Source organism: Ranitomeya variabilis, chromosome 2 (genome assembly GCF_051348905.1).
Source record: "Ranitomeya variabilis isolate aRanVar5 chromosome 2, aRanVar5.hap1, whole genome shotgun sequence".
NCBI lineage: Eukaryota > Metazoa > Chordata > Amphibia > Anura > Dendrobatidae > Ranitomeya > Ranitomeya variabilis.
The window spans coordinates 1,025,506,567-1,025,578,655 of NC_135233.1; the positions used below are offsets into that span (position 1 = coordinate 1,025,506,567).

The 72,089-nt window shown below is 45.5% G+C and overlaps 1 protein-coding gene across 2 annotated transcripts; it reads left to right on the forward strand.

The window, feature by feature from the left end:
* Nucleotides 1-13,614: 13,614 nt before the first annotated feature.
* Nucleotides 13,615-23,871, forward strand: LOC143810149 (microtubule-associated serine/threonine-protein kinase 4-like). Of its 2 annotated transcripts, none has more exons than XM_077293036.1 (16): nt 13,615-13,895; nt 14,927-15,028; nt 17,621-17,714; nt 18,121-18,191; nt 18,567-18,652; nt 18,986-19,194; nt 20,475-20,613; nt 20,711-20,843; nt 20,989-21,154; nt 21,307-21,408; nt 21,628-21,750; nt 21,905-22,014; nt 22,104-22,195; nt 22,501-22,586; nt 23,234-23,323; nt 23,550-23,871. In XM_077293036.1, the coding sequence occupies exons 1-16, from the start codon at nt 13,668-13,670 to the stop codon at nt 23,687-23,689; spliced, it is 1,971 nt and encodes a 656-aa protein (XP_077149151.1). In that variant the 5' UTR covers nt 13,615-13,667; the 3' UTR covers nt 23,690-23,871. The 2 variants fall into 2 exon arrangements, with proteins under 2 accessions (XP_077149151.1, XP_077149152.1); XM_077293037.1 differs by having other exon boundaries at nt 21,631-21,750.
* The last annotated feature ends 48,218 nt before the right edge of the window (nt 23,872-72,089 follow it).

Genomic DNA, 72,089 nt, shown 5'->3' on the forward strand with positions numbered 1-72,089 from the left:
CTGGAGACCGATTTAGGTTTAGGAATTTCAAGAATAATTGTAAATTGTTTCTTTCTCTGAGACCCCGTTCATCTGGAGATTCAGCTCAGCAAGTTAAAATTGTTATTTCTTTTTTACGGGGTGACCCTCAGGATTGGGCTTTCTCGCTAGCGCCAGGAGATCCGGCATTGGCAAATATTGATGCGTTTTTTCTGGCGCTCGGATTGCTTTACGAGGAACCCAATCTTGAAATTCAGGCAGAAAAAGCCTTGCTGGCTATTTCTCAGGGTCAGGATGAAGCTGAAGTGTATTGCCAAAAATTTCGGAAATGGTCCGTGCTTACTCAGTGGAATGAGTGTGCTCTGGCCGCAAATTTCAGAAATGGCCTTTCTGAAGCCATTAAGAATGTGATGGTGGGTTTCCCCATTCCTACAAGTCTGAATGATTCTATGGCGCTGGCTATTCAAATTGACCGGCGTTTGCGGGAGCGCAAAACCGCTAATCCTCTGGTGGTGTTGTCTGAACAAACACCTGATTTAATGCAATGTGATAGAATTCAGACTAGAAATGAGCGGAAAAATCATAGACGTCAGAATGGGTTGTGTTTTTACTGTGGTGATTCTACACATGTTATATCAGCATGCTCTAAACGCCTAACAAGGGTTGTTAGTCCTGTCGCCATTGGTAATTTGCAACCTAAATTTATTTTGTCTGTGACTTTAATTTGCTCTTTGTCTTCTTACCCTGTTATGGCGTTTGTGGATTCAGGTGCTGCCCTGAGTCTTATGGATCTGTCATTTGCCAAGCGCTGTGGTTTTGTTCTTGAACCGTTAGTAAATCCTATTCCTCTTAGAGGTATTGATGCTACGCCATTGGCGGAAAATAAACCGCAGTTTTGGAGGCAGGTGACCATGTGCATGACTCCTGAACATCGGGAGGTGAGTCGTTTTCTTGTTCTGCATAAAATGCATGATTTGGTCGTTTTGGGTCTGCCATGGTTACAGACCCACAATCCAGTCTTGGATTGGAAGGCAATGTCTGTGTCAAGTTGGGGCTGTCAGGGAATTCATGCTGATTCCCGCCGGTGTCTATTGCTTCCTCTACTCCTTCGGAAGTTCCTGAGTATTTGTCTGATTATCAGGATGTTTTCAGCGAGTCCAGGTCCAGTGCTCTTCCTCCTCATAGGGATTGTGACTGCGCTATAGATTTGATTCCAGGTAGTAAATTTCCTAAGGGAAGATTATTTAATCTGTCTGTACCTGAGCATGCCGCAATGCGTTCGTATATCAAGGAGTCTCTGGAGAAGGGGCATATCCGTCCATCCTCTTCCCCTCTTGGTGCAGGATTCTTTTTTGTGGCCAAGAAGGACGGATCTTTGAGACCTTGTATTGACTATCGGCTACTGAATAAAATCACTGTAAAATTTCAGTATCCTTTGCCTCTGTTGTCGGACTTGTTTGCCCGGATTAAAGGTGCCAAGTGGTTCACCAAGATAGATCTTCGTGGTGCGTACAACCTTGTGCGCATTAAGCAAGGAGATGAATGGAAGACTGCATTTAATACGCCCGAAGGTCATTTTGAGTACTTGGTGATGCCTTTTGGGCTCTCTAATGCTCCCTCAGTGTTTCAGTCCTTAATGCATGATATTTTCCGGAAGTATCTGGATAAATTTATGATTGTTTATCTGGATGATATTCTGGTTTTCTCTGAAGATTGGGACTCACATGTGGAGCAGGTCAGGATGGTGTTTCAGGTTTTGCGTGAGAATGCTTTGTTTGTTAAAGGCTCAAAGTGTCTCTTTGGAGTACAGAAGGTTCCCTTTTTGGGGTTTATTTTTTCCCCTTCTGCTGTGGAGATGGACCCAGTCAAGGTCCGAGCTATTCATGAGTGGACTCAACCCACGTCAGTTAAGAGTCTTCAGAAGTTCTTGGGTTTTGCTAACTTCTACCGTCGTTTTATCGCTAATTTTTCTAGCGTTGTTAAACCTTTGACGGATATGACCAAGAAAGGTTCTGATGTTGCTAACTGGGCTCCTGCAGCCGTGGAGGCGTTCCAGGAGTTGAAGCGCCGGTTTACTTCGGCACCTGTTTTGTGCCAGCCTGATGTCTCACTTCCTTTTCAGGTCGAAGTGGATGCTTCTGAGATTGGGGCAGGGGCTGTTTTGTCACAGAGAGGCCCTGGTTGCTCGGTAATGAGACCATGTGCTTTCTTCTCTAGGAAGTTTTCGCCTGCTGAGCGGAATTATGATGTTGGCAATCGGGAGTTACTGGCCATGAAGTGGGCATTTGAGGAGTGGCGTCATTGGCTCGAGGGTGCTAAGCATCGTGTGGTGGTCTTGACTGATCACAAAAATCTAATGTATCTCGAGTCTGCTAAACGCCTTAATCCGAGACAGGCCCGCTGGTCATTGTTTTTCTCCCGCTTTGATTTTGTTGTCTCGTATTTACCAGGTTCAAAGAATGTGAAGGCTGATGCTCTTTCAAGGAGCTTTGTGCCTGACTCTCCTGGAGTCACAGAACCTGTTGGTATTCTTAAAGAGGGAGTTATCTTGTCAGCCATTTCTCCTGATTTGCGACGTGTGTTGAAGAGATTTCAGGCTGGTAGACCTGACTCTTGTCCACCTGACAGACTGTTTGTTCCTGATAAGTGGACCAGCAGAGTCATTTCCGAGGTTCATTCCTCGGTGTTGGCAGGTCATCCGGGAATTTTTGGCACCAGAGATCTGGTGGCTAGGTCCTTTGGGTGGCCTTCCTTGTCACGGGATGTGCGGTCATTTGTGCAGTCCTGTGGGACTTGTGCTCGAGCTAAGCCTTGCTGTTCTCGTGCCAGCGGGTTGCTCTTGCCCTTGCCTGTCCCGAAGAGGCCTTGGACACACATTTCCATGGATTTCATTTCTGATCTCCCGGTGTCTCAGGGTATGTCTGTCATCTGGGTGGTATGTGATCGCTTTTCGAAAATGGTCCATTTGGTGCCTTTGCCTAAGCTGCCTTCCTCTTCCGATCTGGTTCCTGTGTTCCTTCAGAATGTGGTTCGTTTACACGGCATTCCTGAGAATATTGTGTCTGACAGAGGATCCCAGTTTGTTTCCAGGTTCTGGCGATCCTTTTGTGCTAGGATGGGCATTGATTTGTCGTTCTCGTCTGCCTTTCATCCTCAGACTAATAGACAAACTGAGCGAACTAATCAGACTCTGGAGGCTTACTTGAGGTGTTTTGTTTCGGCAGATCAGGATGATTGGGTGACCTTCTTGCCGTTGGCTGAGTTTGCCCTTAATAATCGGGCTAGTTCCGCTACTTTGGTTTCGCCATTTTTCTGCAACTCTGGTTTCCATCCTCGTTTTTCCTCGGGACATGTGGAGCCTTTTGACTGTACTGGGGTGGATTCTGTGGTGGATAGGTTGCAGCAGATCTGGAATCATGTGGTGGACAACTTAAAATTGTCACAGGAGAAGGCTCAGCATTTTGCCAACCGCCGCCGCGGTGTGGGTCCCCGACTTCGTGTTGGGGATTTGGTGTGGCTGTCTTCTCGATTTGTTCCTATGAAGGTCTCCTCTCCTAAATTTAAGCCTCGCTTCATCGGTCCTTACAAGATATTGGAAATCCTTAATCCAGTGTCCTTTCGCTTGGATCTTCCGGTTTCGTTTGCCATTCACAACGTGTTCCATAGGTCTTTGTTGCGACGCTACGTTGTGCCTGTGGTTCCTTCTGCTGAGCCTCCTGCTCCGGTGTTGGTTGAGGGCGAGTTGGAGTACGTGGTTGAGAAGATCTTGGATTCTCGTCTCTCCAGATGGAGGCTTCAGTATTTGGTCAAGTGGAAGGGCTATGGTCAGGAGGATAATTCCTGGGTGGTTGCCTCTGATGTGCATGCGGCCGATTTAGTTTGTGCCTTTCACGCTGCTCATCCTGATCGCCCTGGTGGTCTTGGTGAGGGTTCGGTGACCCCTCCTTAAGGGGGGGGTACTGTTGTGAATTAGACTTTTTGGCTCCCTCTTGTGGTTACTAGTGATATGACTCTGGGATTTTCTTCCCTCAGTTTGCACCCAGCTGGGTCGTTACTTCAGGGGTGTTGCTATATAAACCTCCTGGAACCTTAGTCCAGTGCCTGGCATCTTTGTAATCAGACACATTCTGTTTGCTCCTATCTGCTGGTCCTGGTTCGTGCAAAATTAAGCTAAGTCCTGCTTCTTGGTTTTTTGGGTTATTTGCTTGCTCTCATTTTTGTCCAGCTTGTACTAAATGTGATTCCTGATCTTGCTGGAAGCTCTAGGGGGCTGGTGTTCTCCCCCCGGGCCGTTAGACGGTTCGGGGGTTCTTGAATTTCTAGTGTGGATATTTTTGATAGGGTTTTTGCTGACCATATAAGTTATCTTTCTATATTCTGCTATTAGCTAGTGGGCCTCTCTTTGCTAAATACCTAGCTCATTCTTATGTTTGTCTTTTCCTCTTACCTCACCGTTATTATTTGTTGGGGGCTTGTATCCAACTTTTGGGGTCTATTCTCTGGAGGCAAGAAAGGTCTTTCTTTTCCCTTCTAGGGTTAGCTAGTTCTCCGGCTGGCGCGAGACGTCTAGAACCAACGTAGGAACGTTCCCCGGCTGCTGTTATTTGTGGTGCTAGGATTAGATATATGGTCAGCCCAGTTACCACTGCCCTATGAGCTGTTTTTTTGTGTTTGCAGACTTAGAAATTATTTCTGAGACCCTCTGCCATTGGGGTCATAACATTTATGTGCAGTTTAGACCTTGCACATATTGAACTGTTTCTCAATCTCCGATGACTATAGGGGCAACTGTTTGTATCAGCAGCATCTGATTTTAAGAAAGAAATCACTTAAATAGAACCTGCCTGACAAAGCGAAGTAGACCAAAAGGTCCTCAAAAGCTAGACATTATGCTGCAATCCAAAGAAATTCCTAAACAAATGAGAAACAAAGTAATTGAGATCTGTAAGTCTGGAAAATGTTCTAAAGCCATTTCTAAAGCTTTGGGACTCCAGTGAACCACAGTGAAAGCATTATCCACAAATGGCGAAAACATGGAACAGTGTTGAGCTTTCCAGGAGTGGCCAGCAAACCAAAATTATCCCAAGAGGATAGCGACGTCTCATCCACGAGGTGACAAAAAACTCCACAACAACATCCAAAGAACTGCAGGCCTCAATCACGTCAGTTAAGGTCAGTGTTCATAACTCCCTTATAAGAAAGAGACTGGGCAAAAATGGCCTGCGTGGCAGAGTCCAAAGATTAAAACAATTGCTCAGCAATAATAACATAAAAGTTTGTCTCAGTTTTGCCAGAAAACATCTTCATGATCCCCAAGACTTTTGGGAGAAAACTCTGTGGACTGACAAGACAAAAGTTGAACTTTTTGGAAGGTGTATGACCCATTACATCTGTCATAGAAGTAACACAGCATTTCAGAAATGTGTGATGGTCTGGGGCTGTTTTCCTGCTTAAGGAAGACTTGCTGGGGTAAACTGAATCATGAATTCCTCTGTCTACCAAAAAATCCTGAAGTGCAATGTCCGGCCATCTGTTCGTGACCTCTAGCTGAAGCGCACTTGTGTTATGCAGCAGGACAATGATCCAAAACACAACAGCAATTGCACCTATGAATGGCTTAAGAAAAGCTAAATTAAGACTTTGGAGTGGCCTAGTCAAAGTCTGGACCTCTGGATGAGATGCTGTGGCATGACCTTAAAAGGCGGTTCATGCTTGGAAACCCTCCAATGTGGCTGAATTACAATTCTGCAAAGATGAGAGGACCAACATTCTTCCAGGTCATTGTAAATTACTCAGTTATTGCAAATACTTAATTGTAGTTATTGCTGCTAAGGGTGTCCCAACCAGTTATTAGGTTTAAGGGGCAATCACTTTTTCACACTGGGCCTTGTAGGTTTGGATTTCTTTTTACCTTAATAATAAAGACCTTAATTTAAAAACTGCATTTTGTGTTTACTTGTGTTACCTTTGTCTAATATTTATATTTGTTTGGTGATCTGAAACATTTAAGTTTGACAGACATGCAAAGTTATAGAAAATCAGGAAGGGGGCAAACACTCTTTCACACAATTGTCATTGTTTGCACCTGTCATCATATACGTGTTATTTATCTACAATGTACCTGCAATCCTGTCACTATAATGTATTATATGGCTAATAACCCGCCTACATCATTATAATGATGTATAATTATAATTATCATAAGTACACATATTTGGTTTTATTTTGATTTATACCCAGCGACAATTGGATTTGCCGCATTATTTGCTGCTTGTGCAGTCGGCAGTTTTTAGCAATATTTGTTATTAATCTGGAAAATATAAGAATACAAGGACATGAGATATAGAAGATGATGGATCCTTACCAGACGCTCCGGTGAGTAGGCCGGATACTCCAGTACAAGCAGGACGTTTTGGGCCAGTTGTTTAATAAAGGCCAATTCTCCACTGCGGGATTTTTCTTCAGCCTATAGAGATGAGAATAACAAGAAAGGAAAATTATGAGAGAAAATGCAAAATGGAGGAGGAGGCCATCTATGTCACCATGTTACTCCTGCTATTGGCGCTACAAGTAATACATGACTGCTGATGAGGGAACTGGTCGCCTGTAAACCTTTAAATCTCCACCTCCTCCCTCCGCATGCAGTGTATGGAAAGAACACACTGGCTGATTGTGACCTTTGTAAAATGACCACAGGAGCCATCATTCATTTTACAACTCAAAACATGGGGTGACTGCAACAATGGCGACCCCCGCAGTGATATATAGTATATGTACTGTATATAGTTAATAGGGCTAGACCAGAAGAAAACTAACACCTAATTCAGAGTTAGCCCCTAAATGCACCACATCGGCACAAGGAGTAAGGTATTAATACCCCATAATGATACCCCTATCTTAGCAGGACATAAGTCCACTAGTTACATTGGGATGTACCCATAGTCACTATTGCCCCAGCAGTAACCTCGATCCAAAGGACATAACTTTTAACAACCCAACACCCAGACCCATCCCCCGCCGCTGTGACAATAAAAAGACAATCCTACCTCCCCCAAGGCGCTACTTATCAACTACCATCTTTTACATCCTCCTTCCTTTCCTCCCCATGTCTTCACATAGACAATACATTTAAATTTGTGAGTGTAACATGAAGAAATGTGGAACAGTTCACAGGGTATGAATTCTTTTTCAAGTATTGTGTCACTACTCCTCAAAATTAATACCTTAAGGGGTGTAGTTTTCAATATGGTTTAGCTTTAATGGGACTTATGCTGCTTTGGCATGTTTGGGGCTCTATAAATGTGACATGGCGTCCAATCAATTCAAACCAATATAGCTTTCCAGAATCAAATAGTGCAACTTCCCTTCTGTGCCATGCCATGTGCCCAAATAGTAGTGGTCAACCACATATGGGGTATCAGCATATACTCAGGAGAAACTGACGCACATTTTGTGGGGTCCAGTTTCTCCAGTTACTTTTGTGAAAAGGAAATATTTAAGCTTAAAATAACATTTATGTTGAAACAAAAATGTAAATTTTCATTCTCACATCCTAATGTTGTTATAAAGTTCTCTGAAGTACTTGAGAGTCTAAAAAGGTCACTTCACCCAAAGATGAATTCCCTGAGGATAGGAATGAGTGCACCTTTCAAGGTTCGGTTCGGTCCAATTCACCGAACGTTTAGACGCTCGACAAACATACCCAAACCCCATTAAATTCAATGGGAGGCCAAACCAAACATTTACGGTACATAACACTTTACGAGTGACAAAAAGCTTCCCAAACATCTAAAATTAAGGGTAGACACCAGGAAAAATAATTACCAAATTGCCGAATGGCAAACAGACCCTTACTAAAGATCCTTAGACAATAAAATATAACTTTTAATGATTAATTATAGATGGTCTTACATGAGGGTAGGTATCGTTGAATTCCGGGGGGGCAGCAGGTTTTTTTAGATCAGATAGTCCACACCATTGCAAAACGCCATAGGAGTGGTCATAGGCCACCAAGGCTTAAATGTAATAATAATTTCTGTCCTGAAAGCTAATGATTAGTGATGAGCAAGCATGCTCGGTACTCGCCCGAGCATCACAGTGCTCATCACACTCAGCTCCGGAATCACCAGTGTAGGAAGAGGTGCTGCTGAGCTAGGGACAGAATAGGTGGGATATCAGTTAGTGTGGGTATACCATTGTAGAATCCACAAATCCAGCTAAATCAACAGTCCTTCTAAGGACTAATTATGGGGTATATACTGTAGATATCAGTGATAGGTAGGCAGGGAGTATCTGTGGGTATATACTGTAGATATCAGTGATAAGTAGGCAGGCAGTGTATGTGGCATACTTTATTGCATACAGCAAGAGGGTCTATTCCATTACTGTCTGCTGCTGCTGCCTATTACATATGTTGACCATATATACATAGCTCCAGGTATCAGTGGCCAGAAATATATAATCCTGATTATTTTATGTAAAAGCAATCCAGAGCACACGTTTTTTTTTCTCCATTTGCTTGTTGGCTCTGCAGAATACAGCCAGATCCTTTCAATAGTACAGCGTTAAAATACAGATATTTTAAACAGGGGTTTGGCAATCACTGCGATCACATCTGAGTGCGCATAACATTCTGCCATTTTTGTGGTACTGTAAAAAAAAATTTAGAGTGTCTTATGCAAGTTCTTGACACCAGTGTGCTTAAAAAAATAAATTACCTACTGGGCAGATAGTTTACTACACTGTGCTTTGTCGGCCACAAGGATCGCCAATCATTGTTCTCAAAATTGGGCCATTTCAGGGCTCCATTGCATTTTCTTTTTGTTTTGTTTTTTGTGTTAGTCTAGTTATTGACAACATTTTGCTGCCAAAAAAAAAAACAGGACATATATTGTAAAGTGGGGTATCTGCATCACATGCCTCACCTATCTGTGATCTAATAATTGGGGCAATTTTTGTGCTCCATTGAACTGTTTTTGCAGTGTCTTAGCCTACTTATTGACGCAATTTTGCTGTAAAAAAAGGCCAGATAATTTAAAGTGGGGCATCTCTGTCACACGCCTCACCTATCTGTGGGCTACAAATTGTGGCTTTGAGGCCTCCATTGAACTGTTTCTGCTGTGTCTTACCCTAGTTATTGACACTATTTTGCTGTAAAAAATAAAAATACAGGCCACTTATTTTACAGTGTGGTATCTCCGTCACGCGCCTCATCTATCTGTGGTCTAAAAATTGTGGCATTTGAGGTCTCCATTGATCTGTTTTTGCTGTGTCTTAGTCTAGTTATTGACAACATTTGCAGAAAAAAAAATATTTGTTACCTACAAGCCAGATATTTTAAACTGTGGTTTTCCCGCACATGGATCACATCTAATTTAGCTCCAAATTCAGGCATTTGTAGTGAACGTGGAAAATATTGTAGTACATTTAAAATGGGAAAGGGACGGGGAAGTGGACGTGATGGTGGTGGTGCATTCAGAGAGCGAGGCCGAGGCCGTGGGCAAGCTGAAATTGGGCCACAACAAATACCCACATCGCTTGACATTCCTGTCACAATTACTAGGGGATCGCTGCAGCACACCACTATTGAACCCAGAGCAGTGTCAAAAGGTTGTTGGTTGAATAGCTGGTAATGCTCCCAGTCACTTTGCCACCACCACCACCACCACCACCACCCTGTCTTCCACACAGTCAAGTCTGAGCAGCCATGAGTGTGGACCACATACAGTATTCCTCTTCCTGATCTTCCTCCCTACCACCATGCCGAGTGCCTAAAGACAACTCATCCCACACTTGGACACTCCGAAGAGCTTAAAATGGGGCAAGAGGAGATCGCATGTAGCGATGCCCAAATATTTGAGCAGCCATGGTCACACGAAGGCGACGGTGGGAAGTATCACAAGAGGTGGACGAAGGTGAGACACAATTGCCAGAAAGTCAGGAGGAGGACCAGGGTGCGGAAGTGGAAGACGAGGTGGTGGATGATATAGTAACTGACCCAAACTGGCAGGAGGACATGCAGAGCGAGGACAGCAGCACACTGGGGAGGTAGGCGTAGCACCCCAACAGGCAGGAAGAAGCAGTGTGGTGGACACAGACAGAAGACGGGCAACCATTACCCGTAACACCAATTCGACAGAAGTTGGCAGTACAACTGTTAGGTCTTCCTGAGTCTGGTTGTTTTTTAATGATTCTGCTGAAAACCCCAAACAGGCTATTTGCACCACCTGCCATGCCCACATGAGCAGGGGTAGCAAAACTACCAGCCTGACCACCAACAGCAAAGCACCCGACTTTGTGGACCGAACCCCAGGGTCCATGAACAGTGTCTGCGGGTGACACTACTGCTTCTTCCACTGTTGTGCTTGCAAGCCAATCCCCTGTCCATGGTGCATGTGAAGATGCCTCCTGCCCTGCACCTGTTGTTGTACACATTCAACTAGCACCATCATCAAGCACGTCCACGTCTTTTTCCCAGCGCAGCGTTCAGTTGTCCATACTCCAGTCCTTGGAATGCAAGCGCAAATACGCTGCCAACACCCCACAGGCCACACTACTAAATTCATACATTTCTCGTCTGCTTGCGCTCGAAATGTTGCCTTTTAGGCTCATGGAGACGGAAGCAACCTGATGACGGTTGGCCGTCCCAAGGTACTTGGTCCTCAGCCGCCACTATTTCTAGAATTGGACACATATGTGCCAGAGTATTGAATGTTTATGTGCCGGAGTAGTGGATGTGTGCTTGCCGGAGTGTAGGACCTATACCTGATGGATTATTGGATGTGTACCTTCCAGAATATTGGACGTATACCTAGCGGAGTATTGAATGTAAACCTGCCAGAGCATTGTATGTATACATGTGTATATATTGGATGTATACCTGCTGGAGTATACAATGTGTACCTGCACTCTTGGACATACTCCTGTCAGAGTTTTGGACGTATACTTGCCGGAGTATTGGACATATACCTTCTGGAGCATAGGATGTACACCTGCCGGAGTACTGGATATATACCAGCTGGAGTAATGGATGTATACCTGCAAGAGTATAGGAAGGATACTAGAAGGAGTATAGGACATATACATGCCAGAGTATAGGACGTGTACCTGCAAAGAATAGAACACATACGTCCAGGAATATAGCACCTCCTTCTATGATGCGCCTGCACACACACGTCAGTCAGATCCTTGGACACTCCCACTTTCTTTTTAGTTTCGGCACTTCACACACCCACAGCTGACTAGTGGTGGATGCCGGGTCTCTGGAACACATGCCATCTTCACTGAGAACGTTGGTGGGTTGTCTTCTCCTATACCGCTCTACCACCAATTATTAGTATAATTATACTTTCATATTACAGGCTCTAAGCGTATCTATCGGACACCATTGCAGGACTCACTTGAGCCTCTCTCCACATTTATTGGTAGGCACTATTATACCTATACTATGTCACAATAGTACAGTGGTTCACATATACTATATTTATATTTGCACTCTGTCCACAAAATAAGGGTGATCTACGGGTCACTATATTTTCTTATTTTCCTGCCTCTACTCGGCAGTACGGTACGTCATGAAATTTTACTATTGGCTATATACATGCAAAATCTCCTAATACCATGCTATGTCATTTCCTGGTTGTGCAGTATATTGGTGTGTTCCTTCCTTCATAGTCTTGCATATATTTCTATTTTCTTGACCAAAGCTATTGTTTTGTACATACTTTGTTTTGTTTTGTGGTTGAGTGGTGTATACTTAGTTTAATTTTTGTTATCATTTTGTACATAGTTACTGAAGAAGGCCAACACAGGCCGAAACGTTTACTTACTCTTTTGCTGTAATAAACACAAAGGAGATTCACCTTAAGTTGAGTGCCAGGTTTTATTTACTTTATTGACACACGGTGTGGGAACCTACCTTGGCACCTCCTTCGGTAGTGCATACGTTATCCCATTCTACATAGGGAGTATTGGAAGTATACCTGCCAGAGTATAGGTCACATACATGAGCGAGCATAGGACGTATACGTGCCAGAGTATAGGACGTATATCTGCCAGAGTATTGGTTGTATACCTGCCAGAGTATAGGACGTATATCTGCCAGAGTATTGAAAGTTCCACTGCCAGAGAAATGGATCATATCTGCAGGAGTATTGGACGTTATACCTTCTGGAGTATAGGACGTATACCTACAGGAGTATGGATGTATACCTGCCAAAGTATTGGACATATACAGTACCTGCTAGAGTAATGGATTTACACCTGCCGGGATATTGACCTGCCGTATGTACTGTACTTTCCTGCTGTTTTTATCTTTGTGTAGGAGCACGGCTGTTTTGTGTTCACCAGATATTATTGCGCTAATAAACCTTTTCCTTGTTAAACTAAATGATTGCTGTGTGAACACGGCCTAATGCCGACCTCAAGCACTACCTGAGTGATTCCCTACAATGCCCATATAGATGGTTTAGGAGGGATGATCCTCCTGACAGATTCCCTTTAGAGGAGACCCATAGGGGTAATATTACTGTTATAAGGAGGCCCAATAGGGTTGTATTAATGCTATAAAGAAACCTTAGTGGGAACACTCAAATCTTTGTATTATTGATAGTAATAAATTTTGATTTTCTACAATGGTAGCCAGGGCCATAATTGTAATAGAGACCCTCTCATTTTTGGGAGTGGGTGTGGGAGAGCAGCACGGGTCTGTGTGCTTCATATGCCCGGGCTGGATGATTTCCCAGTCTGACCCTGTTCCCACAGTAAAGATGCTTCTTTTATCACTGGAATCAGAATTTATTATTGACACAAATTGTTATAATTTTTATTCTGTATAACAAATATAAATAATTTCTTACAATATGAAAATTGCCTAACTGTTCAGAAAAGTAAAGCACCCATTGCCCTTTCCTCCATTTCTGCCTCTGGTACTGATGCTGAGCCGATACCGCTGCCTCCTTAAGAGATACTGGCCAAGAATGATGAATGGGATGTATTTTTTCAGACCTGGAACCCTTGGTTGGACCTTAGCTCCGGCGCTCTCCTGGCTCGGGCCCTTTCATTATCTCCATAAATAAATATGTTGTGGGGACGGGAGATTTATCTTGGTCGTTCATGTTGGGAGGTGGGCTTCCGGAGATCTGGAGGCACTCTTCTCTACGCTTGATTCCCGCAGTTCCGGATGTTCTTGTCCGATTGAAACCTGAGTGAGCCTGGACTCTGTTCTATAACGCACTTCTCCTTTCTGTATTGTATTTACAACATTGTTTTCAGTAATGAAGTTCTTGAACCTTATGTTCTTACCCCTTGTATGTTTTGTATTGTACCTATTAAGTCTTTATGTCTGTCTTACCCTATGTTAATTTGACTCCTTCACTTTGCAAAGATTGTATTTTTCAATCACTTGTCTCCCTTCATGCTTGAAGGAGTATATGCATATTGTTATGTTTTATTGAAAATTTCAAATAAACATATTGAAACAAAAAAAAAGAGATACTGGCCAACTTCCTTATAAGGTGAGAGGCGCCTTTAGAATCAGAACACAAGATTCCATTATGACATCACAATTAACCATCACTACTTACACAAGCGTTTACACTCTCACCGTCACTTTGACAACCCGTTGTCATTGCTGTCTGTGATAAGCTCTATAGCTAGTCATATACTGTTTGCGATTGGATTTATTTGAAATGTCTGGAATTTCTTCAGACAAACTTCAGGTGCTAGCACTACTGCAGGGCATTCTGACCACCTATGACCCTGACTTTGTGCTACCACTACCCGATGGCGTCCTCAGCTTCACTTACCGGCTGGTTATGGAGCTTGTGAGAGACTGCCTGACCAAATACCACCAAGGTCGAATAAGCTCAGAATACCTTGAGCATTTACAACAAAACATCTGGATATTGGTACAACAGGTAAGTAGCAGACAATCTGCACAAATCATAGAAATAATAATGGAATACAAGGTTAAGTTTAACCTGAACCAAATACCCACAATAACCGGGGAGATTACATTGGACATTCAGGCTACATTACAAGGGAAAGGGTTAATAGAAGTAGATGTAGGGTGAGAAGGTTGTGGATTGTGGACATGGGGGGAGGAGGAACTGGATGGCTAACATTTTAAGGATCAGGATTTTTTTTATTTTTCTGCTCTAATTTTTTCATAACTTTCTTCCAAGAGCCATAACTTTGTTATTTTGCATTTGACATAGACGTGTAAGGACTTGTATTAAAGTGACGGGGATCTTCAGCAGACCCCCAGCTGTCACAGTAAGTGGTCCCCTGCGTTCACATCATAGAGGGTCGATGAGAGCCAGAAAGTGGTGTGCCCACCATAAATGTGGCTGTCAGACAGAGGGATGTTTTAAAAGATTGTACTTGATCAGTAGGGGTCTTGGGGAGGTAGGATTGTCTTTTTATCGTCACAGCGGTGCAGGATGGGTCTGGGCCTAGGGCAGTTAAATGTGATGTCCTTTGGACAGAGTTTACTGCTGGGGGAATAGTGTCTTCAGGTACATACAGATATAACTAGCGGACTTATGTCCTGGGAAAATAGGGGTATTATTCTGGGATATTAATACCTGACTCCTTGTGCCGGTGCGGTGCATGTAGGGGCTAACTCTGAATTAGGTGTTGGTTTTCTTCTGGTCTAGCCCTATTAGCCATACTGTGTATATATATGTTTGCGGGGTCGCCATTGTTGCAGTCACCACGTGTGTTGAGTTGGAAGCTGCTGTGGCCATTTTCTATGTTTTATTTCCATACACTGCGGGTAGAGGGAGGACGTGGAGATGTAAAGGTTTACAGGCGACAGGTTCCCTCGTCAGCGGTCATGTAGTACTTGTAGTGCCGATAGCAGGAGTAACATGGTGACATAGATGGCCTCCTCCATTCTGCACTTTCTCTCATGAATTTGCTTTTTTGTTTATTCTCATCTCTACAGGCTGAAGAAAAATCCCGCAGTGGAGAATTGGCCTTTATTAAACAACTGGCCCAAAACGTCCTGCTTGTACTGGAGTATCCGGCCTACTCACTGGAGCGTCTGGTAAGGATCCATCATCTCCTATATCTCATGTCCTTGTTGTCTGATCGTCCCCAGATTAATAATAAATGTCCACAATGGCGCTAAAAACTGCCGACTGCACAAGCAGCAAATAATGTGGTAAATCAGAGTAACACCAAAGGTTAGCACTTGTACTAATTGATATAGGCGGGTTATTAGCCATATAACACAGTGTAATGACAGGATTACCGGTGTAATGTAGATAAATGCCGTATATGAGGATAGGAGCAAACAGTTATTTAGATACGATTCCTTATTTCCGGCAGCCATCAGTTCAGCAGGAGGATATTCCTGCGGTTATTGTCACACTCCACATCCTGGATTTATCGCATTATGTGCAGTTTACACATTACCCGACACATATTGGACTGTGGCTCAATCTCCGATGACTATAGGTGGCAACCGTTCCTATCAGCGGCATCTGATTTTCATGTTTATTAATAATTGTTTGCACCTGTCTTCATACGTGGGCACCGGATTTTTGAAAAAGCACATCTTATTATCCGAAAAATATGGTATTTTATCTACATTATACCTGTAATCCTGTCATTATACTGTATTATATGGTTATAACTCGTCTATATCAATCAGCACAAGCACACATTCTTGGTTTTATTTGTCTCCAGATTACCAGTCATATAGCAGAAGGTCAGATGTATGATATCAGACGCCTCCCTGTCCGCTCCAGGCAGACACAGGATATTTTATGGCAGCCTGTCTCTGCGGCTCCATCATCTGTGATGACAGTCTGTACTCAGCAGTGCGGAGTTTGTATTTCCGCCTCTGTTTCACACAATTATCATTATCTTCCTTCTTATAAATACTGCAGTTCTGATAGACGTTATTAGAGAACAGTTGTATATACAACTCCCTCATACAGGTGCATCTCCCAACATTAGAATATCATCAAAAGTTAATTTATTTCAGGTCTTCAATTCAAAACGTGAAACTCATATATTATATACAGTCATTACAAACAGAGTGATCTATTTCAAGTGTTTATTTCTGTTGTATGTTGATGATTATTGCTTAGAACCAATGAAAACCCCAAACTCATTATCTCAATAAATTAGAATACTTTATAACACGAGCTTGAAAAAATGATTTTAAAATTTGAAATGTTGTGCTACTGAAATGTATGTTCACTCAATACTTGCCCGGGGCTCCTTTTGCATCAATTATTGCATCAATGCGCTGTGGCATGGAGGCGATCAGCCTGTGGCACTGCTGAGGTGTTATGGAAGCCCAGGTTGCTTTGATAGCAGCCTTAAGCTCATCTGCATTGTTGGGTCTGGTGTCTCTCATCTTCCTCTTGACAATACTCCATAGATTTTCTATGGGGTTAAGGTCAGACGAGTTTGCTGGCCAATCAAGCACAGTAATACAGTTGTTTTTCAACCAGGTATTGGTACTTTTGGCAGTGTGGACAGGTGCCAAGTCCTGCTGGAGAATTAAATCTCTATCACCAAAAAGCTTGTTGGCCTAGGGAAGTATGAAGTGCTCTAAAATTTCATGGTTGACTTTGATCTTGATAAAACATAGTGGACCTACACCAGCAGATGACATGGCTCTCCAACCCATCACTGATTGTGGATACTACACACTAGAGCTTGGAAATCAAGGTCCCAGAGTCTGGGGGAAGAGTGGAGAGGCCACAATCCAAGCTGCTTGAGGTCTAATGTGAAGTTTCCACAATCAGTGATGGTTTGGGGAGCCATGTCATCTGCTGGTGTAGGTACACTGTGTTTTAGCAAGACCAAAGTCAGTGCAGCCGTCTACCAGGAAATTTGAGAGCACTTCATGCTTCCCTCTGCTGACAAGCTTTTTGAAGATGGAAGTTTCATTCTCCAGCATCACTTGGCACCTGTCCACGCTGCCAAAAGTCCCAATACCTGGTTTACAAACAACAGTATCACTGTGCCTGATTGGCCAGCAAACTCACCTGACCTTAACCCCATAGAGAATCTATGGGGTATTGTCAAGAGGAAGATGAGAGACACCAGACCCAACAATGCAGACGAGCTGAAGGCTGCTATCAAAGCAACCTGGGCTTCCATAACATCTCAGCAGTGCCACAGGCTGATCGCCCCATGCCACGCCGCATTGATGCAGTAATTGATGCAAAAGGAGCCCCGACCAAGTGCATTTACTGAACATACATTTCAGTAGGCCAACATTCTGGATGTTAAAATCATTTTTTCAAGCTGGTGTTATAAAGTATTCTAATTTACTGAGATAGTGACTTTTGGGTTTTCATTTGCTGTAAGCCATAATCATCAACATTAATAGAAACAAACACATGAAATAGATCACTCTGTTTGTAATGATTCTATCTAATATATGAATTTCACTTTTTGTATTGAAGAACTGAAATAAATTAACTTTTTGACAATATTCTAATTTTGTGAGAAGCACCTGTATATTAATGTGGATTTACAGGAGGGAGCGGCCGTGTATAGTCCGTCCTATACTGAAATGATCATGTAAATCCAGTATTACTCCTTCCTGTCTTATATATGCGGTAATTTAGTGTTTGTGAAATGTTATATTAATTCTATATATTATATCCATCAGGAAACATCAGAAGATGACTCCGCAGAGACACAAAACCTCCATATTGCTGACCCTGATACCACTCAGCCGGGGCGAAACCCTGGTCTGATGGAAGGTAAGCCGATCATCTAATATTTTACATTCAATATCGAGCTACAGAGAACGACAGAGAATATGGAGATTTACTCTTCATACTCTCTATGAGGTCGATGACGGCTCATGGACCCCTTATAGACTATAATGGAAGGGGCTCATGTAATTTGGATTCTCCCCTCTGGGCTCTTCTCAGCCCCCAATGATGTCATTGTTGTGACTCGATCAGATCCTGAGCAATCACACATTTATAGTACAGTATATATAGATATGCCATAATTATATACAGTGTGCAGAATATCCATACACCTCGTAGTACTCCATGTCCAGGGGTCTCGTCATTTCCTTCATTACATGGATGTGTTATATAATAAGTGCTGATATAGACTAATACATGACGTCTCTTCATTATTTCATCATTACTTTAGGAATAACTGTGCCGGCAAATACTGTTGGAGGAATATGTGAGACACCAGAGATCATCCAGGCATCTGTCAGTGTAAGTATCAGAGACGTCTGTGTATCATCAGATGACGGGTGTGAATTACACATCCCATATTGTACCCCATATGATAATGGGATATCGCTGTTCTTCATGTAGATCAGACCTGTTGTGTGTGATGATGGCGTTATTATTCTGCCTCCTCTGTGTGATGTCCCCTATCCTCACCTGCAGCACAATGATATCTGAGTATGGGGGATATCCCCCTATAATATAATAGTGACTGTGGAGGGTCCGGCTTGTATCACGTCCTCTACATCTGCCGCAGTGTGATCGGTGGGGACATAATGTAGAAGTGAGACCATCCTGCATCTGGAGCTTATATGTTTCTCCAGCTTCTGTGTCTTATTGTCATTTCTTATTCCTTTTTAGGCCTTGATTGGATCATATAACCCGTGGAGGTTACCTTGTAAGAACGACTATAAGTTGATCAAACAGATCGGCTTAGGAGCCTTTGGGTGAGCTTTATTTTGCTATATTTATTTCCCCGGGTTCCTTATGACGATGCCTATGTCTCTGTGTCCTGCCCCTGCAATGTTCCCATAGACAAATTATGAGTCCACATCACTGTCCATATCTGTTACTCTTCAGGTCAGGTAGGATGTGATGGGGATGAGGACCCTCAAAGGTGATCATTTATGGAGTGGTATTTTATGTAATTCTACACATGGATTTCTAGTGTCGGCCGCACAACTAGTATTAATCATTAGTGCAGGAGATCACTTGATGAGGTCTATAGACACATTGTTAGTAAGAATTCATAATAAATATTGGATTTTCCTCTTCTCCAGGGCCGTCCACCTAGTGCGCCATAAAAACTCAAACCAAGTATGCGCCATGAAGACAATAGACAGAAAGAAACTGAAGAAGCCAAGGAGACTTGAACGAGCCTTTCTGGAGAGGGACATCTCAATCTTTGTTGATTGTCCCTTTGTGGCCTCCATGTTCTGCTCCTTTCCTACTAAACGTCATCTGTGTATGGTCACAGAGTATGTACCAGGTAGGACAAATCTATTGTATCTATATCCATCCTCGCAGGCTTAATCCTAGCACCTTATATATAACCAGAATGTTCCCACATGGTCGGGTACATGTCCACAATGCAATTACTATAACGTATCTGATACCAAGATGTCTAAAAAACCATTGATCTCTGTGAACATTTTCCATGTATGTCCTCACTGAGCATGGCAGCAATTTCCACTATTGATTAAAGAAATATTTGACTTTACTTGAACAATGTTTATAAGTAGGAACTTTCCCAGAGAAATAAATTAGTGAATAGTAGATGAGGCATGGCTATGTCTCTTTGTAGGGTCGCTGAGTAGCATACAGTTGTGGGTTAGTGATAGGAACAGAAAGTTTAGTCTAAGAGTGAACTCAGACAAGGAAAGAATTCAGGACACCCCTCTAGTCAAGGTGATCTTCCCCGGAGTGTATGTGTGTGTAGAAGAGGAAAACAGACAAGCAGACAGACAGAGAAGGAAAATGACTTAAGTAAAAGAGCTAGAGTTGTGACTGTGGAATACTCCTAGTAGGCGAGTTAGCGAAGGGAACTGTGGTTCAGCAACTTGTGAGAGATCCTATGGGACTCCGGGAATGCATAGTGTCAGCCAAGGCTTGAGAGCTGTGGGTCTGAGTTGAGACAAGTCGGCGATGGTGGGGGCACATACAGTAAAGAATTTAGAAACACGCTCTTCTTTTACATGGTTCCTGAAAGTGGACTGAAGCTAGAGAAAGTAGGAAGATGTAGCTTAAGAGGTATAGCTGTCCAAGAAGCTTGAAAGCCCCTAACTCTTATAGTGAAAAGTTTCACCTCTTGTGCCACTGAAAAATGTTTGTTGAAGACATGACACTGTATTGTAACCTAAAGAAGGATGTCTGCATCTCCTGCTGGGCTTTTTGGATCAATGAAATGAACAGTAAAGATAAACTTGTTTTTATACACCGTTGTGGTCTCTCACTTGTGGGGTCACTGGGAACCACAGACACGCTACGTGGACTAGTGAAGCCAAGAAGTGTACAAAGCCACAACAGCAACACACACGGACACTGGAAACAGGCCCCTGTTTTCCGTAATGTGCTGAGATGTCGGACTCATGACACTAGCCTACAGCTACCACCCTGGGCCCCGTTTCACAGTATACACTCTATATTATACAGTATATCTCTGTGTATGAGATCCTGCCCCAATGTTTCCGCCTATTTCTTTTTCACCTTAATCATGTGTAATTTACATTGTAACAAACCCTCACCTGTCATATTTGCTTTCTCTTGTAGGAGGAGACTGTGACAGTCTTTTAAAGGACCGAGGTCCTTTACCTGTCACCCTGGCCCGTATGTACATTGCCGAAACTATTTTTGCTGTGGAATACCTGCATAGCTACGGTGTGGTACACCGAGACCTGAAGCCCGAGAAGTAAGTGACCCTTATGGTAAAATAATGGGGAAGGTTAAAGTTTCTTTTACAGTCTGTGGGTTAATACTTGGGGCTGACACCATCTTTTCTTTCACAGCCTCCTGATAACATCAACAGGGCATATTAAAGTCACTGATTTTGGACTTTCAAAACTCGGCTTCATGAGACCAACATCAGACATCTACAAAACTGCAATTGAGGACATTACCAGCGAGTTCCTTGACGATGAGGTCAGCTTTACTTACAGGACCTTCTACTTCACAAATCTCATCTCTTTCTCCTTCTTTGATAATTTCTCATCTAGAAAATGTTTCCACTGATGTTATTTGTCATATTTTTATTTATTGATCATCTCATTTCTCTGTTGGTTTCCAGACTCCTGGCACCCCTCATTACATGGCTCCAGAAGTCATCTTAAGGAAAGGATATGGGAGGCCTATTGACTGGTGGTCAATAGGGATCATCCTGTATGAATTTCTTTATGGATTTACACCATTTAATGGAGAATCCCAAAGGGAGATTTTACTCAGTGTCGTCAGGGGTAAGTAAAATAATCTGAATGCTGTGTGATGTCACAGTCATTTGGTTTAATTGGTTTTGTGATTTAGTTCCTAGCTTTGTTAAGGAAAATGGTTTGTATGAAAATAAATGAAAAGGTTTTATTTCTTGTAATATTTTCTTTTTGTATAACAGATGACATAACTTGGAGATATAATGAATACATTGCTCCACGTGATGCTCGGGACATGATCACTGGGCTGCTCAGAAAAAATCCAGCAGAGAGACTTGGAACAGGTAATATTATAATAGTATTTTTAATAACTTATTATAACTCTGTGACCAGATAAATGGTTGTGTCTGTGAGGATCAGCACTGAGGTTCTCTTCCTACTTTCAGTACATTTCCTTCATGTTGGCTACATTACATCTTCAGTTTAGATTAATATAAACTATACAGATATGGACCAGTGTCTTTGTCAATGACCGTATCACTTTCTTTTCTTTCTTTTTCCAGCAGGAGCACATGAGATAAAAATTCATCCATTTCTATGTTGCTTAAATTTTGACAACCTTCCAAGTCAGAAGCCTCTGTTCAGTCTTGATCTAGAATCAGATGAGGACACCCGCTACTTTAATAGTAAGTAAAATGAGACGTCATCTGCCTGAAACTGCTGTGTGTCTTGTCTTTCCTGTTCTGTGACAATTAGTTCCCATTATTAATAGTGATAGCATGGTGACTGTTTGACCATGGTCTCATACTAATAATCTTTTATAACATTTGTACTTTGCAGGTAGCGTTAAGAAACACCAACATATGGATTTAGATGAGGGGGACACAAGTGAGGACAATGACTGGCCAGAAGGCCAAAATTTTGTATCATCTTCGCAAAGGTTTTCTAAAGTAAGTATGTGGACAATAAAATGTATGAAACCTATAAATAGAAAAGAGTTTAAAAATAAATTTAATTTATATTTCTCTCTTTGTTTTAGCTATATACCCCAAATACTGGGATGATGAACAAGGAAGAGCCTATGTCGCTTTCAAAGTGTTCCTCAGAGAACAGCGAAATACACTCAGACATGTGAGTAGATTATTATCATGAAATTTAGGTCTGATATATGTTCAGATGGAAATACAAGACACGAGGAACACAAATATATGCCCAGCATCCACCTCCCCATGATTGCTGATTTCTGTAGGTCTGGCTTGTGATAACACTTCATTAATAGATGATCAATGTGACCAGCCATTGATTTCCAGGTCACTACAAGCCAATATTGCTCGTTATACTCTTTTCTTGCTGGTAGAATTTGCCTTACACACAGATGTTCTTCCATATTTCTATTGTTTTTACTTTTAATTTACTTGTCTTTCTTCTCCAAACAGGCAGAGAGAGTCTTCTTCCAAAATTGATGGTGACACTCAGTGTTTCACTGCTAAAATCAGTGAGTCATCATCGCCCTCATTGCCAGGTATGTACAGATTTATAGGCCATCCTATTATACCCTATAATAAAAAAGTGAGATTCGAATCAGCACTTAAAGTTTCAGAAAAAAAACTTTCTTTATTCCCATTGCCCCTTCAGTATTCTGTTTTTTGTTTCATTAAAATCCCCTATACGGTTCCAGAGTTATGGGACTTTTTATTTAGTGCTAAGTTTTATGGTCTTTACCAAGGGGGCGTGGCTCACATGATTCTCTGGAGGCATGTCTACAGGCTGCTCTACAATAATTACCTGTGAGCCACGCCCCCACATTAAAGACCATTACAGCTTACACTAAATAAAGTCTCATATCTCTTGAGCCATATGGGGGATTTTATCAAATCTAAAAAAAACAGAATACTCAGGGGATCAGTGGGAATAAAGTAGAGAAAGTCCTGGACATTTTTTGAACCTAGTGACGGGTCCACTTAAAAGTTACTGACTATATAATATTACTGTGGATTGCTGCAAGTAATGTTATGTTAATAAGGGGACATAGTTCCTTCGAGAGACCCCACATGGCGGCACACAGAAAAGCTACAGGTGCATATTAATCAGTTTGCATAACTCTATAAAGATACAAAGCTAATCTTATAGGAGTTTATAACCAACATCTGCTTCTGACTTTTTGATTAGATTCTCCTGTTCACAAGAGAAGAAAATCTGGACTAAAACTGAGAAAAGAACAAAAAACAGAGGAAGTAGAAGAGGGGGAAAGGAGGCGAGGTAAGTGTGACAATGAGCTCCATGTTGTATGATGTCAGTGAGAAGAATTCATGTGGAGCAGATGTTATTGGTCAGTGGTGGGATTGTCACATGTATGATGACTGACAATGATCCCGTACCTGTGTATGGAGAAGATCCCTCTACCGTCCTCCCACAGCGACACCACAGTAGTATCCTCTAATATGGAGTCCCATTACTTACATGAGTTTTACATCTTTTCTCATAGGTTCAATCTTCCGCCGGATGATATCATCCTGCCGGCGTGGATTCTCCAGGGCTGCTCGCGCTGTCAGAGAAAGCTGCCTTTTTGCCTGCTGTCACCAGAGCACCAGAGACACCTCGAGGACTCAAAACCCCCACAACTAGGGCCCTGAAGAAAGGGCATCACGTCCACCATCACTGCTATACCTGTATGGAAGGACTTGTACATCTACCTGTGGCCTTCTGCCCTGAAAGAAACATCTTCAAAAGTCGAAGGCCTCAAGAACATCTCTACATCCTTTCCTTCAATGCTTAATTAAAAAATATAAATAAGTAAAAATCTAAAATTGATTAATGTTGAATCTAATTGAATATTGGTGATATTAATGGCATATCAATAAAATACATGTCATAAATGTCTGATGGGTTGGACACCAAAAGTGAGAAGATTGGTTCTATATCTCCAATTAATCCTTTAATCTCCAGCCAATAGTGGAGGAGAGTAACACAGATTCCGTTATTCCTAAGGTTACGTTCACATAGTCTTTATAGATGCCAGCATGACCACTGAGTTTTTTCTAGGCAGAATCTGTAGGAAAAAGTAAGCGATGGTTTTCCTCAAGCGTCTTTTTTTGTAATTTTTGCAGTTGGTGTTTTTTTTTTTTAACTATATACAGTAGGGAGCACCTTCTAAACATAAGCAACCAGCAGAATGAACAAGACTTCCATTATGTACTTCAAAGATTTCGAAGCCGGAAGGGAAAAAAAAATAATTGAAAAAAGACTGAAACATACAGTATGCACAGCAAGTTGTTTTTACATTGCATATGTTCAATCGTTTTATATTTTATTGAGTTTTTTTTCACAGACCCTAAGAGTGGCAACCAATCTAGGGAAAAACATGATCTGATCCACTGGTTTTACAAGAACTGAGACACTTTAACCTCAGTCAGGGCCGGCACACCAGGGCAAGTGCTGGGGCCCTGAGCAGGGTACACCAGAGTGCCATGGGGGCCCGCTGCCTATGCCGGTGCCGACACTCACGAGTGCACCTCCCCCACTGGCTCAGGGCCACCGCACTTGCAATACTTACCTCTCCTCGTTCCTCCTTTGTGGCATCTTCCTTGTCTTCTGACCTGTTTCAGGTCAGAGGGCGCAATTACATGACTATTGTGCACCCTCTGCCTGAACAGTCAGTGCAGAGAACCAGAAGACGGCAACACTGAGGAGTCCGGAGGAGAGCAGCGCCAGTGAGGAGAGGTATTTCAGTTATTTATTTACTTTTATGTTTGGAGCAATAGATGGGGTTCATCATGTGGGGACCATCATATATGGAGCATTATACAGGCCAGTTATATATGGAGCATCTTATGGGGTTCATTTTATATGGAGCATCTTATGGGCCCCATTATATACTGGAGCATTATATGAAGACCATTATATACTGTATGAAGCATTATATGGGGCCTATTCTGTATGGAGTATTATATGGGGCCCATCATATACTGTATGGAGCATTATATGGGGTCCATTATATATGGATTAGTATATGGGGCCCAGCATATACTGGAGCATAATATGGAGTCCATCATATACCTTATGAAACATTATATGGGGCCCATTCTGTAAGGAGCATTATATGAGGCCCATCATATACTGTATGGAGCATAATATAGGGCTCATGATGTATGGATCGATATATGGTGCTCATTATACTGTATAGAGCATTATGTTATGCTCAATATACTGTATGGAGCAATATTTGGGGCTTATTATACTTCATGGAGCAATATATGGGGCTCATACTAAATGCAGCTATATATTTGGCTCATTACACTCTATGGAGCATTATATGGGGTAATTAATCTGTATGGAGCAATATGTGGGGTTTTGTATTCTGTATAAAGTACTATTTGATGCCCATAATACTGTATGGTGCAATATATGTGGCTCATTCTGTATGGAACATTATGTGGTGCCCATAATACTGTATGGAACAAATTATATGGCTCAATATTCTGTATGGAGCACATTATTCTGTATGGAGCACTATGTGGTGCCCATAATACCGTATGGAGCAATATATGGGGCTCATTACTCTGCATGGAGCACTATGTGGTGACAATAATACTGTATGGAGCACTATATGGTGCCAATAATAATTTATGGCGGACTATACTGTCCGGTTTCTGAGCTATTGTAGAATTTAAAAATAAATATCACTCATTTAATGTAAGAAGCAAGTGTAATCTTTGGCATTGTACTATACCTATATTTCTCTGCCGTATATCCGTATCTGTGCATCATGAATTGTGTTCTGTGTTAAAGGGACTCACTGAGAGTCTGGGGCACACTAAAACCTGACCTCAGTAGTGCTCTATTTCAGCTAGATGCACAAGAACAAATGAAAATATAGATCAGAGGACAATTAATATCATAAATTACTGACAACAGACACATTCAAAGTGCTAGTATGACAAAAAAAACTCCCATAAACATGCAAAAAATTTGAAAAATGGAGTCAAGAAGAATGTCAAATGTAAAAAGGAAATAACTTAATCAATACAAGTAAACAATAAGAAATATATATAAAGAGCACCAATGTATATAGATACACATAAGTCTCAAATAAGTATCTGAAAAATGAAGGACACAGGTAAAAATTGTACAATGAACTATACTGATAAATATGAAAATCCAACCAAAGGAATCTAGTTCTTTGAAAAAATAGACCATACAATAAAACATGTATACACCTTTAAGGGCACCTAATAAGTTGGCTAATCAAAGACAGATCCTTCCTCACCCATCATGGTCACAGCCCCTACGCGCGTTTTGCATTGGCTTCTTTGGGGGGCAGTACAAAAGTGTGTCACTACCGCTGTTTTATATGCCAGTGTCAGCTGTTACCAATTACAGGACATAGAGAACGGCGCATGTGCACGCGAGCTCCGGATGTTGCATCACCGCCAGGCTTCTAACATGACGCGAGGGGTAAGAGAGCCGTTCCCCTGGCAACCGTGACCCACAAGTGTCATGTGTTGGGCGCCGGCAGCGATGCTCTGGAACGCAAACGTCACGGGCATGCGCACATGTCCACAGTGCAGGTACCTATGTGAATAGGTGAGTATTAGAACACCAAATTAAGTCTCTGAAGCAGATATGTCCGGTCCAGAGAAGGTATAAGTGAGCATGGAAAGTGCAAAGTGCACATCAGAAAATAATTAATCAGTTGCATAAACACTTGTAAGTAGACAAGTACTAAAAGCTAATAATACAGACATATGTACATATAAATGTGTAAAACTATATAACAATATAAATTTGCTAGTTCCAAGCAATGGAGCAAGTAGTATCAAAACAATAAATAAATCTATAGAAACCAATTAAAGCACAAGTACAGTCCTCAGGGATAAGTTCTTTTGTTATTTGGACAATCCAGATCTTTAATTAGGACTGATGTTTTCACACACCAAGAGGCATTTGGTATAGTACACAGGCAACACAGCATCATGGAAATCAGTTCACCCAAATTTGAAAATACTAAAATAAAAATAAAGAAAAAAAAGTTAAAAACAGACACACAATATGAAAGTCAAATCCGGTTAAAAGAAAGTCTAGAGAAAAGAAGCAAAACTAAGTTGTCTGGTCGGATATTCACATATATCAGTGTTGTTCATTTGACAATTTTTACCTTTGTCCTTCATTTTCAGATACTAAATTGAGTCTTATGTATATCTATATACATTGATGCTCTTTATATATATATTTCTTATTGTTTACTTGTATTGAATAAATTATTTCCTTTTTACATTTGACATTCTTCTTGACTCCATTTTTCGAACTTTTTGCATGCACAAGAACAAGTTGTTTTCTGTGCTGTAGATTATGGGGGTCCCAGCAAACACAGCCCACTGGAAGCATAACCAAGGGTTCAGCACCCGGGGCACAAAACATCTGTGTCATGTCTCATGATTTGGTTATCATACAGACAGTATTGCATTATTATTGTGTTGTTATATATTGCTTTTTTTGTTGCTATGTAATAAGGTTTGCCCTTTTTAGAAGTTTGTCCTTCCTATCTCCCTTTCTGTCTCTGATGTTGTAGCTCTGATGTCCATAACCCCTCACTTCTTCCTCATTTTTCTTCCTCAATCACCATCAATCAGCCATCTTAGAAGCTCATGTGTATACAGTCCTGTTTCAGAAAAGTCTTTTATACTTGGCTGTAGCTGTGCAGATTTACAAAAAAAAGCTGGAAAATAAATCTTCTTCTGGAAACTTCATATGTGCCTCCTACAGTCTAGTTAAAATTATTTGAGGACATTCCTGTTAGCGACAACGACGAGCAAATATTTCAATATTCGGTTCAGATTACAATTGCTGATTTTGATATATTTACTGATTTTTCCAATGAATATTTGCCGAACATATCCAAATGTCATTGGAGTCAATGGGAGGCAAAAGCAAATGCATACACAACCTCTTCAAATGGGCCCAAAAGCTGCCCAAAAAACATCAAATTGGGAACAGACACGAGGAAAGTGGCCTAAATTCACCCACAGTGCAAATTTTAAAAAGGAAAGGCAGCAGTCAGCCAGGCATGAGGTATCAGGATCTGGGCCAGCATTTCCAGGTTTGGATTGAACTTCACATTGAGATGAGGTGTAGGCCTGCTGTGCTGCTTTGATGCTCAGCCACACTCAGGTGGCACAAATATTATTTTTGTAGACTACAATTCTCAGAAAAATGTAAGGATAGTAACACGAGTAGTTGACTCAAAGGTTGTGGAGGCCTGCCGGTCTCGCAGGCCTACTGCTACAGGCAATACATATGAAGGAGGCCCTACCAGGAGTCTAAACATTTCAAAAATTTAGTGACAGACACCAACAAAGTGGCATCAATTTCACCAGATTAGAAATAGTATAATATGGACCGGCACCTCTTCCACATCAGCCAACCCAGTAGATGGAGACCCAATCAGGAGTCTTCAAATGTAAAATAATTAGATATAGACACCACCAAAGTGGCATCCATTTCACCAGATTACAAATAGTATAATGGGGAGGGACATTTCTTCCACTACAGCCAAATCAGCAGACGGAGACCTAATCAGGAGTCTTAAAAAAATTTTAAAAATGGGGCCTGACACCACCGAAGTGGCATCAATTTCACCAGAGTAGAAATAGTAAAATTGGGGAGTGATATTTCTTCCACTACAGCCAAATCAGCAGATGGAGACCTAATCAGGAGTCTTAAAATTTCAAAAAAATTGGGACCTGACACCACCGAAGTGGCACCAATTTCACCAGAGTAGAAATAGTATAATGAGGAACGACATCTCTCTTCCACCACAGCCAACCCAGCAGATGAAGAGACCCGATCAGAACTCTTCACATTTCCAACAATTAGTGGTAGACACCACCAAAGTGGCATCAATTTTACCAGAGTAGAAATAGTATAATGGGAAGCAACATCTTTTCCACTACAGAGAACTCAGCAGATGGATACCCAATCAGGAGTCTTGAATTTTCCAAAAATTAGGTCCTGACACTACCGAAGTAGCATCAATTTCATGAGAGTACAAATGAGATAATAGGGACCGCCACATCTTCCATTACAGCCAACCCAGCAGATGTAGATCCAAACAGGAGTGTTCACATTTCCAATAATTAGTGGCAGACACCACCAAAGTGGCATCAATTTCACCAGAGTAGAAATATTATAATGGGGTGGGACATCTCTTCTACTAATGCCAACCCAGCAGATGGAGACCCAATCAGGAGTCTTCAAATTTCAAAAAATTAGGGCCTGACACCAATGAAGTGGCATCAATTTCACCGGAGTAGAAATAGTGTAATACGGACCGACACCCCTTCCTCTACAGCCAACCCAGCTGATGGAGGCTAACAAGGATTGTTTACATTTCCACAAATTAGTGTTAACATCTGCAGCAGCAGCAACACCAGGAACAGAAGCCACACAAAATATATTGAGGAAGACCGGGCTGCATGTACCTGCGTGATGCTGGGTCCGGAACTGTGAGGGCTGCATCCAGTGTTGCCAGGGGGAAAGTATGGGAAACAAGATGGGACCCATGACCCGGTGAGAGGGGGCATGGCAAGCAGGGGGAGGAGAGAACAGAAAGCGCGGGAAGAGTCAGAAGTTTCCCGCCGTCAGAGAGTGAGGACAGGGGTGCGCCGCGCTCCGCAGGCAGAGAGAGAATGCAGAGCTGAGACTCGCCAGGAGTTACGTGAAGGTTCCACAGGAACTGAGAGCGTGCATGGCGTCGGGCGCACTGCCATACAGAGTGAGGTGCTCGTAGTAAGGAACGAGTGCCAGGTGTGAACTGTATTCCCAGTGTGGATAGGCGTGCGGCGGAGCACACACCGGGTAGAGACTCTGACAGTGTTACCCACTTCAGATCTACAGATTAATGGACTAGGGGCTCAACGGGCAACACCGGAGACCGCGCATTGCCGCCAGAAGCTTGTTTGTGTGTGGGCGGGTGATGCCTGAAGACGCTGTGCTGGCCGCTGCTGGTACTACTGTAGCGCCCCCACTGCCGCAGGGCCGAGGGGTACCCGGTACCGGGCCTCTGAGTCTCTGCTCTGGGGTGGTCACGGTGGCTAGACCCGGTCCGTGACCCTGCTGAGGGGCGCACGATGATAGATGCGATGGTAATGTTGCGGTGCAGTGTAGGTCGTAGTAAATAACGAGGACACCAGGTTGCAGTCTCTTTACCTCTTTACTGAAGGTTTTAGAGTCCTCAGTCCAGAGTGCTGTCAACAGGGCTGTCAGAGACCGGCCAGTCCAAAGGCACATCAGGAGTTCCCTTTTCAGGTGGGAATCAGTGTCTACCTTCTAGCGCTGGGTGTTGTAGTTCTTCCCTGCTGAGCTCCCGGGATAGTACTCACAACTGATTCTGCCTGTCTCTGATGTTCGTTCTCTCCGTCCCCCAGGTGATATGGTAGGACGCACCCGTATGACGGGGTAGGCCTGGAGTTCTTCCGGGACCCTAGAGTCGCCCCTCTCCCACAGCTGCCTCCATTGTCTGCTTAGGTGATTTGTGTGAGACAGCCAACCTATAATTGGCTGCCCTGCCGTGGTTTGCAGTAGTACTTAGAGTCTCTTACTTGCTCGGCGTTCCGGCCACCGACTGTTTGCGCCTCAGAAGGATGTTGCCTCGGTCTAACAGCACGACTCCTTCTGGTCCTAATTCCTCTTTACTGTATTCCCGTTGTTCACTGGTTAGTTCTGCTCTTAGGAGTCTGCCAGGATCCCATCCCTGACAGGTCCTCTCACTAGCTCTTCCCAGTTACTTCTCTCCCTGTCTTCCTGTCCAACCCCCAGTTTTACCAGAGTGTGAGGAGTGGCCTACTAGATAGAACCACCCCCCCTGGTGGCCGGAGTGTGAAGTGTAGTGTGAGTGTTATCTGGTCAGAGAAACTCCTTTAGTGCAATCAGACGTAACATCACTCCCCTTAGTGGCAAAGCGACATTACTGCAATGACCAGGACTCTGGGGCGCTGCACTCCCCCCCGGTTAAATCCAGTACTCCCGGACTGGGAAAACAAGAACAACAATACATGTTAACAGAAAACACACACAATTTTGAAATAGCATAAACAATTAAACATAACAGTGCTTCCCTTTATGGGAGGTGAGGACTCTTGAACGTTGCAAAAGTTAGGTCATGCACAGTTTATGACTCTCAGTTCAATGGTTGAAACAGCGGGGACCCCGGGTAAACAAAGGGGTCCCCCTTTTGAAAGTTTTTGAGCAATTCACCGTCCATTACTCTATTGTCCATTTTAAAACCTGTAACAAAAGATATGCACACAAACATTTTCAACTAAATAGCAGCCCTCGCTAATACCTCCAAGTTTTGTAACGGAGGGGAGTTTGGTTCTGAGTGCTGCGTGTGGACCTTCGCAGCGCAGGGGTTGCTATTGGCCTAACAGGGCCCGCTATGCTTGCTACCGCTGGTGTAGTGCACTGTCTTCTAGCTACACTTCTAGTGAGTCTGGGTAGCACTGGCAGGTTGGGGCTCTCAGAGCTGCTGCTATCAACAGTGGGTACAGCAGATTCACCGATAGCAGAGGGAGGATTTGCCGGTTCAACGGTTGGCATGGCATCTTCAGGTAGGGCTTGTTGAGGTTGCGGGGCCGGATGATCTGGTACCACCATTGCTTCTGGTGGGTCCGGCTGTTGAAACGTTAGAACAGGTACCACGATGGCCTGATTTATCTGAGTCCAGGACTGGGGAAAGTCACCAAGGATGGTATGGATCATCTTCTCCTTTTCCACCGGCGGGGAGATTCCTGGGACCGTGTCCCTCTCTCTCAACTTATCGGGGCAGACCTTAAGGTGATCCCTGGATACCGCTGTCGAGGTCTCCCCTCTGTCCTTGCTGATGAGACAGACCTTCGTGTTGTCGAAATCGGATGGCAGGATGGTATACGGTTCCGCTTCCCATTGGTCATCGAGCTTGTGTAGTCTCCTCTTTCGTTTAAGTACTTGCTCACCAGGTGATAGGGGAATCGCAGGAGCGTGCTGGTTGTAGTCCCTTTCTTGTTTTTGCCTAGCCTGAGCGAGACTTCTTTCCACGCACTCCTGTACTTTGCGGTACCTTCGCTGCCTTTCTGCATCCCAATCCGCATCCGGTGAGGTATCTTCGGGGACTAGGACCCCCATATCCAGATCAACGGGTAACTGGCTAGGCCTTCCCCTCATTAGGTACTGGAGTAAAGTTGGTGGAATTTACTGGGATGTGATTGTAGATATCCACCAAATCAGGCAACTTCGTCGGCCACAGGTTCCGTTCCTCTATGGGCAAGTGTTATGACCCCAATGGCGAGGGTCTCAGAGGAACGTGGAAGTCTGCAGAATACAAAAATCCAGCTCATAGGGAAGTGGTAACTGGGTTGACCATATATCTACTCCTAACGCCAACACTAGAAGTAGCCGGGGATCATTCCTACGTTGATTCTAGATGACACGCGCCAGCCGGAGAATCTAGCTACCCCTAGTAGAGGAAAACAAAGACCTTTCTTGCCTCCAGAGAAGGGGACCCCAAAGCTGGATAGAAGCCCCCCACAAATAATGACGGTGAGGTAAGAGGAAATGACAAACACAGAAATGAACCAGGTTTAGCACAGAGAGGCCCGCTTACTGATAGCAGAATAAAGAAAGGTAACTTATATGGTCAACAAAAACCCTATCAAAATCCACACTGGAAATTCAAGAACCCCCGAACCGTCTAACGGTCCGGGGGGAGAACACCAGCCCCCTAGAGCTTCCAGCAAAGGTCAGGATATAGATTTGGAACAAGCTGGACAAAAATACAAAACCAAAACAAATAGCAAAAAGCAAAAGGCAGACTTAGCTGATATAACTGGAACCAGGATCAGTAGACAAGAGCACAGAAGACTAGCTCTGATAACTACGTTGCCAGGCATTGAACTGAAGGTCCAGGGAGCTTATATAGCATCACCCCTAACTAACGACCCAGGTGCGGATAAAAGGAATGACAGAAAAACCAGAGTCAAAAAAAACTAGTAACCACTAGAGGGAGCAAAAAGCAAATTCACAACAGTACCCCCCCCTTAGTGAGGGGTCACCGAACCCTCACCACGACCACCAGGGCGATCAGGATGAGCGGCATGAAAGGCACGAACTAACTCGGCCGCATGAACATCAGAGGCGACCACCCAGGAATTATCCTCCTGACCATAGCCCTTCCACTTGACCAGGTACTGAAGCCTCCGCCTGGAGAGGCGAGAATCCAAGATCTTCTCCACCACGTACTCCAACTCGCCCTCAACCAACACCGGAGCAGGAGGCTCAGCAGAAGGAACTACAGGCACAATGTACCGCTGCAACAAGGACCTATGAAATACATTGTGAATAGCAAACGACACAGGAAGATCCAGACGAAAAGATACAGGATTAAGGATTTCCAATATCTTGTAAGGCCCAATAAAACGAGGTTTAAATTTGGGAGAGGAGACCTTCATAGGAACAAAGCGGGAAGAAAGCCACACCAAATCCCCAACGCGTAGTCGGGGACCCACACCGCGGCGGCGGTTGGCAAAGCGCTGAGCCTTCTCCTGTGACAACTTCAAGTTGTCCACCACATGATTCCAGATCTGCTGCAACCTATCCACCACAGAATCCACCCCAGGACAGTCAGAAGGCTCCACATGACCCGAAGAAAAGCGAGGATGGAAACCAGAGTTGCAGAAAAAAGGCGAAACCAAGGTGGCGGAACTAGCCCGATTATTAAGGGCAAACTCAGCCAACGGCAAGAATGTCACCCAATCGTCCTGATCAGCAGAGACAAAACACCTCAAATAAGCCTCCAAAGTCTGATTGGTTCGCTCCGTCTGTCCATTAGTCTGAGGATGGAAAGCAGACGAAAACGACAAATCAATGCCCATCCTACTACAAAAGGATCGCCAGAACCTGGAAACGAACTGGGATCCTCTGTCTGACACAATATTCTCAGGGATGCCGTGCAAACGAACCACGTTCTGGAAAAACACAGGAACCAGATCGGAAGAGGAAGGCAGCTTAGGCAAAGGAACCAAATGGACCATCTTGGAGAAGCGATCACATATCACCCAGATAACAGACATGCCCTGAGATAGCGGGAGATCAGAAATGAAATCCATGGAGATATGTGTCCAAGGTCTCTTCGGGACAGGCAAGGGCAAGAGCAAACCGCTGGCACGAGAACAGCAAGGCTTAGCTCGAGCACAAGTCCCACAGGACTGCACAAATGACCGCACATCCCTTGACAAGGAAGGCCACCAAAAGGACCTGGCCACCAGATCTCTGGTGCCAAAAATTCCCGGGTGACCTGCCAACACCGAGGAATGAACCTCGGAAATGACTCTGCTGGTCCACTTATCCGGGACAAACAGTCTGTCAGGTGGACAAGACTCAGGCCTATCAGCCTGAAATCTCTGCAACACACGTCGCAGATCCGGAGAAATAGCTGACAAGATAACTCCATCTTTAAGAATACCAACAGGATCAGCGACTCCAGGAGCATCAGGCACAAAGCTCCTAGAAAGAGCATCGGCCTTCACATTCTTTGAACCTGGTAAATACGAGACAACAAAATCAAAGCGGGAGAAAAACAATGACCAGCGGGCCTGTCTCGGATTAAGGCGTTTAGCAGACTCGAGATACATTAGATTTTTGTGATCAGTCAAGACCACCACACGATGCTTAGCACCCTCGAGCCAATGACGCCACTCCTCAAATGCCCATTTCATGGCCAACAACTCCCGATTGCCCACATCATAATTTCGCTCGGCAGGCGAAAACTTCCTAGAGAAAAAGGCACAAGGTTTCATAACAGAGCAACCAGGACCTCTCTGCGACAAAACGGCCCCTGCCCCAATCTCCGAAGCATCCACCTCAACCTGAAAGGGAAGTGAGACGTCAGGCTGGCACAAAACAGGCGCCGAAGTAAACCGGCGTTTCAACTCCTGGAAAGCCTCCACGGCAGCAGGAGCCCAGTTAGCTACATCGGAGCCCTTCTTGGTCATATCCGTCAAAGGTTTCACAATGCTAGAAAAATTAGCGATAAAACGACGGTAGAAGTTAGCGAAGCCCAAGAACTTCTGAAGACTCTTAACTGACGAGGGCTGAGTCCAATCAAGAATAGCTCGGACCTTGACTGGGTCCATCTCCACAGCAGAAGGGGAAAAAATGAACCCCAAAAAGGGAACCTTCTGTACACCAAAGAGACACTTTGAGCCCTTGACAAACAAAGAATTTTCACGCAAAATTTTAAAGACCAACCTGACCTGCTCCACATGTGAATCCCAATCATCAGAAAAAACCAAAATATCATCCAGATAAACAATCAAAAATTTCTCCAGATACTTCCGGAAAATGTCATGCATAAAGGACTGAAAAACTGAAGGCGCATTGGAGAGCCCAAAAGGCATCACCAAGTACTCAAAATGACCTTCGGGCGTATTGAATGCGGTTTTCCATTCATCACCTTGCTTAATGCGCACAAGGTTGTACGCACCACGAAGGTCTATCTTGGTGAACCACTTGGCACCCTTAATCCGGGCAAACAAGTCAGACAACAGCGGTAAAGGATACTGAAATTTGACAGTGATCTTATTTAAAAGCCGATAATCAATACAAGGTCTCAAAGATCCGTCCTTTTTTGCCACAAAAAAGAATCCCGCACCAAGAGGGGAAGAAGACGGACGAATATGTCCTTTTTCCAGAGACTCCTTGATATATGAACGCATAGCGGTATGTTCAGGTACCGACAGATTAAACAGTCTTCCCTTAGGAAATTTACTGCCTGGGATCAAATCTATAGCACAGTCACAGTCCCTATGAGGAGGCAGTGCACTGGACTCAGACTCACTGAAGACATCCTGATAATCAGACAAATACTCCGGAACTTCCGAAGGCGTAGAAGAAGCAATAGACACAGGCAGGGAATCCTCATGAATACCACGACAGCCCCAACTTGAGACTGACATAGCCTTCCAGTCCAGGACTGGATTATGGGTCTGTAACCATGGCAGCCCTAAAACGACCAAATCATGCATTTTATGTAAAACCAGGAAACGTATCACCTCGCGGTGTTCAGGAGTCATGCACATGGTAACCTGAGTCCAATACTGCGGTTTATTTGCTGCCAATGGTGTAGCATCAATACCCCTAAGAGGAATAGGATTTTCTAATGGTTCAAGAGTAAATCCACAGCGCTTAGCAAATGAGAGATCCATGAGACTCAGGGCAGCACCTGAATCTACAAACGCCATGACAGGATAAGATGACAGTGAGCAAATCAAAGTTACAGACAGAATAAATTTAGGTTGCAAATTACCAACGGTGACAGGACTAACAACCTTAGCTATACGTTTAGAGCATGCTGAGATAACATGTGTAGAATCACCACAGTAGTAGCACAAGCCATTCCGGCGTCTATGAATTTTCCGCTCATTTCTAGTCAGGATTCTATCACATTGCATTAAATCAGGTGTCTGTTCAGACAACACCATGAGGGAATTTGCGGTTTTTCTATCACATTGCACCGAATTAGGTGTCTGTTCAGACAACACCATGAGGGAATTTGCGGTTTTGCGCTCCCGCAACCGCCGGTCAATTTGAATAGCCAGTGCCATAGTATCATTCAGACCTGTGGGAATGGGAAAACCCACCATAACATTCTTAATGGCTTCAGAAAGGCCATTTCTAAAATTAGCGGCCAGTGCACACTCGTTCCAATGTGTCAGCACGGACCATTTCCGAAATTTTTGGCAATACACTTCAGCCTCGTCCTGCCCCTGAGACATAGACAGCAAGGCCTTTTCTGCCTGAATCTCAAGATTGGGTTCCTCATAAAGTAAACCGAGCGCCAGAAAAAACGCATCAAGATCAGCCAATGCCGGATCTCCTGGCGCCAGCGAAAAAGCCCAATCCTGAGGGTCGCCCCGTAAGAACGAAATAACAATTTTTACTTGCTGAGCAGAATCTCCTGATGAACAGGGTCTCAGGGACAAAAACAATTTACAATTATTCACGAAATTCCTAAACTTAAACCTGTCTCCGGAAAACAGTTCAGGAATCGGTATTTTAGGTTCTGACCTAGGATTTCTGATAACATAGTCTTGTATGCCCTGCACACGAGTAGCCAGCTGGTCCACACTTGTAATCAAGGTCTGGACATTCATGTCTGCAGCAAGCATAGCCACTCTGAGGTAAAGGGGAAGGAGAAAAAAAAAAAACTCAGAATCTTCTTTCTTATAATCCCTCTTCTGCAATGCATTAAACATTTAATACTGGCCTGGCAAACTGTTATGACCCCAATGGCGAGGGTCTCAGAGGAACGTGGAAGTCTGCAGAATACAAAAATCCAGCTCATAGGGAAGTGGTAACTGGGTTGACCATATATCTACTCCTAACGCCAACACTAGAAGTAGCCGGGGATCATTCCTACGTTGATTCTAGATGACACGCGCCAGCCGGAGAATCTAGCTACCCCTAGTAGAGGAAAACAAAGACCTTTCTTGCCTCCAGAGAAGGGGACCCCAAAGCTGGATAGAAGCCCCCCACAAATAATGACGGTGAGGTAAGAGGAAATGACAAACACAGAAATGAACCAGGTTTAGCACAGAGAGGCCCGCTTACTGATAGCAGAATAAAGAAAGGTAACTTATATGGTCAACAAAAACCCTATCAAAATCCACACTGGAAATTCAAGAACCCCCGAACCGTCTAACGGTCCGGGGGGAGAACACCAGCCCCCTAGAGCTTCCAGCAAAGGTCAGGATATAGATTTGGAACAAGCTGGACAAAAATACAAAACCAAAACAAATAGCAAAAAGCAAAAGGCAGACTTAGCTGATATAACTGGAACCAGGATCAGTAGACAAGAGCACAGAAGACTAGCTCTGATAACTACGTTGCCAGGCATTGAACTGAAGGTCCAGGGAGCTTATATAGCAACACCCCTAACTAACGACCCAGGTGCGGATAAAAGGAATGACAGAAAAACCAGAGTCAAAAAAAACTAGTAACCACTAGAGGGAGCAAAAAGCAAATTCACAACAGGCAAGGTCTTCAATAAGTCGATCACCACCTGGTTCATCTTTTCGCACATCCCATTGGTTTGAGGATGGTACGGCGTGGTTCGGATCTTCTTACACCCGTACAGTTGGCAGAACTCTTGGAACACTTCGGCTTCGAATGCTGGTCCTTGATCGGTCAGTACCTTCTCCGGGTAGCCATGGGGCCTACAAAAGTACTGCTGGAAGGCCTTGGCGGCAGTCCTGGCCATTAGATCCTTGACAGGTACAACCACAAAAAATGGGTCACCATCCTGGGTCTCCGCCCACCCATGATGGGGCAGGGGATTCAGCGTGGCATCCGGTTGGTTCCTGTGCCTTTTCTTCACATGATGAGAGTTCTGAGTGGCTTTGGGGCGATGGAACGCAGGCAGCTCCACCTCTTCAAGTGCCTCCGGGTCTTCTCCCGTTTCTGGCAAATTGGGCATTCGGGACAAGGCATCGGCATTGGCATTCTTGTGTCCTGCCCGGTACTTGATGGTGAAATCGTAGTTGGACAGCCGGGCCATCCACCGCTGTTCCAAGGCCCCGAGTTTGGCAGTATCCAGATGCGTTAGCGGATTGTTATCCGTGAAGACGGTGAATTTCGCGGAGGCCAGGTAGTGTTTGAACCTCTCTGTCACTGCCCAGACGATGGCAAGGAATTCCAGCTTAAAGGAACTGTAGTTGTCAGGGTTCCTTTCCGTGGGACGGAGTTTCCTGCTGGCGTAAGCGATCACCCTTTCTTTGCCTTTCTGGACCTGGGACAGCACGGCTCCTAATCCCACATTGCTGGCATCTGTGTACAGCACAAACGGTTGGTCGTATTCGGGGTAAGCCAGTACCACTTCTCCCGTCAGTGCCGACTTCAAACAAGTGAAGGATCCCTCCAGCTCCTCGTTCCAATCAAAGGGGGTGTTCTTCCCCTTGGTCTTCTTTGGTTGGCCTACTAGCAAGTTTTGCAAGGGTGCGGCCTTCCTGGTGAAGTCCTTAATGAACCTCCGGTAATAGCCTACCAGCCCGAGGAACTGCCGGACTTCGTGGAGGTCACTGGGCTTTGGCCAGTCCTTGATCACCGTGACCTTGTCGGGGTCTGGGGCCACTCCTTCAGCGCTCACCACATGGCCCAGGTATTGCACTTTAGGTTTCAGCAGATGACACTTGGACGGTTTCACCTTTAAGCCAAAGTTGGACAGGGCTTCAAACACCTCTGCCAGGTGCTTCAGATGGTCTTCGTAGGTCAAAGAGAAGACAATGACATAATCCAAATACAGCAGCACGGTTTCGAAGTTCATGTGCCCCAGGCAGCACTCCATCATCCTCTGGAACGTCCCGGGAGCATTGCACAATCCGAATGGCATGTAATTGAATTCGCAGAGACCCATTGGCGTCGTGAAGGCCGTCTTCTCTTTGTCTGCCTCCGCTACAGGAACCTGCCAGTACCCACTGGTGAGATCTAAGGTAGAGAAGTAGTTAGCAGATTTTAAGGCAGCCAGAGACTCCTCTATCCTGGGCAGTGGGTATGCGTCCTTATGTGTAATGCGATTCAACTGCCTGTAATCAACACACATCCTCATTGTACCATCTTTCTTTTTAACAAGGACTAACGGAGCTGCCCAGGGGCTACAGCTGTCTCTCACCACCCCAGCCTCCTTCATTTCCCGCAACATGTCCTTGGCACACTGGTAATGAGCTGGGGGTACAGGGCGATGTCTCTCTTTTATGGGTCGGTGATCTCCCGTGGGGATATGATGTTGGATCCCTTTCACCCGCCCAAAATCTAAGGGGTGTTTGCTGAATACCTGCTCGTACTCGTGTACCACCCTGTAGGCCCCCTGTTTTTGATGGGATGGGGTAGAGTCAGTGCCCACATGCAATTCCCGACACCAGTCTTTCGAGTGCTCTGCAGAACCGTTGTCCTCTGCCACATTTGACGGGACCAAGGGTTCAGGTGTCTGTATCACACTATTATTAACAGTGAACAATTTGGCGAGCGTGGCATACTTGGTGAGTTGAACCTCTTCCTCCCCACAATTGAGGACACGTACGGGCACTCTCCCCTGGCGAACGTCGACCACCCCCCGGGCTGTCAGAATAGTAGGCCTATTGTCTGAATATACGGGTTCTACCAAGGCCTGGTAGTCCTTTCCCCTGAGGCCTATGGCTGCCCGACACCATAATAACATTTCACTCCTGGGGGGTATCGCGATGGGGTTTGAATCACTCACAGTGACACGACCAATCTCACCACCAGTCAGCTCTACCTGCTGTCTCTGCATCAGAGCTCTGATCTCCTTCTGCAGGGCACGTTGCTCACTGTGGCCGGCGGTTTCTGCCACCTGTTGCAACAAAACAATAACTTCTGCAAGACAATTTTCTATAACATTAGTACCAAGAGTCATCATGGGATTACATTCTCGACGATCAATATCAACAATCACAATCCCTTGGGCTTTCAATTCCACCCGCCCCACCTTGATGGTGACCTCCTTATACCCCACTTGTGGCAACGGCTGACCATTACTGGCTATTATGGTGAAATCATCGTCAGGGCCACGAGTAATATCAGTGTTCTCCCAATACCGTTTATAAAGCACGTAAGGTATAGTCGTCACCTGAGAACCGGTGTCCAGCAAAGCGTTCAAGGGGATTCCATCAACCACTACAGGGAGAACTGGTCGTCCTCCAATATACTTGGTTCTCCAATGCTGCGGGCCTGACCGTCCTACTCCTGGGGGTTGGCCCTTTGCCCCAGGGGTTGCTCGTTTAAAGGACAGTACCTTGCAAGGTGGCCCACCTGGTGACAGCGGCGGCAGATGGGTCGTCCGTCCTGATGGAAGCGATCGCTGTCCCGGCCTCTGGTCGGTGGGGTCCTCTTCTGTCGCGTCCAGGGGAGGCCAGCTGGATCTTTTCCTTGGGGGCCTCCTGTAGGGACTGCACCGTCCGGGCTAGGGCAGCAACGCTCTTGGTCAGCTCCTGCATCTGAAGACGGAGTCCTGCAGGGGAGTCGTCCTCGAAGCTCTGGGCGTCAGCCTCCGCGGCAACTGGGGTATCCGATGCCACCTCCTGGTGGTATGTGAGAGCGGGGCGCCTGGGTGGTATTGCGCGGCTGGGCTGTCGCTCCTGCAATGCCTGGATAGCTTTATCTTTGAATTGCGCAAAAGTCAAGTCTGGATTTTGCATGGCCAGGAAGTGCAATTGGCCCCGCTGGTGACTGCACAGGAGCCCCTCAATGAACCGCTCCTTCAGGAGTTTATCCTCATCCTGCATGCTGCCGGGGTTACTCTGCTTAATGGCCCGCATCGCCTCCTGGAGATTAAGGGCATAGTCCCGTAAGCTATCCTGCGGTCTCTGTTTGCATCCATAGAAAGTCAGTTTAATTTCTGTAGCAGTGCGAGTATCGAAGGTGGCTTCAAGCTTTGCAAAAATCTGCTGTGCAGTTCCCTTATCCTCGGCGGGCCAGGACTTCAATTCTCTCAGAGCCGCCCCAAAGAGTTGGCCGGTTATCATATGAACCTTCTGAGGCTCTGTCAGGGGATAGAACTCGGGCAGGCTGCAGAGCCCTTCCTTAAAGTCAGTGAATGTATGCGACTCCCCAGAGTATCGTGGGAGCCAGGCCGCTCCGGGCAGGTACGGCATAGAGAAGGGCATTATGGCTTTTGTGTTAGCGGCAGTGTCCGAGTGGCTGAGGGGAACAGCGGGTTCTGCGGCAACCGGTGGTGGTAATAGGGCCGCGGCTTCGCCCGCTGCGGGGACCGGAGCTGCCCCTGCGTCCGCGGCTGCGGCCGCCACCTCCTCTCCTCCCGACTCGGACATGTCTGTCCCTTCCTCCCACTAACCTGCTGGAGGTCGGAGTTCCTCTTCCGGGATTGGCGCCTTACCGCACTTTCCGTTCCGCGCTTCTTTTGGCCGGTTCCGCCCACGAAGCTAAGGCTCCTCCCTCCGTGCGCGGCGATGGCGAATTTTGGCGGTAAATGGCAATACACAGTCCAAGCACAATAAATCACAGTTCCAAGGCACACATGATCTGATTCTTCAGGCTTAAGTAGATCCTGTTCGTGACGCCAAGTTGTAGCGCCCCCACTGCCGCAGGGCCGAGGGGTACCCGGTACCGGGCCTCTGAGTCTCTGCTCTGGGGTGGTCACGGTGGCTAGACCCGGTCCGTGACCCTGCTGAGGGGCGCACGATGATAGATGCGATGGTAATGTTGCGGTGCAGTGTAGGTCGTAGTAAATAACGAGGACACCAGGTTGCAGTCTCTTTACCTCTTTACTGAAGGTTTTAGAGTCCTCAGTCCAGAGTGCTGTCAACAGGGCTGTCAGAGACCGGCCGGTCCAAAGGCACATCAGGAGTTCCCTTTTCAGGTGGGAATCAGTGTCTACCTTCTAGCGCTGGGTGTTGTAGTTCTTCCCTGCTGAGCTCCCGGGATAGTACTCACAACTGATTCTGCCTGTCTCTGATGTTCGTTCTCTCCGTCCCCCAGGTGATATGGTAGGACGCACCCGTATGACGGGGTAGGCCTGGAGTTCTTCCGGGACCCTAGAGTCGCCCCTCTCCCACAGCTGCCTCCGTTGTCTGCTTAGGTGATTTGTGTGAGACAGCCAACCTATAATTGGCTGCCCTGCCGTGGTTTGCAGTAGTACTTAGAGTCTCTTACTTGCTCGGCGTTCCGGCCACCGACTGTTTGCGCCTCAGAAGGATGTTGCCTCGGTCTAACAGCACGACTCCTTCTGGTCCTAATTCCTCTTTACTGTATTCCCGTTGTTCACTGGTTAGTTCTGCTCTTAGGAGTCTTCCAGGATCCCATCCCTGACAGGTCCTCTCACTAGCTCTTCCCAGTTACTTCTCTCCCTGTCTTCCTGTCCAACCCCCAGTTTTACCAGAGTGTGAGGAGTGGCCTACTAGATAGAACCACCCCCCCTGGTGGCCGGAGTGTGAAGTGTAGTGTGAGTGTTACCTGGTCAGAGAAACTCCTTTAGTGCAATCAGACGTAACATCACTCCCCTTAGTGGCAGAGCGACATTACTGCAACGACCAGTGATGGGCAAGAACTAAAATGCTCGGGTGCTCGTGTCGAGCAAATTGGAATGCTCGGGTGCTCGACTAGAGCAATGGGCCCATTGTAAGTCTATGGGAAACTCAAGCATTTTTCCGGCGCCCCGGGCAGTTGGCAGAAGGACTAGAAATTGTGGAAATCGATGGGAACAATGCTCAAATGACATGGGAACAGCATGGGAAAGACCCTTGAAAGCATTTCTGACTCCCAGGACACTGCTGTGAACAATGTTGTCAGAGTCTTATGCCACTTTTACAGACTTGCAATATAACATACAAAAACAAAACCAAAATGGATTTTCCTGGGAAATATATTAAGGAACATTCCTTCCAGGGTAATGACTTGTATATAAGGCAAAATAAATAACCAAAAATAAAAATGGTCCTCCACACCTTGGGCTATGTTCACACGTAGCATTTTTGAACTTTAGCATTGCTTTCAACAAAGACAAATGCATTAACTGGAAAATGTCATTTTAACATTTTACATTCTTATCTGACCTTGTGGTGTGTGACACATCATCAGACACATCCTGTTTCATTTATGAAGGAGGGACTCTAAAAGTCACAAAGTCTATTTTTATAGGGCCATCAGGTGGCCTTTACTATTCTTAAAGGGCCAGCAGTTGGCCCTCACTGTTCTTAAAAATCCATCAGCCGGCTATTCTTTCTTGTTCCCATTATTAAACAGTGGGTCTCCTATACTGATATTGCGTATGCAGTGCGTGGCAGGGCTGCCAAAAATTAGGACACACCCCAATACCCCTTTGATGAGACGTACAGGAGGGCCTCATGAAAAAATGTTCCTATTATTAGGAAGTGGGTCTCCCATAGTGTTTAAAATAGAGAAAAAAAAATGTTCCAGTTCTTCTTGATAAAATACTTGACTTTATTTCATGCGTTTAAAATACAGACAGCCCCTCGGACAACGCAGAGGAGGACATGAGCTATGCGTGTCGATTACTGCCACGATCTTTATCAAAGCTTTGATAAAGATCGCGGCAGTGATCGAAACGCGTAGCTCATGTCCTCCTGTGCATTTAAACTTCTAAAATACCAGTGTAAAGACTAAAGTGCATAGCTAAATATGTATAAATATCAAGGTCTATAGAGAATAATATCCTATGAGAGCTAAGAGTGACTAGTGCCATATTGCAAGTGTCTGGTGCTAAACAAGCGGTAACACCATGCTGTTTTTACCTGCAATGAGGAGATTGCAGGGAGAGAGAAACACTGATGCGCGTTTTGCTTGTCGCTTTTTCCTGGGGGGTCGTAGCTGTGATGGAATGAGGGTGCCGGCTATTAAATACAGCGGGAGGTATATTATTTTCTTTAGACCTTGATATTTAGACATATTTACTAGCTATGCACTTGCACTTTAGTCTTTACACTGGCATTTTTGAAGTTTAAATTATCTTAATATCCCAGAGCCTGCTGTTGTACCTGTATTTATATACACTAACACCACAAAATATTTTGATTTATTTGAGATACATTGGCCTCTATGACTATCGTGGTTGTTAATATTATAGTGTTTGCCTATGCAGTGAGTGCAAGGGCTGCCAAAAATTTGAAGGCACTCTAATGACCCTTGGAAGAGACGTGGAGGAGGGCCTCATAAAAAATGTTCCCATTAGAAAGAAGTGGGTCTCCTATACTTGTAATGGACATGTACTAAGTGTATGGGCTGACAAACCTTTACCACTGGGGGGTATACATGAACACACTGTCTAACAAATTGTCTTTATGGGCATTATAAACACCCTTTAAAAAAATGATGTGTGTGTTGCATCACGGACCAGTCACCCTGGTGATATGGTGGTGGATGATGAGGATGAGGAGAAAGAGGAGGACAACAGCAAATACCCAAAATTAGGAAGCTTATACCCATGTGTGCATGGGAATAGACCTCCCAAAAAAAGACACTGGATTTGAGTTTATGTTCCGTGTTGTGGATTCTGTTTGTGGGCTCCCTCTGGTGGTTACTGCTGGTACTGGGTGACTTTGGTGGGTTGCGGCCTTTGGTTTCCACCTGTCCATCAGAGGCTGGGTGTTTCCTATTTTACCTGGCCTTTCTGTGATTCCCTTGCCGGCTATCAATGTATTCAGATGTGCTCTGTTTGGTTCCTGCCTACCTGCTCCCAGATCTTTCAGGATAAGCTAAGTGCTGATTTTCAGTTGTTGGTTTTTTTGTCCAGCTTGCTTATTATGTCTCTATGCTAGCTGGTAGCTCTAGTGGACTGAGGTTCTCCCCATGTGCCATGAGTTGGCACATGGGTTCTTGTAATCTCAGGATGGTTTTTTTGATTAGGGTTTTTTGCTGACCGCTCAGACCCCTTTTGTATCGTTCTGCTTTCTAGTTTACAGCGGGCCTCAATTTGCTGACCCTATATATATCATCTCTATGTGTGTGCCTTCCTCTCATTTCACCGTCAATACATGTGGGGGGCAACTATACCTTTTGGGGTTCATTCCTCTGGAGGCAAGTGAGGTCTTTATTTTCTCTGCAGTACTAGTTAGCTCTTAGGCTGGTGCGTGGCGTCTAGAACCAACGTAGGCACACTCCCTGGCTATCTCTAGTTGCGTTTGTCAGGCGTAGGGCAGCGGTCAGCCCAGGTTCCATCACCCTAGAGCTCGTCCTATATTTTGTATTACTTTGCTTGTCCCTTGCTATCCCTAGCCATTGGGGATTCATGACAGTATAGCCGGCCCACAAAGTGTTAAATTGTTTGGGCTGAAGCAGGAGAAATAGAAGTGTTTAAGGGAATTTTTTTTTTTTTTTTTTTCCCCTTCAGAGTTTTGCTGCCTAGCCCTTAATTGCTGTCTAGCTGCTTCTTACCTCCTCTTAACCCTTGAATGGCTCTGATCTTTGCTGTTTAACATGGATGTCCAGAGTTTGGCTTCCAGCCTGAGTAATCTCACGGCAAAAGTTCAAAACACACAGGATTTTGTTGTTCATACTCCCATGTCTGAGCCTAGAATTCCTATTCCAGAGTTCTTTTCTGGAGATAGATCTACCTTCCTGAATTTCAGGAACAATTGTAAATTGTTTCTTTCTTTAAAATCTCGCTCCTCTGGAGACCCTGCTCAACAGGTCAAGATTGTAATATCTTTCCTGCGGGGCGACCCTCAGAATTGGGCATTTGCATTGGCACCAGGGGATCCTGCGTTGCTCAGTGTGGATGCGTTTTTTCTGGCATTGGGATTGCTCTATGAGGAACCTAACCTAGAGATTCAGGCTGAAAAGGCTTTATTAGCCCTCTCTCAGGGGCATGATGAAGCGGAAATATATTGTCAAAAATTTCGGAAATGGTCGGTGCTTACTCAGTGGAATGAGTGCGCCCTGGCTGCAAACTTCAGAAATGGTCTTTCTGAGGCCATTAAGGATATTATGGTGGGGTTCCCTACGCCTACAGGTCTGAATGAGTCTATGGCTATGGCCATTCAGATTGATCGGCGTTTACGGGAGCGCAAACCCGTGCACCAGTTGGCGGTGTCTTCTGAACAGGCACCTGAGACTATGCAATGTGATAGAATTCAGTCCAGAAGTGAACGGCAAAATTATAGGCGGAAAAATGGATTGTGTTTTTATTGTGGGGATTCTGCTCATGTTATATCAGCATGCTCTAAACGCACAAAAAGGGTTGATAAATCTTTTGCCATTGGTACTCTGCAGCCTAAGTTCATTTTGTCTGTGACTCTGATTTTTTCACTGTCTTCCATTTCCGTCGATGCCTGTGGATTCGGGCGCTGCCCTGAGTCTTATGGATTGGTCATTTGCTAAACGCTGCGGTTTTAGTCTGGAGCCTTTGGAAGTTCCTATTCCTCTGAAGGGAATTGACTCTACACCATTGGCTATGAATAAACCGCAGTATTGGACACAAGTGACCATGCGCATGACTCCCGTTCATCAGGAGGTGATTCGCTTCCTTGTACTGTATAATTTACATGAAGTACTAGTGCTTGGTCTGCCATGGTTACAAACTCATAATCCTGTCCTGGACTGGAAAACAATGTCTGTGTTAAGCTGGGGATGTCAGGGGGTTCATGATGATGCACCTCCGATTTCAATCGCTTCATCTACTCCTTCTGAGATCCCTGCGTTTTTGTCTGACTATAGGGATGTTTTTGAGGAGCCTAAGCTCAATTCGCTCCCTCCTCATAGAGAGTGTGACTGTGCTATAGAATTGATTCCTGGCAGTAAGTTCCCTAAGGGTCGTTTATTTAATCTGTCACTGCCAGAGCATACTGCTATGCGGAATTATATTAAGGAGTCCTTGGAAAAGGGACATATTCGTCCATCTTCGTCCCCTCTGGGAGCAGGTTTCTTTTTCGTGGCAAAAAAAGATGGTTCCCTGAGGCCTTGTATAGATTATCGTCTTCTGAATAAGATTACAGTCAAATACCAGTATCCATTGCCATTATTAACTGATTTGTTTGCTCGCATTAAGGGGGCTAGGTGGTTCACTAAGATAGATCTTCGCGGTGCGTATAATCTGGTGCGGATAAAACAGGGTGATGAGTGGAAAACCGCATTTAATACGCCTGAGGGCCATTTTGAGTATTTGGTAATGCCTTTTGGACTCTCCAATGCTCCGTCAGTCTTTCAGTCCTTTATGCACAATATTTTCCGTGAATATCTGGATAAGTTTATGATTGTGTATTTGGATGATATTTTGGTGTTTTCTGATGATTGGGAGTCTCATGTTCTACAGGTCAGGAAGGTGTTTCAGGTTCTGCGGGCCAATTCTTTGTTTGTGAAGGGTTCAAAGTGTCTCTTCGGAGTCCAGAAGATTTCTTTTTTGGGGTACATTTTTTCTCCTTCTACTATTGAGATGGATCCCGTCAAGGTTCAGGCTATTTGTGACTGGACACAACCTACATCTGTTAAGAGCCTTCAGAAGTTCTTGGGGTTTGCTAATTTTTATCGTCGGTTCATTGCTAATTTTTCCAGTATTGTCAAACCTTTGACTGATTTGACTAAAAAGGGTGCTGATGTTGCTGATTGGTCTCCTGCGGCCGTGGAGGCCTTTCAGGAACTTAAACGCCGGTTTTCTTCTGCTCCTGTGTTGTGTCAACCAGATGTTTCAACTCCTTTTCAGGTTGAGGTTGATGCTTCCGAGATTGGAGCGGGGGCGGTTTTGTCACAGAGAAGTTCTAATGGCTCGGTGATGAAGCCATGTGCATTCTTCTCTAGAAAATTCTCGCCCGCCGAGCGCAATTATGATGTGGGTAATCGGGAGCTTTTGGCCATGAAGTGGGCATTTGAGGAGTGGCGTCATTGGCTTGAGGGTGCTAAACATCGTGTGGTTGTCTTGACTGATCACAAGAATCTCATTTACCTTGAGTCTGCCAGGCGTTTGAATCCTAGACAGGCTCGTTGGTCGTTGTTTTTTTCTCGTTTCAATTTCGTGGTTTCATACCTGCCAGGTTCAAAGAATGTGAAGGCAGATGCTCTTTCCAGGAGTTTTGTGCCTGACTCTCCTGGAGACTCTGGGCCTACTGGTATCCTTAGGGATGGGGTAATATTGTCCGCCGTATCCCCAGACTTGCGACGTGCATTGCAGGAGTTTCAGGTGGATAAACCGGATCGTTGTCCACCAGAAAGACTGTTTGTTCCGGATGATTGGACCAGTAGAGTCATCTCCGAGGTCCATTCTTCTGTGTTGGCTGGTCATCCTGGAATATTTGGTACTAGAGACTTGGTGGCCAGGTCTTTTTGGTGGCCTTCCTTGTCTAGGGATGTGCGTACCTTTGTGCAGTCTTGTGAAGTGTGTGCTCGAGCTAAGCCTTGCTGTTCTCGGGCCAGTGGGTTGTTGTTATCCTTGCCCATCCCGAAGAGGCCTTGGACGCACATTTCCATGGATTTTATTTCTGATCTTCCGGTTTCACAGAAAATGTCCGTTATCTGGGTTGTGTGTGACCGCTTTTCTAAGATGGTTCATTTGGTGCCTTTGCCTAAGTTGCCCTCCTCCTCTGAGTTGGTCCCTTTGTTTTTTCAGAACGTGGTCCGTTTGCATGGGATTCCGGAGAATATCGTTTCTGACAGGGGATCCCAGTTTGTGTCCAGATTTTGGCGGACGTTTTGTGCCAAGATGGGCATTGATTTGTCTTTCTCGTCTGCATTCCATCCTCAGACGAATGGCCAGACGGAGCGAACTAATCAGACCTTGGAAACTTATTTGAGGTGTTTTGTTTCTGCTGATCAAGATGACTGGGTTGCTTTTTTGCCACTGGCCGAATTTGCTCTTAATAATCGGGCTAGTTCTGCCACGTTGGTCTCTCCTTTTTTTTGTAATTCGGGGTTTCATCCTCGTTTTTCCTCTGGTCAGGTGGAGTCTTCGGATTGTCCTGGAGTGGACGTGGTGGTGGACAGGCTACATCAGATTTGGAATCAGGTGGTGGACAATTTGAAGTTATCTCAGGAGAAGACTCAGCAGTTTGCTAATCGCCGTCGCCGCGTGGGTCCCCGACTTCTTGTTGGGGATTTGGTGTGGTTGTCTTCTCGTTTTGTCCCTATGAAGGTCTCTTCTCCTAAGTTCAAGCCTCGGTTCATCGGTCCTTATAGGATCTCGGAGATTCTTAACCCTGTGTCTTTTCGTTTGGATCTCCCAGCATCGTTTGCTATTCATAATGTGTTCCATCGGTCATTGTTGCGGAGGTATGAGGTGCCCGTTGTTCCTTCGGTTGAGCCTCCTGCTCCGGTGCTGGTGGAGGGAGAGTTGGAGTATGTTGTTGAGAAGATCTTGGATTCTCGTGTTTCCAGACGCAAACTCCAGTATTTGGTTAAGTGGAAGGGTTATGGTCAGGAGGATAATTCCTGGGTGGTCGCCTCCGATGTTCATGCGACTGATTTGGTCCGCGCCTTCCATAGAGCTCACCCTGATCGCCCTGGGGGTTCTCGTGAGGGTTCCGTGACCCCTCCTCAAGGGGGGGGTACTGTTGTGGATTCTGTTTGTGGGCTCCCTCTGGTGGTTACTGCTGGTACTGGGTGACTTTGGTGGGTTGCGGCCTTTGGTTTCCACCTGTCCATCAGAGGCTGGGTGTTTCCTATTTTACCTGGCCTTTCTGTGATTCCCTTGCCGGCTATCAATGTATTCAGATGTGCTCTGTTTGGTTCCTGCCTACCTGCTCCCAGATCTTTCAGGATAAGCTAAGTGCTGATTTTCAGTTGTTGGTTTTTTTGTCCAGCTTGCTTATTATGTCTCTATGCTAGCTGGTAGCTCTAGTGGACTGAGGTTCTCCCCATGTGCCATGAGTTGGCACATGGGTTCTTGTAATCTCAGGATGGTTTTTTTGATTAGGGTTTTTTGCTGACCGCTCAGACCCCTTTTGTATCGTTCTGCTTTCTAGTTTACAGCGGGCCTCAATTTGCTGAACCTATATATATCATCTCTATGTGTGTGCCTTCCTCTCATTTCACCGTCAATACATGTGGGGGGCAACTATACCTTTTGGGGTTCATTCCTCTGGAGGCAAGTGAGGTCTTTATTTTCTCTGCAGTACTAGTTAGCTCTTAGGCTGGTGCGTGGCGTCTAGAACCAACGTAGGCACGCTCCCTGGCTATCTCTAGTTGCGTTTGTCAGGCGTAGGGCAGCGGTCAGCCCAGGTTCCATCACCCTAGAGCTCGTCCTATATTTTGTATTACTTTGCTTGTCCCTTGCTATCCCTAGCCATTGGGGATTCATGACAGTTCCGCTGCTATCATTCGGTGGTGTTGAAAAGTCTGGCCCAATCCAGCGCTTGTTTATTTTAAAAGAGTCAGCCTGTCAGCATTTTCAGTTGATAGACGGATGCGCTTATCCGTTATAATTCTATCAGCGGCACTAAAAACCCACTCTGACAAAACGTCAGCGGCAGGGCAGGCCAGGACCTCCAAGGCATAGAGAGCCAGATCACATCACGTGTCCAGCTTGGATATCCAATAATTATGAGGCACAGAGGAATCACTGAGGACATTGGTACGGTCAGCAAGGTATTCCCTCAGCATCTTCCCAAATTTTGCACTCCTTACATAGTTACATAGTTATTAAGGTTGAAGGAAGACTTTAAGTCCATCTAGTTCAACCCATAGCCTAACCTAACATGCCCTAAAATGTTGATCCAGAGGAAGGCAAAAAAAAACCATGTGGCAAATAGTAAGCTCCACTTTGGGGAAAAAAATTCCTTCCCGACTCCACATACGGCAATCAGACTAGTTCCCTGGATCAACACCCTATCAAAGAATCTAATATGTATACCCTGTAACATTATACTTTTCCAGAAAGGCATCCAGTCCCCTCTTAAATTTAAGTAATGAATCACTCATTACAACATCATACGGCAGAGAGTTCCATAGTCTCACTGCTCTTACAGTAAAGAACCCGCGTCTGTTATTATTCTTAAACCTTCTTTCCTCCAGACGCAGAGGATGCCCCCTTGCCCCTGTCTCAGGTCTATGATCAAAAAGATCATCAGAAAGGTCTTTGCAATGTCCCCTCATGTATTTATACATTAAAATAAGATCACCCCTTAGTCTTCGTTTTTCCAAACTAAATAGCCCCAAGTGTAATAACCTATCTTGGTATTGCAGACCCCCCAGTCCTCTAATAACCTTGGTCGCTCTTCTCTGCACCCGCTCGAGTTCAGCTATGTCTTTCTTATACACCAGAGACCAGAACTGTGCACAGTATTCTAAGTGTGGTCGAACTAGTGACTTGTATAGAGGTAAAATTATGTTCTCCTCATGAGCATCTATGCCTCTTTTAATGCATCCCATTATTTTATTTGCCTTTGTAGCAGCTGCCAGACACTGGCCACTGAATATGAGTTTGTCATCACCCATACACCCAGGTCTTTTTCACTGACGGTTTTGCCCAGAGTTTTAGAATTAAGCACATAGTTATTCATCTTATTACTTCTACCCAAGTGCATGACCTTACATTTATCCCCATTAAAGCTCATTTGCCATTTATCAGCCCAAGCTTCTAGTTTACATAAATCATCCTGTAATTAGTGTTGAGCGATACCGTCCGATACTTGAAAGTATCGGTATCGGATAGTATCGGCCGATACCCGAAAAGTATCGGATATCGCCGATACCGATACCCGATACCAATACAAGTCAATGGGACACCAAGTATCAGAAGGTATCCTGATGGTTCCCAGGGTCTGAAGGAGAGGAAACTCTCCTTCAGGCCCTGGGATCCATATTACTGTGTAAAATAAAGAATTAAAATAAAAAATATTGATATACTCACCTCTCCGGAGGCCCCTGGACATCACCGCTGGTAACCGGCAGTCTTCTTTGCTTAAAATGAGAGCGTTTAGGGCCTTCCATGACATCACGGCTTCTGATTGGTCGCGTGGCGCTCATGTGACCGCCACGCGACCAATCACAAGCCGCGACGTCATTCTCAGGTCCTAAATTCCTAGAATGAGGAGTTTAGGGCCTGAGAATGACGTCACGGCTTGTGATTGGTCGAGTGGCGGTCACATGAGCGGCACGCGACCAATCAGAAGCCGTGACGTCATGGAAGGCCCTAAATGCGCTCATTTTAAGCAAAGAAGGCTGCCGGTTACCAGCGGTGATGTCCAGGGGCCTCCGGAGAGGTGAATATATCAATATTTTTTATTTTAGTTCTTTATTTTACACAGTAATATGGATCCGATACCGATTCCCAATACCACAAAAGTATCGGATCTCGGTATCGGAATTCCGATACCGCAAGTATCGGTCGATACCCGATACTTGTGGTATCAGAATGCTCAACACTACCTGTAATATAAAATTGTCCTCCTCTGTATTGATTACCCTGCAGAGTTTAGTGTCATCTGCAAATATTGAAATTCTGCTCAGAATGCCCCCTACAAGGTCATTAATAAATATGTTAAAAAGAAGAGGGCCCAATACTGACCCCTGTGGTACCCCACTGCTAACCGCGACCCAGTCCGAGTGTGCTCCATTAATAACCACCCTTTATTTCCTATCCCTGAGCCAGCTCTTAACTCACTTACACATATTTTCCCCTATCCCCATTATTCTCATTTTATGTATCAACCTTTTGTGTGGCACCGTATCAAAAGCTTTGGAAAAGTCCATATACACTACGTCCACTGGGTTCCCTTGGTCCAGTCCGGAACTTACCTCTTCATAGAAGCTGATCAAATTACTCCATGTGAGAGTACCCCACGCCTCAAGGCCTGTGCGATTGGAGGGTCTGAGAAAACTCTCCCAGAACTTTACCAGTGTTCCCCTGACTCTGCTGGATTGGAGTTGAGTCTCTCTCACTTGTACTCCTTGGTTGTCCAACGAACTGTGACCTCTGCCGCCAGTATTTTCAGATGGGATTGTTTTTAATAGTTCCACAACAAGGGTTGTGGAACTACTGACACATTTGACACTCTGGTACTGACACATTTTAGTAGACCTGTCCACCTAGGGAATAAGAGATAGAAAGTTATCCTTGAATCGTGGGTCTAGAAGTGTCACCAACCAGTAATGACTGTCACCAAAAATTTTGAGAACGTGAGTGTAACTGGAAAGGCAGCGTGCCAGACTACTAACAGGCAAGACTTCTGTGTCCTCACCTAGAGGACGACTGACCATGCTCTCCTCCTCCTCCCTGTTCTCAGGCCATCCACGCTGAACAGGCGGTATGACAGTAGTGCAGGTAGTACCATCTATAGCGCATGAAACTAACTCCTGTTCTTCCTCCTCTTCCTCATTGTCACCCAATCCACATTGGGATGAGATGAGGCTGGGCTGTGTGTAATCCCCCTGTATGGTTCCTTGGTCCATCTCACCGTGCTCCGCCTGCAATGCATCCTCATGGATTGTGAGCCAAGTGTTTCAAAACACAGAAAAGCGGGATGGTGATGCCAATTATGGCGTTATCGCTGCTCACCATCTTGGTGGAGTCTTCAATGTTTTGAAGGATGGTACATATGTCTAACATCCATGTCCACTCCTAAGATCCACATAAGTGTGGAGTCTGAACTGAATACCGACAGCCTTGTTGATGCTGGTAGACAACAACTGCCCTCTTCTGCTCACAAATGCTTTCCATAATCTGCAGTGTAGAGTTCCAATGTGTGGGGACATCACTCACCAGTTGGTGAAGCTGTAAATGCTGCTAAAACACGGCAAGGGCGGCGGAAGCTTCAGCTGACTTGCTATAATGGCACACAGGTGGCGTAATTTGACAAGCAAATCCGGCAGCTCAGGGTAGGTTTTGAGAAACAGTTGAACCATGAGGTTAAGCACATTGGCCAGGCATAGAGTTGAGCGACTTTCATTTTTTTAAGATCGAGTCGGGTTTTGTGAAACCCGATTTTGTCCAGAGTCGAGTCGAGTGCAGTCGGCCGATTATCGCTAAAAGTCGGGGATCGACCGAAACACGAAACCCAATGCAAGTCAATGGGGAAGCATAGTCGGCAGTGAGTGGAGGCCAGGAAAACACCTACAGTGCCCATTTTAATGCCAAAAACATCCATTCTTGTTTCTGAAGCTTGTCAATCTTAATTAACTTTATAATAATAGCTGGGCATAGGGAATTGGGGGTCATTTGGCAAAAGTTGTGGGGGGAGTAGGGCTGGCTCAAGTTTTTCGTGGGCCCAGGAAATGCGGACTACGTCACGGCGGTGTTGCAGGGAAAGGTAAGTATTTCAACGTTGCAAGTGCTGTGATCCTGAGCAAGCAGGGGGGGCCCACTCGTTCGCATTGGCACTGGCACAGGGCCCCTCAAAGTACGGCGGTGTGTTTGCATGGCGGGGGCGCCTCCCACCAGCAGCGACACTTTTGCGTACTCTGAGGGGCCCTGTGCCAGTGACGTCACCAACGAGTATGCCCCCCCACCTGATGAAGGAACCTGCACTTTCATCTGCACCTTCCTCTCTGTCCCTGTGTAAGGTGGTATAACATGCGGGAAGGGGAACCTTACTTTCAGCAGGGTCAGATTCTGGCTGTGTAGAGTATAAGGGGAATGTAGTGGTCTAGGTCAATGTACCAGCAGACTCATCTAGCAGTGGCTGGGCAATGGGCAGGATGAGGAGGAAACAGATATAGGGCCAAAGAATAAAGTAGGCTAAATGCAGTTCAAAATTGGTAACAGGACTAAACAGGCGGCATTGCTTTGTTCAGTGGAGTAGCAAACCCAAGAGCAGCAGACACTGTTTCAAGGGCCTAACCACACTAGTAGGCCAAATGCAGTTTAATATCTGATAGTATAGGGCGAAAGCCAGAATGTGGAAGCTCAGCTTTGTTCAGTTGAGGACAACACCAGGCAGGGGCAGACAGACACCTTTAGTAGGCCGGAACAGCCAATTTTTTTAAAAAACAGCAGTTAATAAGAGGCAGAAGGTAGAAGCTCAGCTTTATTCAGTTGAGGACAACACCAGGCAGGGGCAGACCCCTTTAGTAGGCCGGAACAGCCAATTGCATTTTTAAAAATGGTAATTTGGAACTGAAGGTTGAAGCACAGCTTTATTCAGTTGCAGCTTCTTGGCAATAATATAAAGAAGACGAGACAGGACAACACTCGTTGGATGCCATATCTGTGTTTTCACTGGAAAAAAAACTGTCAGTTAACTACTTGTAGGAGAAAGTTTTTGTAGCTGGAGGCCACTTTTTGTATTGTACCAGTTTTTTGTTGTATGTTTGGAACTGAAGGTTGAAGCTCAGCTTTATTCAGTTGAGGACAACACCAGGCAGGGGCAGACCCCTTTAGTAGGCCGGAACACCCAATTGCATTTTTAAAAATGGTAATTTGGAACTGAAGGTTGAAGCTCAGCTTTATTCAGTTGAGGACAACACCAGGCAGGGGCAGACAGACACCTTTAGTAGGCCGGAACAGCCAATTGCATTTTTAAAAATGGTAATTTGGAACTGAAGGTTGAAGCTCAGCTTTATTCAGTTGAGGACAATGGAGCGCCCCCACACCGCCGCAGGGCCGAGGGGTACCCGGAGCCGGGCCTCTAGGTCTCAGTCCTGGGGTTGTCACGGTGGCTAGACCCGGTCCGTGGCCCTGTCTGTCAGTGGGGGACGTCCGGTGCAATAAGTGGTGTTGTAACGGTGCAGTTGTGGGGTGCAGGTCGCGGTAAATAACGAGGACACCAGGTTGCAGTCTCTTTACCTCTTTACTGGAGATCTCTGAGTCCTCAGTCCAGAGTACGGTTCACCAGGCTGCGCAAGTCCGGCCGGTCCAATGGCACTTCCAGAGTTCTCTTCACAGGTGGAAATCGGTGCCTTCCTTCTTAGCGCTATGTGTTGTAGTCCTCCCCTGCTGTGCTTACGGAAAGTACCCCACAACTGTTGTGTCTGTTTCTTAAGTTCCCTCACAACTCGATTAAATGATGTTCTTCTAATCGTCCGTCCCTCCCTGATGTTACGGTTAGAACGGCACCCGTTTGTCGGGTAGGCCTGGAGTTCTTCCGGGACCCTAGAGACGCCCCTCTCCCGCAATTGCCTCCCAAGACTTCATAGGTGATATGTGTTAGACAGCCCGCCTTAAACTGACTGTCCTGCCGCTGTTTAGAGTATTGCTTGAAGCTGAATGTTATAATACTCCCTCGGCGTTCCGGCCACCGGTAATGCGCCTCAGTAGGGTGTTGCTCCGGTCTTACAGCACGACCCCTACTGGAATTCTCCTATTGCTTGATCTCGTTTCTCACTCAGCACAATCTATCTCGCTTCTAGTCCTTTCTTAGGGCACCGCCGCTATTCTGAGCAGGCACGGTCCCGTTACGTTCTTTCCAATGCCAAGCCTCTGCCAGGATCCCACCCCTGGCAGAGACCCTACTGTCTCTTCCTCCACAACACCCTCTGCCACTGAGTGTTGCTTCGTCCAATCCAGTCAGCTTTCTGATCTAACTTCCTGCCTGACCCCCAGTTTACCCACTATGGTGGGGAGTGGCCTAGTGAATAGAACCCTTAGCTCCCCCCGGAGGCCCGGCTGTGAAATGTATTGGTGTCTGTGATACCTGATCAGATGAACTCCTTCAGTGCCATCGGACGCACCATGGCTCCCCATAGTGGCGGAGCCACCGTACTGCAACGACCAGGACTCTGGGGCGCTGCAACAACACCAGGCAGGGGCAGACAGACACCTTTAGTAGGCCGGAACAGCCAATTGCATTTTTAAAAATGGTAATTTGGAACTGAAGGTTGAAGCCCAGCTTTATTCAGTTGAGGACAACACCAGGCAGGGGCAGACAGACACCTTTAGTTGGCCGGAACAGCCAATGGCATTTTTAAAAATGGTAATTTGGAACAGAAGGTTGAAGCACAGCTTTATTCAGTTGAGGACAACACCAGGCAGGGCCAGACAGACACCTTTAGTAGGCCGGAACAGCCAATTGCATTTTTAAAAATGGTAATTTGGAACTGAAGGTTGAAGCTTAGCTTTATTCAGTTGAGGACAACACCAGGCAGGGGCAGACAGACACCTTTAGTAGGCCGGAACAGCCAATTGCATTTTTAAAAATGGTAATTTGGAACTGAAGGTTGAAGCTCAGCTTTATTCAGTTGAGGACAACACCAGGCAGGGGCAGACAGACACCTTTAGTAGGCCGGAACAGCCAATTGCATTTTTAAAAATGGTAATTTGGAACTGAAGGTTGAAGCTCAGCTTTATTCAGTTGAGGACAACACCAGGCAGGGGCAGACAGACACCTTTAGTAGGCCGGAACAGCCAATGGCATTTTAAAAAATGGTAATTTGGAACAGAAGGTTGAAGCACAGCTTTATTCAGTTGAGGACAACACCAGGCAGGGGCAGACAGACACCTTTAGTAGGCCGGAACAGCCAATTGCATTTTTAAAAATGGTAATTTGGAACTGAAGGTTGAAGCTCAGCTTTATTCAGTTGAGGACAACACCAGGCAGGGGCAGACAGACACCTTTAGTAGGCCGGAACAGCCAATTGCATTTTTAAAAATGGTAATTTGGAACTGAAGGTTGAAGCACAGCTTTATTCAGTTGCAGCTTCTTGGCAATAATATAAAGAAGACGAGACAGGACAACACTCGTTGGATGCCATATCTGTGTTTTCACTGGAAAAAAAACTGTCATTTAACTACTTGTAGGAGAAAGTTTTTGTAGCTGGAGGCCACTTTTTGTATTGTACCAGTTTTTGGTTGTATGTTTGGAACTGAAGGTTGAAGCTCAGCTTTATTCAGTTGAGGACAACACCAGGCAGGGGCAGACAGACACCTTTAGTAGGCCGGAACAGCCAATTGCATTTTTAAAAATGGTAATTTGGAACTGAAGGTTGAAGCTCAGCTTTATTCAGTTGAGGACAACACCAGGCAGGGGCAGACAGACACCTTTAGTAGGCCGGAACAGCCAATTGCATTTTTAAAAATGGTAATTTGGAACAGAAGGTTGAAGCACAGCTTTATTCAGTTGCAGCTTCTTGGCAATAATATAAAGAAGACGAGACAGGACAACACTCGTTGGATGCCATATCTGTGTTTTCACTGGAAAAAAAACTGTCAGTTAACTACTTGTAGGAGAAAGTTTTTGTAGCTGGAGGCCACTTTTTGTATTGTACCAGTTTTTTGTTGTATGTTTGGAACTGAAGGTTGAAGCTCAGCTTTATTCAGTTGAGGACAACACCAGGCAGGGGCAGACAGACACCTTTAGTAGGCCGGAACAGCCAATGGCATTTTTAAAAATGGTAATTTGGAACAGAAGGTTGAAGCACAGCTTTATTCAGTTGAGGACAACACCAGGCAGGGGCAGACAGACACCTTTAGTAGGCCGGAACAGCCAATTGCATTTTTAAAAATGGTAATTTGGAACTGAAGGTTGAAGCTCAGCTTTATTCAGTTGAGGACAACACCAGGCAGGGGCAGACAGACACCTTTAGTAGGCCGGAACAGCCAATTGCATTTTTAAAAATGGTAATTTGGAACTGAAGGTTGAAGCTCAGCTTTATTCAGTTGAGGACAACACCAGGCAGGGGCAGACAGACACCTTTAGTAGGCCGGAACAGCCAATTGCATTTTTAAAAATGGTAATTTGGAACTGAAGGTTGAAGCACAGCTTTATTCAGTTGCAGCTTCTTGGCAATAATATAAAGAAGACGAGACAGGACAACACTCGTTGGATGCCATATCTGTGTTTTCACTGGAAAAAAAACTGTCATTTAACTACTTGTAGGAGAAAGTTTTTGTAGCTGGAGGCCACTTTTTGTATTGTACCAGTTTTTGGTTGTATGTTTGGAACTGAAGGTTGAAGCTCAGCTTTATTCAGTTGAGGACAACACCAGGCAGGGGCAGACAGACACCTTTAGTAGGCCGGAACAGCAAATTGCATTTTTAAAAATGGTAACTTGGAACTGAAGGTTGAAGCTCAGCTTTATTCAGTTGAGGACAACACCAGGCAGGGGCAGACAGACACCTTTAGTAGGCCGGAACAGCAATTGCATTTTTAAAAATGGTAATTTGGAACTGAAGGTTGAAGCACAGCTTTATTCAGTTGCAGCTTCTTGGCAATAATATAAAGAAGACGAGACAGGACAACACTCGTTGGATGCCATATCTGTGTTTTCACTGGAAAAAAAACTGTCATTTAACTACTTGTAGGAGAAAGTTTTTGTAGCTGGAGGCCACTTTTTGTATTGTACCAGTTTTTGGTTGTATGTTTGGAACTGAAGGTTGAAGCTCAGCTTTATTCAGTTGAGGACAACACCAGGCAGGGGCAGACAGACACCTTTAGTAGGCCGGAACAGCCAATTGCATTTTTAAAAATGGTAATTTGGAACTGAAGGTTGAAGCTCAGCTTTATTCAGTTGAGGACAACACCAGGCAGGGGCAGACAGACACCTTTAGTAGGCCGGAACAGCCAATGGCATTTTTAAAAATGGTAATTTGGAACAGAAGGTTGAAGCACAGCTTTATTCAGTTGCAGCTTCTTGGCAATAATATAAAGAAGACGAGACAGGACAACACTCGTTGGATGCCATATCTGTGTTTTCACTGGAAAAAAAACTGTCATTTAACTACTTGTAGGAGAAAGTTTTTGTAGCTGGAGGCCACTTTTTGTATTGTACCAGTTTTTGGTTGTATGTTTGGAACTGAAGGTTGAAGCTCAGCTTTATTCAGTTGAGGACAACACCAGGCAGGGGCAGACAGACACCTTTAGTAGGCCGGAACAGCCAATTGCATTTTTAAAAATGGTAATTTGGAACTGAAGGTTGAAGCTCAGCTTTATTCAGTTGAGGACAACAACAGGCAGGGGCAGACCCCTTTAGTAGGCCGGAACAGCCAATTGCATTTTTAAAAATGGTAATTTGGAACAGAAGGTTGAAGCACAGCTTTATTCAGTTGCAGCTTCTTGGCAATAATATAAAGAAGACGAGACAGGACAACACTCGTTGGATGCCATATCTGTGTTTTCACTGGAAAAAAAACTGTCAGTTAACTACTTGTAGGAGAAAGTTTTTGTAGCTGGAGACCACTTTTTGTATTGTACCAGTTTTTTGTTGTATGTTTGGAACTGAAGGTTGAAGCTCAGCTTTATTCAGTTGAGGACAACACCAGGCAGGGGCAGACAGACACCTTTAGTAGGCCGGAACAGCCAACGGCATTTTTAAAAATGGTAATTTGGAACAGAAGGTTGAAGCACAGCTTTATTCAGTTGAGGACAACACCAGGCAGGGGCAGACAGACACCTTTAGTAGGCCGGAACAGCCAATTGCATTTTTAAAAATGGTAATTTGGAACTGAAGGTTGAAGCTCAGCTTTATTCAGTTGAGGACAACACCAGGCAGGGGCAGACAGACACCTTTAGTAGGCCGGAACAGCCAATTGCATTTTTAAAAATGGTAATTTGGAACTGAAGGTTGAAGCACAGCTTTATTCAGTTGCAGCTTCTTGGCAATAATATAAAGAAGACGAGACAGGACAACACTCGTTGGATGCCATATCTGTGTTTTCACTGGAAAAAAAACTGTCATTTAACTACTTGTAGGAGAAAGTTTTTGTAGCTGGAGGCCACTTTTTGTATTGTACCAGTTTTTGGTTGTATGTTTGGAACTGAAGGTTGAAGCTCAGCTTTATTCAGTTGAGGACAACACCAGGCAGGGGCAGACAGACACCTTTAGTAGGCCGGAACAGCCAATTGCATTTTTAAAAATGGTAATTTGGAACTGAAGGTTGAAGCTCAGCTTTATTCAGTTGAGGACAACACCAGGCAGGGGCAGACAGACACCTTTAGTAGGCCGGAACAGCCAATTGCATTTTTAAAAATGGTAATTTGGAACAGAAGGTTGAAGCACAGCTTTATTCAGTTGCAGCTTCTTGGCAATAATATAAAGAAGACGAGACAGGACAACACTCGTTGGATGCCATATCTGTGTTTTCACTGGAAAAAAAACTGTCAGTTAACTACTTGTAGGAGAAAGTTTTTGTAGCTGGAGGACACTTTTTGTATTGTACCAGTTTTTTGTTGTATGTTTGGAACTGAAGGTTGAAGCTCAGCTTTATTCAGTTGAGGACAACACCAGGCAGGGGCAGACAGACACCTTTAGTAGGCCGGAACAGCCAATGGCATTTTTAAAAATGGTAATTTGGAACAGAAGGTTGAAGCACAGCTTTATTCAGTTGAGGACAACACCAGGCAGGGGCAGACAGACACCTTTAGTAGGCCGGAACAGCCAATTGCATTTTTAAAAATGGTAATTTGGAACTGAAGGTTGAAGCTCAGCTTTATTCAGTTGAGGACAACACCAGGCAGGGGCAGACAGACACCTTTAGTAGGCCGGAACAGCCAATTGCATTTTTAAAAATGGTAATTTGGAACTGAAGGTTGAAGCTCAGCTTTATTCAGTTGAGGACAACACCAGGCAGGGGCAGACAGACACCTTTAGTAGGCCGGAACAGCCAATTGCATTTTTAAAAATGGTAATTTGGAACTGAAGGTTGAAGCACAGCTTTATTCAGTTGCAGCTTCTTGGCAATAATATAAAGAAGACGAGACAGGACAACACTCGTTGGATGCCATATCTGTGTTTTCACTGGAAAAAAAACTGTCATTTAACTACTTGTAGGAGAAAGTTTTTGTAGCTGGAGGCCACTTTTTGTATTGTACCAGTTTTTGGTTGTATGTTTGGAACTGAAGGTTGAAGCTCAGCTTTATTCAGTTGAGGACAACACCAGGCAGGGGCAGACAGACACCTTTAGTAGGCCGGAACAGCCAATTGCATTTTTAAAAATGGTAACTTGGAACTGAAGGTTGAAGCTCAGCTTTATTCAGTTGAGGACAACACCAGGCAGGGGCAGACAGACACCTTTAGTAGGCCGGAACAGCCAATTGCATTTTTAAAAATGGTAATTTGGAACTGAAGGTTGAAGCACAGCTTTATTCAGTTGCAGCTTCTTGGCAATAATATAAAGAAGACGAGACAGGACAACACTCGTTGGATGCCATATCTGTGTTTTCACTGGAAAAAAAACTGTCATTTAACTACTTGTAGGAGAAAGTTTTTGTAGCTGGAGGCCACTTTTTGTATTGTACCAGTTTTTGGTTGTATGTTTGGAACTGAAGGTTGAAGCTCAGCTTTATTCAGTTGAGGACAACACCAGGCAGGGGCAGACAGACACCTTTAGTAGGCCGGAACAGCCAATTGCATTTTTAAAAATGGTAATTTGGAACTGAAGGTTGAAGCTCAGCTTTATTCAGTTGAGGACAACACCAGGCAGGGGCAGACAGACACCTTTAGTAGGCCGGAACAGCCAATGGCATTTTTAAAAATGGTAATTTGGAACAGAAGGTTGAAGCACAGCTTTATTCAGTTGCAGCTTCTTGGCAATAATATAAAGAAGACGAGACAGGACAACACTCATTGGATGCCATATCTGTGTTTTCACTGGAAAAAAACCTGTCATTTAACTACTTGTAGGAGAAAGTTTTTGTAGCTGGAGGCCACTTTTTGTATTGTACCAGTTTTTGGTTGTATGTTTGGAACTGAAGGTTGAAGCTCAGCTTTATTCAGTTGAGGACAACACCAGGCAGGGGCAGACAGACACCTTTAGTAGGCCGGAACAGCCAATTGCATTTTTAAAAATGGTAATTTGGAACTGAAGGTTGAAGCTCAGCTTTATTCAGTTGAGGACAACACCAGGCAGGGGCAGACCCCTTTAGTAGGCCGGAACAGCCAATTGCATTTTTAAAAATGGTAATTTGGAACAGAAGGTTGAAGCACAGCTTTATTCAGTTGCAGCTTCTTGGCAATAATATAAAGAAGACGAGACAGGACAACACTCGTTGGATGCCATATCTGTGTTTTCACTGGAGAAAAAACTGTCAGTTAACTACTTGTAGGAGAAAGTTTTTGTAGCTGGAGGCCACTTTTTGTATTGTACCAGTTTTTTGTTGTATGTTTGGAACTGAAGGTTGAAGCTCAGCTTTATTCAGTTGAGGACAACACCAGGCAGGGGCAGACACCTTTAGAAGGACGGAAAAGCCAATTTTTTTAAAAACAGTAGTTAATCTGAGCCAGAAGGTAGAAGCTCAGCTTTATTCAGTTGAGGCCAACTTGAATTAGGGACTGCAGACAGACTTTGCAGGCTGTCACCTGTGTGGACCATGCATCCAATACATTAACCCATTGAGCCACAAAGGACACGTAACCTTCCGTGGCCAGGCCTACAGGTCCATGTGTCTGTTGTCAGGTATACCTTTGGACTGACAAATTGACAGAATGCAAGGACAATGCGGTCTTTAACATGCAGGTGGAGGGGTGGGATGGCTTTTCTCGCAAAAGAATTGTCAACTGGGTAGCTCATAGCGTGGTATATCGTAGTTCATCCTGGCTTTATTAATATTAAATTAAATTAAAAAATAGGCTCTATGCACCTTATAATTGGTTCCAGGGGTACACAGGCAGCAGTGGTCTGGTCAGTGGAGGCCTAGTGGAAGGAGGGACCGCAGACAGGCTTCGAAGGCCTAACATAATTAAATTGGGCTGGCTGTAGGCACTTTATTATTAGTTACAGGGGTACACGGGCAGCAGTGGTCTGGTCAGTGGAGGCCTAGTGGAAGGAGGGACCGCAGACAGGCTTCGAAGGCCTAACATAATTAAATTGGGCTGGCTGTAGGCACTTTATTATTAGTTACAGGGGTACACGGGCAGCAGTGGTCTGGTCAGTGGAGGCCTAGTGGAAGGAGGGACCGCAGACAGGCTTCGAAGGCCTAACATAATTAAATTGGGCTGGCTGTAGGCACTTTATTATTAGTTACAGGGGTACACGGGCAGCAGTGGTCTGGTCAGTGGAGGCCTAGTGGAAGGAGGGACTGCAGACAGGCTTCGAAGGCCTAACATAATTAAATTGGGCTGGCTGTAGGCACTTTATTATTAGTTGCAGGGGTACACGGGCAGCAGTGGTCTGGTCAGTGGAGGCCTAGTGGAAGGAGGGACCGCAGACAGGCTTCGAAGGCCTAACATAATTAAATTGGGCTGGCTCTATGCACTTTATAATTGGTTCCAGGGGTACACGGGCAGCAGTGGTCTGGTCAGTGGAGGCCTAGTGGAAGGAGGGACCGCAGACAGGCTTCGAAGGCATAACATAATTAAATTGGGCTGGCTGTAGGCACTTTATAATTGGTTCTAGGGGTACACGGGCAGCAGTGGTCTGGTCAGTGGAGGCCTAGTGGAAGGAGGGATCGCAGACAGGCTTCGAAGGCCTAACATAATTAAATTGGGCTGGCTGTAGGCACTTTATTATTAGTTACAGGGGTACACAGGCAGCAGTGGTCTGGTCAGTGGAGGCCTAGTGGAAGGAGGGACCGCAGACAGGCTTCGAAGGCCTAACATAATTAAATTGGGCTGGCTGTAGGCACTTTATTATTAGTTACAGGGGTACACGGGCAGCAGTGGTCTGGTCAGTGGAGGCCTAGTGGAAGGAGGGACCGCAGACAGGCTTCGAAGGCCTAACATAATTAAATTGGGCTGGCTGTAGGCACTTTATTATTAGTTACAGGGGTACACGGGCAGCAGTGGTCTGGTCAGTGGAGGCCTAGTGGAAGGAGGGACCGCAGACAGGCTTCGAAGGCCTAACATAATTAAATTGGGCTGGCTGTAGGCACTTTATTATTAGTTACAGGGGTACACGGGCAGCAGTGGTCTGGTCAGTGGAGGCCTAGTGGAAGGAGGGATCGCAGACAGGCTTCGAAGGCCTAACATAATTAAATTGGGCTGGCTGTAGGCACTTTATTATTAGTTACAGGGGTACACAGGCAGCAGTGGTCTGGTCAGTGGAGGCCTAGTGGAAGGAGGGACCGCAGACAGGCTTCGAAGGCCTAACATAATTAAATTGGGCTGGCTGTAGGCACTTTATTATTAGTTACAGGGGTACACGGGCAGCAGTGGTCTGGTCAGTGGAGGCCTAGTGGAAGGAGGGACCGCAGACAGGCTTCGAAGGCCTAACATAATTAAATTGGGCTGGCTCTATGCACTTTATAATTGGTTCTAGGGGTACACGGGCAGCAGTGGTCTGGTCAGTGGAGGCCTAGTGGAAGGAGGGATCGCAGACAGGCTTCGAAGGCCTAACATAATTAAATTGGGCTGGCTGTAGGCACTTTATTATTAGTTACAGGGGTACACAGGCAGCAGTGGTCTGGTCAGTGGAGACCTAGTGGAAGGAGGGACCGCAGACAGGCTTCGAAGGCCTAACATAATTAAATTGGGCTGGCTGTAGGCACTTTATTATTAGTTACAGGGGTACACGGGCAGCAGTGGTCTGGTCAGTGGAGGCCTAGTGGAAGGAGGGACCGCAGACAGGCTTCGAAGGCCTAACATAATTAAATTGGGCTGGCTGTAGGCACTTTATTATTAGTTACAGGGGTACACGGGCAGCAGTGGTCTGGTCAGTGGAGGCCTAGTGGAAGGAGGGACCGCAGACAGGCTTCGAAGGCCTAACATAATTAAATTGGGCTGGCTGTAGGCACTTTATTATTAGTTACAGGGGTACACGGGCAGCAGTGGTCTGGTCAGTGGAGGCCTAGTGGAAGGAGGGACCGCAGACAGGCTTCGAAGGCCTAACATAATTAAATTGGGCTGGCTGTAGGCACTTTATTATTAGTTACAGGGGTACACGGGCAGCAGTGGTCTGGTCAGTGGAGGCCTAGTGGAAGGAGGGACCGCAGACAGGCTTCGAAGGCCTAACATAATTAAATTGGGCTGGCTCTATGCACTTTATAATTGGTTCTAGGGGTACACGGGCAGCAGTGGTCTGGTCAGTGGAGGCCTAGTGGAAGGAGGGATCGCAGACAGGCTTCGAAGGCCTAACATAATTAAATTGGGCTGGCTGTAGGCACTTTATTATTAGTTACAGGGGTACACAGGCAGCAGTGGTCTGGTCAGTGGAGGCCTAGTGGAAGGAGGGACCGCAGACAGGCTTCGAAGGCCTAACATAATTAAATTGGGCTGGCTGTAGGCACTTTATTATTAGTTACAGGGGTACACGGCCAGCAGTGGTCTGGTCAGTGGAGGCCTAGTGGAAGGAGGGACCGCAGACAGGCTTCGAAGGCCTAACATAATTAAATTGGGCTGGCTGTAGGCACTTTATTATTAGTTACAGGGGTACACGGGCAGCAGTGGTCTGGTCAGTGGAGGCCTAGTGGAAGGAGGGACCGCAGACAGGCTTCGAAGGCCTAACATAATTAAATTGGGCTGGCTGTAGGCACTTTATTATTAGTTACAGGGGTACACGGGCAGCAGTGGTCTGGTCAGTGGAGGCCTAGTGGAAGGAGGGACCGCAGACAGGCTTCGAAGGCCTAACATAATTAAATTGGGCTGGCTGTAGGCACTTTATTATTAGTTACAGGGGTACACGGGCAGCAGTGGTCTGGTCAGTGGAGGCCTAGTGGAAGGAGGGACCGCAGACAGGCTTCGAAGGCCTAACATAATTAAATTGGGCTGGCTGTAGGCACTTTATTATTAGTTACAGGGGTACACGGGCAGCAGTGGTCTGGTCAGTGGAGGCCTAGTGGAAGGAGGGACCGCAGACAGGCTTTGAAGGCCTAACATAATTAAATTGGGCTGGCTCTATGCACTTTATAAGTGGTTCCAGGGGTACACGGGCAGCAGTGGTCTGGTCAGTGGAGGCCTAGTGGAAGGAGGGACCGCAGACAGGCTTCGAAGGCCTAACATAATTAAATTGGGCTGGCTGTAGGCACTTTATTATTAGTTACAGGGGTACACGGGCAGCAGTGGTCTGGTCAGTGGAGACCTAGTGGAAGGAGGGACCGCAGACAGGCTTCGAAGGCCTAACATAATTAAATTGGGCTGGCTGTAGGCACTTTATTATTAGTTACAGGGGTACACGGGCAGCAGTGGTCTGGTCAGTGGAGGCCTAGTGGAAGGAGGGACCGCAGACAGGCTTCGAAGGCCTAACATAATTAAATTGGGCTGGCTCTATGCACTTTATAATTGGTTCCAGGGGTACACGGGCAGCAGTGGTCTGGTCAGTGGAGGCCTAGTGGAAGGAGGGACCGCAGACAGGCTTCGAAGGCCTAACATAATTAAATTGGGCTGGCTGTAGGCACTTTATTATTAGTTACAGGGGTACACGGGCAGCAGTGGTCTGGTCAGTGGAGGCCTGGTGGAAGGAGGGACCGCAGACAGGCTTCGAAGGCCTAACATAATTAAATTGGGCTGGCTGTAGGCACTTTATAATTGGTTCCAGGGGTACACGGGCAGCAGTGGTCTGGTCAGTGGAGGCCTAGTGGAAGGAGGGACCGCAGACAGGCTTCGAAGGCCTAACATAATTAAATTGGGCTGGCTGTAGGCACTTTATTATTAGTTACAGGGGTACACGGGCAGCAGTGGTCTGGTCAACGGAGGCCGATTGTAATGAGTGTCTGCCAGTTAGTAGTCCAAAACAACAACTAAATGTGAATGTCTCGCATTAAAACAAAACAAAAACACTAAATGGTGCAATCATTAGGTTCAGGGGTGGGATCCTCTGCGTTGTTTCAGACCTACTAATTTTGCGCAAAGTATTTACTGTGGTAAATAGAGGACACTGCCCCTGACTATGTTAAGTACCATCATACATGTCAACACAATGGTATTGTCAGTGGCAGGTATGGAAGGATGTCAGCGCATAGACTTAACATTGGTGGAAGTGTGAGAGATAACTGTGGAAGTGGTAGAGCAATGTTTGACCTGGGGGTGGGTGAACTCTCTTGTGGCCGGCGTTACAGGCCCAAGGCCCCTCATGTTACAACAGTGTGTCTGACGTTGGGTGCGCACCACCACCGCCAGAGACACTTTATTGTACTATGAGGAACCCAGTAGCAATGCCGTCGACCAAAAGCGAGTACACCCACCTCTTCAGACAAACAGCAGTCTCACGGGTGCTTGCGCCAAGTCGCGATACCACGGCCCCGTGTGGGGAGTTTGGCCATTTAGGGAGGTGTAAACATGTCGTATGCTGGACAATCAGCTGCAGCAAATTAGACATTAGAAAAGTAATTCACAGTAGTCCACAGGCAAGAGCTTTTCATAGGAAAGCTAGGTGTCGGCCGGGCAAGGTGGGGCAAAAGATTTCGAAATCCAGTTGTGGTTCATTTTAATGAATGTTAGATCGTCAACATTTTGGGTAGCCAGACGAGTCCTTTTTTCGGTTAATATTGAACCTGCAGCACTGAATACTCTTTCTGATAGGACACTTGCTGCCGGGCAAGCAAGCTCCTGCAATGCATATTCTGCCAATTCTGGCCAGGTGTCTAATTTTGATGCCCAGTAATCAAATGGGAATGACGGTTGAGGGAGAACATCGATAAGGGATGAAACATAGTTAGTAACCATACTGGACAAATGTTGTCTCCTGTCACTTTCAATTGATGCAGCAGTACCTGTCCTGTCTGCGGTCATAGCAAAATCACTCCACAACCTGGTCAGAAAACCCCTCTGTCCAACGCCACTTCTGATGTGTGCACCCCTAACACTCCTAGTCTGTTGCCCCCTTGAGCTCGTGTGAGAACGATCACGTGCGCTGTGTGCTGGGAATGCCTGAAGCAAACGGTCAACAAGAGTTGATTGTTTGGTTGCTAATATTAGTTCCAAGTTCTCATGTGGCATAATATTTTGCAATTTGCCTTTATAGCGTGGATCAAGGAGGCAGGCCAACCAGTAATCGTCATCGTTCATCATTTTCGTAATGCGTGTGTCCCTTTTTAGGATACGTAAGGCATAATCCGCCATGTGGGCCAAAGTTCCAGTTGTCAAATCTCCGGTTGTGATTGGGTGAGGGGCAGTTGCAGGCAAATCTACGTCACTTGTGTCCCTCAAAAAACCAGAACCCGGCCTTGACACGCAACCAATTTCCAGTGCCCCCGGGAAAGGTTCCGCATTAAAAATATACTCATCCCCATCATTCTCCTCGTCCTCCACCTCCTCTTCGCCCGCTACCTCGTCCTGTACACTGCCCTGACCAGACAATGGCTGACTGTCATCAAGGCTTTCCTCTTCCTCTGGTGCAGACGCCTGCTCCTTTATGTGCGTCAAACTTTGCATCAGCAGACGCATTAGGGGGATGCTCATGCTTATTACGGCGTTGTCTGCACTAACCAGCCATGTGCATTCCTCAAAACACTGAAGGACTTGACACATGTCTTGTATCTTCGACCACTGCACACCTGACAACTCCATGTCTGCCATCCTACTGCCTGCCCGTGTATGTGTATCCTCCCACAAAAACATAACAGCCCGCCTCTGTTGGCACAGTCTCTGAAGCATGTGCAGTGTTGAGTTCCACCTTGTTGCAACGTCTATGATTAGGCGATGCTGGGGAAGGTTCAAAGACCGCTGATAGGTCTGCATACGGCTGGCGTGTACAGGCGAACGTTGGATATGTGAGCAAAGTCCACGCACTTTGAGGAGCAGGTCGGAGAACCCAGGATAAGTTTTCAATAAGCACTGCACCACCAGGTTTAAGGTGTGAGCCAGGCAAGGAATGTGTTTCAGTTGGGAAAGGGAGATGGCAGCCATGAAATTCCTTCCGTTATCACTAACTACCTTGCCTGCCTCAAGATCTACTGTGCCCAGCCACGACTGCGTTTCTTGTTGCAAGAACTCGGACAGAACTTCCGCGGTGTGTCTGTTGTCGCCCAAACACTTCATAGCCAATACAGCCTGCTGACGCTTGCCAGTAGCTGGCCCATAATGGGACAACTGGTGTGCAACAGTGTCATCTGCCGATGGAGTGGTTGGCCGACTGCGGTCTGTGGAAGAGCTGTAGCTTCTGCAGGAGGACGAGGAGGAGGAGGAGGAGGGGGTGCGAACGCCTACAGCCAACTGTTTCCTAGACCGTGGGCTAGGCACAACTGTCCCGAAATTGATGTCCCCTGTGGACCCTGCATCCACCACATTCACCCAGTGTGCCGTGATGGACACATAACGTCCCTGGCCATGCCTACTGGTCCATGCATCAGTAGTCAGGTGCACCTTTGTACTCACAGATTGCCTGAGTGCATGGACGATGCGCTGTTTAACATGCTGGTGCAGGGCTGGGATGGCTTTTCTGGAAAAAAAGTGTCGACTGGGTAGCTCGTATCGTGGTTCAGCGTACTCCATCAGGGCTTTGAAAGCTTCGCTTTCAACTAACCGGTAGGGCATCATCTCTAACGAGATTAGTCTAGCTATGTGGGCGTTAAAACCCTGTGTACGCGGATGCGAGGATAAGTACTTCCTTTTTCTAACCAGAGTCTCATGTAGTGTGAGCTGAACTGGAGAGATGGAGATCGTGGAACTTGCGGGTGTGCCGGTGGACATGGCAGACTGAGAGACGGTTGGAGACGGTATTGTTTCCGCCGGTGCCCTAGATGCAATATTTCCGCCTACAAAACTGGTGATTCCCTGACCCTGACTGCTTTTGGCTGGCAAAGAAACCTGCACAGATACTGCCGGTGGTGCGGAAAATGGTGGCCTTACAGTGACGGAAGGGATGTTGCGTTGATGACTAGCTTCATTGGCCGAGGGTGCTACAACCTTAAGGGACGTTTGGTAGTTAGTCCAGGCTTGAAAATGCATGGTGGTTAAGTGTCTATGCATGCAACTAGTATTGAGACTTTTCAGATTCTGACCTCTGCTTAAGCTAGTAGAACATTTTTGACAGATGACTTTGCGCTGATCAATTGGATGTTGTTTAAAAAAATGCCAGACTGCACTCTTCCTAGCATCGGATCCCTTTTCAGGGATTGCAGACTGAGCTTTAACCGGATGGCAACGCTGTGCTCCAACAGGTTTTGGCTTTGACACGCGTTTTGGGCCAGATAGGGGCCCGGCAGATGGAACCTGTTGCGATGTTGATGCCTGCTGCGGCCCCTCCTCCACCTCCGCTTCTGAACTACTGCTGCCTGCACCCTGTTCCCCCAATGGCTGCCAATCGGGGTCAACAACCGGGTCATCTATTACCTCCTCTTCGAGCTCGTGTGCAACTTCGTCTGTGTCACTGTGTCGGTCTGTGGTATAGCGTTCGTGGCGGGGCAACATAGTCTCATCAGGGTCTGATTGTGGATCTGTACCCTGAGAGGGCAATGTGGTGGTCTGAGTCAAAGGAGCAGCATAGTACTCTGGCTGTGGCTGTGCATCAGTGCACTCCATGTCAGAATATACTTGTAATGGGCATGGCCTGTTAAATGTTTCACTTTCTAAGCCAGGGACGGTATGTGTAAAGAGCTCCATGGAGTGACCCGTTGTGTCGCCTGCTGCATCCTTCTCTCTTGTTGTAGTTTTTGCTGAGGAGGACAAGGAAGCGACTTGTCCCTGACCGTGAACATCCACAAGCGACGCGCTGCTTTTACATTTACCAGTTTCAGAAGAGGAGGCAAAAGAGCTAGAGGCTGAGTCTGCAATGTAAGCCAAAACTTGCTGTTGCTGCTCCGGCTTTAAAAGCGTTTTTCCTACTCCCAGAAAAGAGAGCGTTCGA

Bases quoted from the DNA above. Each gene is read 5' to 3' on its own strand.
- LOC143810149 (XM_077293036.1), top strand. From the start codon at position 13,668: ATGTCTGGAATTTCTTCAGACAAACTTCAGGTGCTAGCACTACTGCAG. The intron at 13,896-14,926 runs GTAAGTAGCAGA...TCATCTCTACAG, and splicing joins TCTGGATATTGGTACAACAG to GCTGAAGAAAAATCCCGCAG. The intron at 20,844-20,988 runs GTCAGCTTTACT...GTTGGTTTCCAG, and splicing joins GCGAGTTCCTTGACGATGAG to ACTCCTGGCACCCCTCATTA.